Raw genomic sequence first — 71,532 nt, 5'->3', positions numbered from 1 at the left:
TTGATGTGAGCCATAACCAGCCTTTCAGGAGTGCCAAGTCTAGGTCCAAAAGGCTTCTTAACAGCTTCTATCCCCAAGCCATAAGACTGCTAAGCAGCTAATCTAATGGCTACCCGGACTATTTGCATTGACACCCCCCCCGCCGCTTTTTTTTTATGCGGCTGCTACTCGCTGTTTATTATCTATGCATGGTCACTTTACCCCTACCTACATGTACATATTACCTCAATTACCTCAACTAACCTGTACTCTTATTTTTCTTAAAACTGCATTATTGGTTAAGGGCTTGTAAGTAAGCATTTCATGGTAAGGTGCATGTGACAAATACAATTTGATTTGATTTGATTTGAAGTGCTTTTGAAGTCTGACCAATTCTTCAACCAGTAAGATTTTAGCTAGCTTGATAAGCTAGCTAACATTGCTAATAATAAAGTTGGCTAGCTAGGCTTCATTATTAAACTAGCTAGGCTTCATTATCTGCATTGATACGTTTGTAACTGTCAAAAACAGATTTGTTGTCATCTTTTGGTTGAAAAGGTGAAAGGTCGTGGTGAAACGTTACAACTCAGCAACTCAGGTAACAACATTTTCTCAGAGTTTCCCACTTGTAATTACGACTTGGAGGGTTGTTCAAGTGAAACATCCCAGTCAGAACTCCAAACTTCCAATAACTCCGACAGCATATGAACGCCCCATATGTGCTCTCGAATAATGTCATATAAATTAATTAACATCATGTTACGTAAAAATTTGAACACCCAAACCCTTCATTAACTTCCTATAGGAAAACTATTTGTATTGTGTACTTTTTTCCTCATTAGTGTGCACTTCTACCTTGGAACCCTCAGTTAGCTCTTTATTAAACAAGGATTAGGACGAGGGTAGCATAGATTTACATATAGAATCATAGGATCTCTATGGATGAGACTTCCTGAAACTGTCGTTGTCAGTTACAGAACACTAGGGATAATTCCCAGAATCCCACCGAATTCCATCCAGTGGTGTAAAGTACTTAAGTAAAAATACTTAAAGTAGTTTTTTGGGGTATCTGTACTTAACTTTACTATTTATATTTTTGACTACTTTTACTTTTACTTCACTACATTTCTAAAGAAAATTATGTACTTTTTACTCCATAGATTTATCCTGACTCGTTACATTTTGAATGCTTAGCAGGACAGGAAAATTGTCAAATTCATGCACTTATCAAGAGAACATCCCTGGTCATCCCTACTGCCTCTGATCTGGTGGACTCACTAAACACAAATGCTTCGTTTGTAAAATGTACAATGACATCTGAGTGTTGGAGTGTGCGCCTGGCTATCCGTAAATAAAAAACAAACAAGAAAATTGTGCCGTTTGGTTTTGTCCTCCGAAACATGACCCGCCAAGCCGCGCTTCTTAACACCCGTTCACTTAACCCGGAAGCCAGCTGCACCAATGTGTCGGAGGAAACACCATTCAACTTATGACCGATGTCAGCCTGCAGGCGCCCGGCCTGCCACAGCGCAATGAGCCAAGTAACCCCCCCCTCGGCCAAACCCTCCCCTAGCCCAGACGACTCTGGGCCAATTGTGCACCGCCATATGGGACTCCCGGTCACGGCCAGCTGTAGTGACGCCGCAACACTGCGATGCAGTGCCTTAGACCGCTGCACTACTCGGGAGGCTATACTTTTACTTTTGATACTTAAGTATATTTAAAACCAAATACTTTTAGACTTTTACTCAAGTAGTACATTTACTTGAGTCATTTTCTATTACGGAATCTTTACTTTTACTCAAGTATGAAAATTGGTTACTTTTTCCACCACTGCAGCCATCAGCATGATGACCACATCCTGTGACTAACAGGAGCAGGTAATGCTAGGTAAATTATAGGTTTTATGATAAATAGGTCTGGTTTGGTTTGCCATCACAACCCTTTAACCCCGGCTCTGCCCTGAGCTGACTGTTTTCTCTGCTTCAGCACTAAGCTAGCCTATTGTAAGCACTGATGATCTTTACAAATATGAGAGAAAAATGTGGCTTCTTTTAGGGCTCGACTCAATGTTATGTAAGCTGATGTTCAACATTACTGGATTGCAAAAGCAAAACCACTGCATTAAGTAATGGATCAATCGTTATTTTTTTCACACAAAAACTATCTTCAAAACAATTACCGGTAAGATAAAAATAATACCTCATGGTTGTTGACACAGGTATTTTGGTTTGTGTTCCATTGACTATTCATATTATATCAGCTTGAGGTCTATGTGGTTGATGTTTTCATGAAGAACTTTAGTTTCTCCTGTAAACCCATTGACATGTTCCTGCTTGCCTTTTTCTGCAACTTACTCCGACTATCTCTCTCTTCCACTTGTGTATACCCTAGAGTTTGAGATCTTTCTAGTAGTGCCATAGAAACCAAACAACAACAAATCAGGTAATTGTTTTTTATCCCAACGGTTTCCTCTGTAATAGCAGTTATTATAAGGGTGGTTTCATTGAGACATCCAATGTCCTACCTGGGTGAGATTTGTCCTGACATGAAAAATCATTAGTTTCTTCATCTACAGGTGCAGCTCACACACACACACCACACACTCACCTTACCACTACAGAGGGATAAGGCCTTGAGCCTGCGTTTCTCCTGAGGAAATTACAACTTGAGGGACACTTTCATACAGGCAATGGCTTATTTGCTCAACCCTAGACATATCTACAGTAAACACACTGGATCACCAATGTTCATGAAAACAGTCTGTTTACAGTGCTTTAACAAGGTCTGAGTGCCGAGGAACGCAAAAATAAGTGATTTCTTGAGTGTCAACACTTCAATAATGCCAGAAACATCACTCTCCACCAGTTCTTATTCTTATAAAGGCCTCTATAAAAAGGGTTGGGTGGCTTCGGGGAGACAGAAATGTAAATCTGAAAATGAATTGTTAGCTTTTTACGAGACAACTTAGCCTTTTCCAGAGGGATACCGCTACAGCAATAAAAATGTTGTTCCGATGTTGCGTAACCCTTGATTTTTCTGTCTGTCGACCTAGTTTTCCTTACCAGGTTTAGGGGGGTGATGGAGGAGGATTTGGGGCAAATTAAAATACCCATTCGTTCTATACCAGGCCCCCGGTTACCAAAAGCATCTTAAGGCTAAGTTCATCGTTAGAACCAAGGGATCCTAACAATGAACTTAGTCTTAAGATGCTTTTGGGAAACCGGGTCCAGGCCTCTTGCATAATGATTACTAAAGAAAGACATATTTCCTGAATAGGTCACTTAGTCCACTTATCATGTGAATAACATTTACAGACTTTGTCTTTAACAAAGGCTACATGTCAGAACACCTGAGTGCCTACAGTAATCCAAGATGACAGCACACGTGCATGTATGCACGTAAGAAGACACAATCATATGTACAGTTTGTGGTTCCTTGGGATAATATAAAATAATGGTTTCAAGAGGCCAACATGTTGAAACACAAGGACTCTCAAATCCGCAGCAGAATCAAAGCATATACAGTATGTAAACCACATGCCACTTTCAAACAAAACAGGTACAACCCCACAGCATAGAAACAAACATTGTGGGCAATTGTGGTGCTTCTATGCATTGAGCAACCTCCTGACTTTGGGACAATGTCAGAATCCAACAATGTCCACATCAATACAACATTTCAACATGTCATCATCTTAACCCAAGATAGGGAGAGGCTGACTAACAAGCTATTGAATTGACTATACTTGTTTGTTGTTTACTTGGGGTTTTGAAATCTACGCCCTCCAGCTTGGATACATAAACACATGACACACTCTGGGGTTTTGGGTGTCCTGACAGGACTAGGAGGACCAAGATCAGGCAAGACATGTCATGTCGCAGCCAGGCAACGCTGCCTTCCTGGCCCCCCTCTGTGAGCAGAGTTACGACCTACAACTTGGATACATAAACACATGCACAGTCTCTGGGGGGCGCTTCCCAAATGGCGCCCGATTCCCTAAATAAAGCACTACTTTTGACCAGAGCCTTATGGGCCCTGGTCAAAAGTAGTGCACTATATAGAGAATAGGATGCCATTTGGGAAACAAACTGGGCGTCTGTCGTACCAGGACCAGAGATGTGTCATGACCTGCTTCAGCCAGGCAGCGCTGCCTTCCAGGCCCCCCTCTGTGAGCAGACGTGTTGACTCACTCTAGCCTAAGGGCCCTTAGCCTGAGCTCCCACCACAGCAATACACTGTCTGACCAGAACCCCGGAGCAAGGGTGAACACACACAAACATACACAAACAGAAAGACACAGGCACATAGTACACAAGCACGCACACACACGCACCTGCACACAGACCTGCATCCAACCACTCACCGGTTGCAGACAACAAGGGGGAAACAACTACTCTCTCTCTTTCACTCTTTCTCTCAATCTTTCTCTCAGTACGGCAACTGCAATGCACCCGACCGCAAGGAGCTACAGAGGGTGGTGAGTACGGCCCAGTACATCACTTGGGCCGAGCTTCCCTGCCATCCAGGAGCTCTATACCAGGCGGTGTCAGAGGAAGGCCCACAAAATTGTCAAAGACTCCAGCCACCCAAGCCATAGACTGTTCTCTCTGCTACCGCACAGCAAGCAGTACCAATCCACCAAGTCTGGAACCAACAGGACCCTGAACAGCTTCTACCCCCAAGCCATAAGAGTTCTAAACAAGGCTGCTAAATACCTAATGAAATGACTACCCAGACTACCTGCATTGACCCTTTTTATTAAACTAACTCTCTTGCACTGACTCTATGCACACACTGGACTCACACACTCACACATACTTACACTGACACCCCAACACACACATCCATACACACAGACTCACACACACACTCACCACATACGCTGCTGCTACTGTCTATTATCTATCCTGTTGCCTAGTCACTTTACCCCTACCTATATGTACATAGCTACCTCAGTTACCTCATATCCCTGCACATTGACTCAGTACTGGTACTCCCTGTATATAGCCATGTTATTTTGACTCAATATTGTTATTTGTTATTCACTGTATATTTATTCCTCCTTATATTTTGTATCTTTATATTTAACTTAAGCATTTCACTGTTAGTCTCCACCTGTTAGTCTACACCTGTTAGTCTACACCTGTTAGTCTCCACCTGTTAGTCTCCACCTGTTAGTCTACACCTGTTAGTCTACACCTGTTAGTCTACACCTGTTAGTCTACACCTGTTAGTCTACACCTGTTAGTCTACACCTGTTAGTCTACACCTGTTAGTCTACACCTGTTAGTCTACACCTGTTAGTCTCCACCTGTTAGTCTACACCTGTTAGTCTCCACCTGTTAGTCTACACCTGTTAGTCTACACCTGTTAGTCTACACCTGTTAGTCTCCACCTGTTGTTTATGAAGCATGTGTGACAAATAAAATTTGATTTGATTCTGATTTAAATGAGACCTTCTGCCCTATAATCCTTTGATGCTTGGGTCAGGTTCACAGTCACACAGACACCACCAAAAGTTCAAAGCCTTTTTACAAATCCACCACCAGCAGACAAGGCTAGACAGGGCTTGTACCTATGTGGGTCTAGCCAGGACAATGAACATTGGTCCTCCAGCACTAGACTGAAGCTCCATGCCACACCACTACAGAGCTGTCTTCCTTCACTCCAAACCAAGTGCCTGCTGCCTCTTACACCTCCCACCGCCACTGCCTACCCCACACCCCGCAGCTCCAGCCCGCCCTCCCTGCCCCATCCGCCTTCCCCAGCCCCACATCCCTAACCTCAGCCCTGCCTACCCTAGCCCCATGCTCCAGCCCCATCTCCACACCCCACATCCCTAGCCCCAAACCCTCAGTCCATGTCTGCCCCACATCCAGTGTCAGCCCCACACACAATGCCTTCCCCATTTCCAGTCTGTCTCACACCCAGCCTCAGCTATAACTGCCCCAGTCTGTCTGCCTCACAGCCAGCCTCAGCTATACCTGCCCCAGTCTGCCTGCCTCACACGCAGCCTCAGCAATAACTGCCCCAGTCTGTTTGCCTCACAGCCAGCCTCAGCTATAACTGCCCCAGTCTGTCTGCCTCACACCCAGCCTCAGCTATAACTGCCCCAGTCTGCCTGCCTCACACGCAGCCTCAGCAATAACTGCCCCAGTCTGTTTGCCTCACAGCCAGCCTCAGCTATAACTGCCCCAGTCTGTCTGCCTCACAGCCAGCCTCAGCTATAACTGCCCCAGTCTGTCTGCCTCACAGCCAGCCTCAGCTATAACTGCCCCAGTCTGTCTGCCTCACACCCAGCCTCAGCTATAACTGCCCCAGTCTGTCTGCCTCACAGCCAGCCTCAGCTATAACTGCCCCAGTCTGTCTGCCTCACAGCCAGCCTCAGCTATAACTGCCCCAGTCTGTCTGCCTCACACCCAGCCTCCTATAACTGCCCCAGTCTGTCTGCCTCACAGCCAGCCTCAGCTATAACGTTAACTGCGCTAGTCTCAGCCCTATTTACCCTGGGCCATCACAGCTCCATAGCAGTCAGCCTCACCATTCCTCAGATGTCTCTGCACATTATTTTATAAACCTGCAGAATGACGGTGTCTGTCTGACTGACTGACTGCTGCATGCCGGTCCACGTGGAAATCATAAAAGGCCTGATTCATGAAGTTGCCATATGTGAGGTGCTGTTGATTGGTGGGTTCTCTATAAAATATCAATGCAATTCATTCACAGTGGCAAAACTTAGAATTATTGATCCACACCAAATGAAAGTTATTGGATATTTCTAGGCTTCTGAAGTTGTCCCAAGTTGCGTGGCCTAAAATGTTTGTACAAGACTGCCATCTATGGGTCACATAGGGAAATACTGATTATTATTTCATAACTGAAAGAATAACAGCAAAGAGAGTCCCTGATAACAGAATACAGGAGTGGAGGCTACTGAGGGGAGGAGGGCTTATAATAATGGATGGAATGAAGTCCATGGAATGGTATCAACCACATGGAAACTACGTGTTTGATATGGTTGATACCATTCCATTCCATTGACACCATTCCAGTCATTATTATGAGCCGTCCTCCCCTCAGCAGCCTCCACTGGCATACAGGTAGTTAAAATTATATTCCCAAAACATTATTGGTGAATTATTACATTGTTGAATGAGATTACTGATACCATATTTTCCCCTAGCAAGTGTATTCACAAAAGGAAGATGTGTTCATGAAAGAAGATAACATTTTTGCATGTACATTTTGATTTTCTTTGTTATTTGACAGCCTGAAATGATTTGATTAGGGCTATTTTTTAAATAAATGTGCGCTGCGAACGTGACGTCATTTGATTACCTGATGAGGTCATACATGTTCTCCTGGGATTATTTAATAAGATTTAGAGTGAGGGGGTTATACTTTCTGGATGGAAACATGTAGTAATATAACCTTTTGTAAAGCCTGCAAAGGATCCTTCATGTGCTGATAGTTACAGACCAATAGCACTGACCTCTAACTAGTGTAAACTGATGGAAAAATGATAGTCAACAGACTATCCTATTTCCTGGAACATAGATGTTTATTGAGTCAATGTCAAAGTGCATTCCGTAAAGGTAGATCTACCTTGGATGCATTAGTAAAGGTGAGCAATGAAGTGGAAAAAACTTTGGTCATGAAAGAAGTAGCCTAATGGCTACTGTCTTTTTTCTTTTTTTTTTTTACATTGAAAAGGCCTACGACACAATGTGGAGAGAAGGCCTCCTGATGAAGAAGGAAAGACTGGGTATTGGTGGGAGGTTAAATAACTGGGGTTTGGCCTCCTTATTTAATCTCTATTTTCGGGTTAAAATAGGATCCATTTTATCCAATACCTATGGAGTTGACAATGTTATTCTTCAAGGCAGTGCTATCAGTCCTATTCAATATTATGATTAACTATGTGTTTACGAATGTGGGTAGGGGCATTGGGGCTTCCCTATATGCTGGCTTTGGAGCTATTTGAAAGAGGAGAAGGAATGTCTCTCATGTGACCAAATCTATTCAATAAGCTATAGTGGCTGTTGAAAGATGGTCGATTGACTAGGGTTTTAAATTGTCAGTGGTGAAGTCTTGCTGTATGTTCTTCTCGAAGAAGAAAGTTGCTGATAATATACAGTTGTCTCTGTATGGACGGCCTATCGCTAGGCTTTCTACTTTCAAATATTTGGGTATATGGTTCAAAGAGAAATATGCATGAAAAGAACATGGCATAAATGTTGAAACAAAGTGTAAGGAGGTGGTGAATCTTATGTGCTTGGTCTCTGGTTATATGAATGGGGTGCTGACAGACATCGCTGATGGTGTCACGGATTCTGCCGAGGCTGCTCCTCCTCCTTGCTCGGGCAGGCTTCGGCGTTCGTCGTCCCCGGAGTACTAGCTACTGCCGTTCGATGTTATCGGTGTTTGTTTAGTTTTGTCTGTATTGTTTACACCTGTTCGTCATTATGTTTAATTGTTTCCCTTATATTACCCCTGTCTCTCATCAGGACATTGTGTGTGATTGTTTTTCCCTTCACGGTTGTCATTTTAGTGAGAGGGTTATTTCCTCCCTGCGTGGAGTTATTTCTGTGTTCTTTTGGATCCTTATCGGATTAAAGTACGTGTCCGAGAGTTCTGTGTCCTGCGCCTGACTTATTTTATCGCATCTCACCGACAGTTGTGACAGAATCACACACCTTACCATGGAGTCAGCAGGAGCGACGGCACCAACTGGATCACTCGAGATGCGCGTCCTACAACAGTCAGCGATGCTCCAAAATCTTGGTGCCGCTATGGATAACGTTATGAACACTTTGGGACGATGGGAGAGAGGAGGTTTGCCCACACCTCCTCCAACGATACCACCACCATCGGCTACTCCTATCGTCTCACATCCGGAGTCCAGTGGGATTCGGCTCTCGCTCCCGAGGGCTTATGATGGCACCGCAGCCGGGTGTCAGGGTTTCCTGCTCCAGGTGGATCTTTACCTGGCAACCATTCACCCGGCACCCTCGGGATACGAGAGCGTGTCCGCCCTCATCTCCTGTCTGTCCGGCAAGGCACTGGAGTGGGCCAACGCCGAGTGGGGAGGGATAGACGCCGCTACTGTGAACTATGCGGAGTTCACCCGCCGCTTCAGGGCAGTGTTCGATCATCCCCCGGAGGGGAAGGCGGCAGGTGAGCGTCTATTCCACCTCAGACAGGGGAGGAGGAGCGCGCAGGAATTCGCACTGGACTTCCGGACTCTGGCTGCCAATTCGGGATGGAATGAGAGGGCCCTCATCGACCACTACAGGTGTAGCTTAAGAGAGGACGTTCGTCGAGAGCTGGCCTGCAGGGACACCAACCTAAGCTTCGATCAGCTGGTGGACATGTCGATTCGCCTGGATACCCTGTTGGCTACCCGCGGACGTCCGGCGCTGGGGCCGTCCATTCCATCCCCCAGCACCTCCGAGCCGAGCCCTATGGAGCTCGGGGGTGCTGGTAGTAGGGAGGCCAGGAAGGAGGCTGTCCCCTGCACCAACTGTGGCCGCCGAGGACACACGGCGGTTCGGTGCTGGGGAGGGTCTCCTCGGATTCGAGGCAGCAGGCAGCGCACTGATGAGTCATTCCCGGTGAGTAAGGTCCCAACTCACCCAGAGCTCTCTGCTGTTCATATGTGTATCGAAGTTATGTTTCCAGAAGTTTCTTCCTACTCCCAGCTTAAGGCGCTAGTCGATTCAGGCGCAGCTGGGAATTTTATCGATCGCCATTTCTCATATAAGTTAGGAATCCCTATATTACCAGTAGATGTGCCCTTCCCTATCCATGCCCTAGATAGCCGGCCTTTGGGGTCGGGATTGATTAGGGAGGTCACAGCGCCACTGAAGATGAAAACGCAGAAGGGTCATGAGGAGACTATACAGTTGTATTTAATTGACTCTCCTGCGTTTCCAGTGGTGTTGGGGCTTCCCTGGTTAATATCTCATGACCCCAACATTTCATGGCAACAGAGGGCTCTCAAGGGATGGTCTGATCAGTGTGTGGGGCGGTGTGTAGGTGTTTCCGTAGGGGCAACGACGGTGGAGAGTCCGAACCAAATGCCCACAATGCACATTCCTCCTGAGTATGCCGATTTGGCAAGCGCCTTCTGTAAGAAGAAGGCGACTCAATTACCACCTCATCGACAGGGGGATTGTGTGATAGACCTCCAGGTTGGCGCTGCGCTCCCTCGCAGCCATGTGTATCCTCTGTCTCAGGAGGAGACGGCTGCTATGGAGACATAAGTCGCCGAATCCTTGAGACAGGGATACATACGGCCATCCACTTCTCCTGCGTCCTCAAGTATTTTTTTTGTGAAGAAAAAGGATGGGGGTTTACGCCCGTGTATTGATTACCGTGGTCTCAATCAGATCACTATTAAATACAGCTATCCTCTCCCTCTGATTGCTAGTATGACGGAGTCATTACACGGGGCGCACTTCTTCACAAAATTGGATCTCAGGAGCGCTTACAACCTGGTGCGCATTCGGGAGGGAGATGAGTGGAAGACTTCATTCAGTACCACCTCGGGTCACTATGAGTACCTCGTCATGCCATACGGTCTAATGAATGCTCCTTCAGTCTTCCAATCATTTGTAGACGAGATTTTCCGGGATTTGCATGGACAGGGGGTAGTGGTGTATATTGATGACATTCTGATATACTCCGCTACACGTACCAAGCATGTGTCCCTGGTACGTCGGGTGCTGGGTAGACTGTTGGAGCATGATCTGTATGGGAAGGCAGAGAAATATCTGTTTTTCCAGGAGTCCATCTCCTTCCTGGGACACCGGTTGTCTGCGTCAGGGGTGGAGATGGAGATTGACCGCGTTTCAGCCGTGCGTAATTGGCAGACTCCAACTACAGTAAAGGAGGTGCAGCGTTTTTGGGGTTTTGCCAATTACTACATGAGGTTTATCCGGGGTTTTGGACAGGTAGCAGCTCCCATTACCTCCCTGCTAAAGGGGGGCCCGGTGCGTTTGCAGTGGTCGGCTGAGGCGGACAGGGCGTTTAGTCATTTGAAGGACCTGTTCACCTCAGCTCCGGTGCTGGGACATCCGGATCCCTCTTTGGCGTTCCAAGTCGAGGTGGATGCGTCCGAGGCGGGGATCGGTGCTATACTGTCTCAGCGCTCGGGCACGCCTCCAAAACTCCGCCCCTGTGTTTTCTATTCTAAGAAGTCCGGCGGAACGCAATTATGACGTGGGGGACAGGGAGCTGCTAGCTGTGGTCCAGGCCCTGAAGGTGTGGAGACATTGGCTTGAGGGGGCTAACCACCCTTTTCTCATTCTGACTGACCATCGTAACCTGGAGTACATCCGGGCAGCGAAGAGACTGAACCCTCGTCAGGCTAGGTGGGCCATGTTTCTTGCCCGGTTTGTCTTTAAGATCACGTATATCCCAGGGTCACAGAACGTTAAGGCAGACGCCCTGTCCCGACGATATGACACAGAGGAGTGGTCCATTGAGCCCACTCCCATACTACCGGAGTCTTGTCTCGTGGCACCGGTGGTGTGGGAGGTCGACACGGAAATCGAGCGGGCGTTACGTACTGACCCTTCTCCCCCAGAGTGTCCAGAGGGACGGAGGTACGTACCGCTCGAGGTCCGTGACCGACTGATTTATTGGGCTCACACGTCACCCTCCTCTGGTCATCCTGGTATTGGTCGGACGGTGCACTGTCTTAGCGGGAAGTACTGGTGGCCCACCTTAGCTAAGGACGTGAGGGTTTACGTTTCTTCCTGCTCGGTGTGCGCCCAGTGTAAGGCGCCTAGACACCTGCCCAGAGGGAAGTTACAACCTCTACCCATTCCACAACGGCCGTGGTCTCACCTGTCGGTGGATTTTGTCACGATCTTGGTCGTTGTGGATCGGTTTTCTAAGGCCTGCCGTCTCATCCCTATGCCAGGTCTTCCTACAGCCCTACAAACGGCCGAAGCCCTGTTTACTCACGTTTTCCGGCACTACGGGGTGCCTGAGGATATAGTGTCTGATCGGGGTCCCCAGTTCACCTCGAGTGTGGAGGGCGTTTATGGAACGTTTGGGGGTCTCGATCAGCCTTACCTCGGGTTTTCACCCTGAGAGTAATGGGCAGGTGGAGAGAGTAAACCAAGATGTGGGTAGGTTTCTGAGGTCCTACTGCCAGGACCGGCAGGAGGAGTGGTCGGGGTATATTCCCTGGGCAGAGATAGCCCAAAACTCACTCCGCCACTCCTCCACTAATCTCACTCCTTTCCATTGTGTGTTGGGCTATCAGCCAGTTCTGGCACCCTGGCATCAGAGCCAGATCGAGGCTCCTGCGGAGGATGAATGGTTTCGGCGCTCGGAGGAGACATGGAACGCTGCGCACGTCCATCTGCAGCGTGCCATCAGACGGCAAAAGGCGAGCGCCGATCGCCACCGCAGTGAGGGTCCGGTTTATGCACCGGGAGATCGGGTCTGGCTCTCGACCAGAAACCTGCCCCTTCACCTGCCCTGCCGGAAGCTGGGCCGGCGGTTTGTGGGGCCATTTAAAGTCCGGAGGAGATTGAACGAGGTATGTTATAGGTTACAGCTGCCTGTTAATTATCGCATTAACCCCTCGTTCCATGTGTCTATCCTCAGGCTGGTGGTAGCTGGTCCACTCCAGGAGAATGAGGTACGAGAGGCCCCTCCGCCCCCACTAGACATCGAAGGGGCTCCGGCGTACTCAGTCCGTTCCATCGTGGATTCGAGGCGTCGGATGGGGGGTCTGCAGTATCTCGTGGAGTGGGAGGGGTACGGTCCGGAGGAACGGTGCTGGGTCCCTAGGAGGGACATCCTAGATCCCTCCCTGTTGACAGAGTTCCACCGGAGTCACCCGACTCGCCCTGCTCCGCGTCCTCCTGGCCGTCCCCGAGGACGGGGTCGGCGCACGGCTGGAGCCGCGCGTCAAGGTGGGGGTACTGTCACGGATTCTGCCGAGGCTGCTCCTCCTCCTTGCTCGGGCAGGCTTCGGCGTTCGTCGTCCCCGGAGTACTAGCTACTGCCGTTCGATGTTATCGGTGTTTGTTTAGTTTTGTCTGTATTGTTTACACCTGTTCGTCATTATGTTTAATTGTTTCCCTTATATTACCTCTGTCTCTCATCAGGACATTGTGTGTGATTGTTTTTCCCTTCACGGTTGTCATTTTAGTGAGCGGGTTATTTCCTCCCAGCGTGGAGTTATTTCTGTGTCCTTTTGGATCCTTATCGGATTAAAGTACGTGTCCGAGAGTTCTGTGTCCTGCGCCTGACTTCTTTTACCGCATCTCACCGACAGTCGTGACAGATGGATATTTATAGAGCTATGATGAGGACGACAATTGATTACGGGTGCATAGTTTATGGAGCATCGGCGAAGACTTGGCTTCAGAGGCTGGACAGAATCCAGTATAGAGCTTTAAGGATATGTGTTGGTGCATTTAAATCAACATCTGTAAGTGCCTTACTAGTGGAGGCAGGAGAGATGCCTTAGGACATACGCCGCAAAAAAATTGTCATTAGCTTATTGGATTAGACTGAAAGGTTGTGAGGTTGATTAGCCCACTGTTATTGTTCTAGATGAATGTTGGGAAAATACTAATAGACAAGGCAGTGGCTTTGGATGAAACGTTGGAAAGCTTGCTGAGGAGAGTGGTCTGAGGGAGTTGGAGGTTGTCCCTTCTGTGGGGATGGGGGATGTTCCTCCGTGGTTACTACCGGCTCCTATTGTTGATCTAACCTTGGTGAAAAAAAAAAGATTAGCCAGACGTCAGTGATATAGGGAAACTGGTTGACAATTACATTGGTAGATGCTTTTATGCATTCTTTTACCGCATTTCACAGATGGCTCCAAGGATCCAGATAGTGGTCGCACAGGAGGAGGCATTTACTTTCCTGATTTTGATGTGCAGATACAGTATGTAGAAGACTAACAGATTAACTGTCTGTATACTCTGTTGGAATGTTGGTGATAGTAGCTGCCCTCCAATGCAGTGGAGGATGTTCAACCTGTCAGAATTGTATTATACTCAGATTCTGTCTGTATTTAGTAGTTTATCTTCTGGCAAATCTAATAGTGATCTACTAAGTAGTTCTTGAGACAAACCGGTGCGCCTGGCGCCTACTACCATACCCCGTTCAAAGGCACTTCAATCTTTTGTCTTGCCCATTCACCCTCTGAATGGCACACGTACACAATCCATGTCTCAAGGCTTAGAAATCGTTATTTAACCTGTCTCCACCCCTTCATCTACACACGTGACATGAATAAGGGATCATAGCTTTCACCTGGTCAGTCTATGTCATGGAAACAGCAGGTGTTCTTAATGTTTGGTATACTCAGTGTATATAACAATGTAGAGCTAATGCAAATCGTGATTGACCACAAACTCCAGCACAGTAGGTGGCGGCATGCACCTTAAACGTTTGTTTGTGGACCGCCATTAGACCATAGACGAAGAAGTAGTATACGTCATTTGACAGCGCCATCTCCACTGGCAAGCAAATTTCAATGACAACCTGCATATGTAACACATGTTAGTTACAGAATAATAGAGCCAAATAACTATTCATTTAACAATGCAACGAGCCGTTTTTGCACATATTGCATTGCATGACTGGACGCATGTTTTCAGTCCTTTGAGGATACGGCAATGTTGTTTGCAGCACAGAGGTAGGCACTCAATGCTGTTTAGCTAGCTACAATGCTAAAAACAAGTCTGCTCAAGTGTTCATACATGAATGCTGACCTACGAATGTCTTAGCTAGTCATATATAATTTGTCAGTGGTCAGTTTCTGTCTTGTTTGCATCCTCCTAGCAGCTCAAGTGAGTTTTGTAGCTAGAGCTGGTTATTAGCTAGCTAGCTAACTAGCTGGAAATGTTTACCTTTTGTTGACATGGTGCTTTTGTAAGGGGTGGGACACTTCAGTCGTTATAGCTATGTTGTTCTCACTAAAAATAACGGTATGGCAGGTGACATGTTCGACTGCAAAGTAAGCTAGCTACATATTTTGATAAGTTTTTTCGTCCTGTTTAAAGCACTACCAGTACAGCTCAGTTCTCGGGCATACAGTGTGATCCCGCCCCCGCGCGACGAAGCAGAGAAGTCTATGCTGGACAGTATGTTGCGGGTAGACCACGCAGGAGAATACGGTGCCAACCGCATCTACGCCGGCCAGATGGCAGTGTTGGGAAGGTCGCAGACAGGACCGCTTATTCAGGTATTGGTAGTCTGCATGACACTTGCACAGATGTAGTTACTTTTCTTTAATTCTTGCAGTTGACAATAGCCAAACTACTTTCTTTTTTTTTGATGAGTCACTATAGGCTACAATTCCAGTTTCCCCTAAGTTAACTTTTTGACAATAATTAAAGAAAATGGATGTAATCATGCTGTCAGTGCTTGGTGACCCTCAAAAACAATATGTTGACATTCCATCATCCTCAATTATATTCATTTTCACCCTGTTTCAAGGAAATGTGGGATCAAGAGAAGAAGCATCTTGCCAAATTCAATGAGATCCTTGCAGAAAACAGAGTTCGCCCAACATTACTGTTACCCCTCTGGAACGTTGCAGGCTTTTTACTAGGTAAGGAACAAGGCTCCACCCCATACAGTCAACAGTTGTCTCATATGCCTGCCATATAAACAAAAGGGAAGGGATATATATTAGATTCTAAAATAATAGCTAAGATGTAATGAATTAAAACAGATCTGTAGTTTTAAAAGTGCCATTGTAATGTATACTCTGTCTGTGACTTCTGTTGCAATGAGACAATAATCCCCTACAGCAGTATGATACATATGGCTCTCGGGGGACAGACAATATTCTGTTCTGTGTGTCCCCCCAGGGGCGGGCACCGCTCTGCTGGGTAAAGAAGGCGCCATGGCCTGTACTGTGGCCGTGGAGGAGAGCATCTCAGAGCACTACAACAGCCAGATCAGAGCCCTCATGGAGGAGGACCCAGACAGATACGTAGAGCTGTTAAAAGTAAGATAATGAACCATCCCTCATACCGTAGGCCCTGGTGTTTTTCTTGACCAGGAACAACTCTGGGCTCTATCAAGAACAACTCTGGGCCCCACCTAGGGCTCTTATTTGGTTTACACTAGCTTCTATAGCCACAAAGTCAGATTCCACAGCCACAAAGTCAGGTTCCGTAGCCACAAAGTTACAATTGAGGCTTTTTAATTTAAGGTTAGGGTTAGGCATAATGTTAGCAGTGTGGTTAAGGTTGTAAGGTTTAAAATCAGATTTTAAGAAGATAAATTGTAGAAATGGGCGGGGTTTATGACTCTGTGGCTATAGTAGCTAGAGACGACCCTCTTACTTTCCTGGTCAGGAAAAACCCTACTCCTATATTTTACTAATGCATACTGTACATTGTCTTGAGTGTTTGTTGTCTTTGTTTCTGAGAAGTGAATGTGGCCATTTATTTTCCATACAGTTAATAAAGGAATTCCGAGATGATGAGATGGAGCATCATGATACAGGACTGGAGCACGATGCTGAATCTGTAAGCCCTCTTTCCCACTTTGATCTTTAGTTTTACTCTATTTAATCATTTGGTTAAGCTTCTGTTGTTATGACAACAGCTATGGTTGGTGGAGTGTATCTTAGTTGAGCTCAGTTATAATAATAATAATTCATAATAATTTATTAAATTTCTTAGCGCTTTTCATAGCTTTTCTCAAAGCGCTTCAAGAGCAAAAATCAAACAAGCATTATATCATGACAGGTCAATGATGCTGTTATTGTGTTGTTATGTTGATGTTGTTGCATAATAATGTCTCAGTGTTTCTCGGTCTTTTTATGTTGTGGTTTATTGTCCCTAGATCATTATGGGTTTTCCTTTAAATTGTTCCATAAAAACAAGGAATTGATTCCATCTCATTACCTCCCACTCTGGGTCATGGTGGGAAAGATTGCATGCGGCTTGGGAACACTGTGGTATACATTCCTTCACTGTTTACTGTCAAACGTCATATACTTTGAACTATTCTGATATAGGTTTTCTTGTGTTTTTTTTTCTTTTGTTTTAGCTACCCGGATACAAGCTTTTGAAGAGTGCAATACAACTTGGCTGCACAGCCGCAATATACGTATCTCAGCGCGTCTAAAGTAATAATGAATTCAGTTTCTCAAAGATGGTTATCTAAAAAATAGAATGATTTAAGTGATGTAAATTGATATGTACATTGTATTAGTAAAGTGAACCTGGCTACTTTGTACAATGTAGTAGTCGGTGCGTTTTTCCAAAAAAGGACTCCCATAAAAAATATGTGTTTTTTGTCCAATTGTAACCCAGTTGTTGTAATTTACTTCAATGCTATCACTAGCAGCCAAACCATACAGCTAGCAGCTCAATGCTGCTTGACAGTTGAAACCTTTCTGAGTTGACATCCTAGAGCAAGTTGTCAAAGTGATATTGGTGGGAAAGTTGGTGTAATTCTACCCTCTGCTCTGGTCTAAGTGATGGGGATAGTGTGTTATCCTGCTATAGTAAGGTATTGTGGTCATCACTGACAGAGCTGGAACCTACTGTCCTTATCTAGTAGTTTTGTAACATCATTGATACTAAGTAATGTACTACATACTGTAATTACTTATCTGTTAGGTTTAATTGTTTGAATGATTAATCACCTTTCCACTGCTACCCCCCCCTTCCCCCTTTGTTATTCTCCGAAAGTTCAATATCCAACATAGTTCTAACGAGGTCATATCGATATAGGCATTCTCACGCCATCACCATACCCTTCAACAAACTATCCTCTTTCACACATTATGGTTCATCAATCAAGATGAACAATAGCTTGTCAGTCCAGATGAATGGTTAAGCCTCTTACACAGCTGTTCCAGTACATGTCATCACAGTGAAAGAAGGATTGACAACTGATGGGTGCTGGCAGGGGGGTCTAGCTAATCTATGCCGTTCAGCGCTGCAGAGAAAAGTGTTCAGATGGTTCAGTTTACTCCCTAGAGACCCCTGTATTGACTATAGGGATTGAAGTGTCCAGTCTTCGACAGCACTGATCCCACACTGGCTCTGTGCCTTTTGTACGAGGGTGCCTCTGGAAGCCAAGCTACAGCCCACATATGTGTTTTCTGCCCCTGCCGGCCCAGCCACGGCCCATTAACGGCCCACTGAACTGTTTTCTGTCCCTGCCGGGCCAGCCATGGCCCATGAATGGCCCACTGAACTGTTTTCTGCCCCTGCCGGCCCAGCGATGACCCATGAATGGCCCACTGAACTGTTTTCTGCCATGGCCCATGAACAGCCCACTGAACTGTTTTCTGCCCCTGCCGGCCCAGCCACAGTCCATGAATGGCCCGCTGAAGTGTCTTCTGCCCCAATGTCGAGGGACGTGTTTTCATCTTGACATGAGACTACTTTAGATATCTGAAAACATCCGACAAACTTTAATTTGGAAGTGTAATCTCCCTTTAAACTTCACAAGGTATTGTGTGTATGTGTGTGTCTCAGTGTGTGTGTCGTCACCTGTACCCCAGCTGTTTTCTGCCCCTGCCGGCCCAGCCACGGCCCAGGAATGGCCCCACTGAGGAGTCATTTCTCACAGGGGCCAGGCCGCAGGTTCTCAGACAGGGAGTTATTTCCCCCAGCATGAGTTCAGAGGAGTTTTTTTTAGATGGGGTGGGTTTACATATCAGACCTGACCCTAAAGGTTAACGTGCTGTAACTCTGCTCGTTGTGTGCCCTCTGCCTTAAAAATAGGCCCCCCTCATGTAATGCACCGAGCAGGCCGGCTGGCACACACCCCAAGATGGACAAAACTACCCAAACGTATTACGAGTCCTATACCGGGAAACACTTCGTTTAAACTTTACCCATCCACCCAGCGTACTATTAGCAGTCCGCGATGACTTATGATGACATGACGACACAAACCGAGAGGCGCATGTATGTAGGTGAAGTCTTTTTGGGGGGATGATGGGATACACAGACTGACATGGATTGGTTTGCTCTGTGACCTAGTCCCATATCCCCTCCCCTCTTCCTTGGTACTATGTTCTCATGTACGCCAGTGAGTCTCTTTCATTATTCATAAACGCTGACTTACACTACCGGTCAAAAGTTTTAGAACACCTACTCATTCAAGGGTTTTTCTTTATTTTTACTGTTTTCTACATTGTAGAATAATAGTGAAGACATCAAAACTATGAAATAACACATATGGAATCATTTAGTAACCAAAAAAGTGTTATTCAAATAGCTACCCTTTGCCTTGATGACTGCTTCGCACACTCTTGGCATTCTCTAAACCAGCTTCACCTGGAATGCTTTTCTAACAGTCTTGAAGGAGTTCCCACATATGCTGAGCACTTGTTGGCTGCTTTTCCTTCACTCTGCGGTCCGATTCATCCCAAACCATCTCAATTTGGTTGACGTCGGGAGATTGTGGAGGCCAGGTCATCTGATGTAGCACTCCATCACTCTCCTTCTTGGTAAAATAGCCCTTACACAGCCTGGAGGTGTGTTGGGTCATTGTCCTGTTGAAAAACAAATGATAGTCCCACTAAGCGCAAACCAGATGGGATGGCGTATCGCTGCAGAATGCTGTGGTAGCCATGCTGGTTAAGTGTGCCTTGAATTCTAAATAAATCACGGACAGTGTCACCAGCAAAGCACCCCCACACCATAACACCTCCTCCTCCATGCTTTTCCCCTGAGAAATACACATGCGGAGATCTTCCGTTCAACCACACCGTGTCTCACAAAGACACGGCGGTTGGAACCAAAAATCTCAAATTTGGACTCCAGACCAAAGGACACATTTCCACCGGTCTAATGTCCATTGCTCGTGTTTCTTGGCCCAAGCAAGTCTCTTCTTCTTATTGGTGTCCTTTAGTAGTGGTTTCTTTGCAGCAATTCGACCATGAAGGCCTACAGTCTCCTCTGAACAGTTGATGTTGAGATGTGTCTGCATTTATTTGGGCTGCAATTTCTGAGGCTGGTAACTCTAATGAACTTATCCTCTGCAGCAGAGGTAACTCTGGGTCTTCCTTTCCTGTGGCGGTCCTCATGAGAGCCAGTCTCATCATAGCGCTTGATGGTTTTTGCGACTGCACTTGAAGAAACTTTCAAAGTTCTTGAAATGTTCCGTATTGACTGACCTTCATGTCTTAAAGTAATGATGGACTGTCATTTGTCTTTGCTTATTTGAGCTGTTCTTGCCATAATATGGACTTGTTTTTTTAACCAAATAGGGCTATCTTCTGTATACCCCCCCTATCTTGTCACAACATGACTGATTGGCTCAAATGTATTAAGAAGGAAAGAAATTCCACAAATTAACTTTTAAGAAGGCACACCTGTTAATTGAAATGCATTCCAGGTGACTACCTCGTGAAGCTGGTTGAGAGAATTCCAAGAGTGTGCAAAGTTTTCATCAAGGCAAAGGGTGGCTATTTGAAGAATCTCAAATATAAAATATATTTTGATTTGTTTAACACTGTTTTGGTTACTACATGATTCCATATGTGTTATTTCATAGTTTTGATGTCTTCACTATTATTCTACAATGTAGAAAATAGTACAAATAAAAGACAAACCCTTGAATGAGTAGGTGTTCTAAAACGTTTGACTGGTAGTGTATAGGCTACCCATCATCAATCATAAAGTTCCCGCTTTAGCTCTTGTTGCAAAACCGTCTATAAATTTGAATCTGAGGGATGCACAAACAAAGCATCTCTGCGAGCCGTGCATTTGGCAATCGCTGCTAATAGGCTTATATTCTATTGTTGGATATCTGGCAAGCAAATTGCTAATTAGCTACTAATATACACTGAACTAAAATACACTATAAACACAACTTCTTCACCTGCGGGATCGTCTGAGACCAGCCATCCGGACAGCTGATGAAACTGGGTTTGCACAACCAAATAATTTCTGCCCAAGCTGTCAGAAACCGTCTCAGGGAAGCTCATCTGCATGCTCATCGTTCTCACCAGGGTCTTGACCTGACTGCAGTTCGGCGTCGTAACCGACTTCAGTGGGCAAATGCTCACCTTCGATGGTCACTGGCACACTGGAGAAGTGTGCTCTTCATGGATGAATCCTGATTTCAACTGTACCGGGCAGATGGTGGACAGTGTGTATGGCGTAGTGTGGTTGAGCGGTTTGCTGATGTCAACGTTGTGAACAGAGCGCCCCATGGTGGCGGTGGGGTTATGGTATGGACAGGCATAAGCTACGGACAAAGAACACAAATGCATTTTATCAATGGCAATTTGAATGCACAGAGATCCTGAGGCCCATTGTCGTGCCATTCATCCGCCGCCATCACCTCATGTTTCAGCATGATAATGCACGGCCCCATGTTGCAAGGATCTGTACACAATTCCTGGAAGCTGAAAATGTCCCAGTTCTTCCGTGGCCTGCATACTCACCAGACATGTCACCCATTGAGCATGTTTGGGATGCTCTGGATCGACGTGTACGACAGCGTGTTCCAGTTCCCGCCAATATCCAGCAACTTCGCACAACCATTGAAGAGAAGTGGGACAACATTCCACAGGCCACAATCAACAGCCTGATCGACTCTATGCGAAGGAGATGTGTGGCACTGCATGAGGCAAATGGTGGTCACACCAGATACTGACTGGTTTTCTGATCCACGCCCCTACTTTATTTTTTTGAAAGTATGACCAACAGATGCATATCTTTATTCCCAGTCATGTGAAATCCATAGATTAAGGCCTAATGAATTTATTTCAATTGACTGATTTCCTTATCTGAACTGTAACTCAGTAAAATCTTTGAAATTGTTGCATGTTGCGTTTTATATTTTTGTTCATTGTGTGTGTTTATGACTTTGCAGCTTCGCACATGGCTTCATATTTTTGTGCAACAATTAGGAGTTGAATATCATTGGAATAGTGATAATAGTATATTTAGCAGGCCTAGGCTACCTGATGTTGTGGAATAAATCGTTCCAATAAGCGACAATGTGACTGAGTCCTATAGAGAATGCATGTCCTGCTATTATGGTCCCTAACTCTTCCCATGTCTACATACTGTACATTCATGCCAGGCTACTAGTTTCAAAATTAAAGAAGATATTTAGGTTATTATGACATGACATTTTCACCACTTTGTCACAGTATGGTGCATACTATTTATTGAAACAGGATGTTACCACCTATAGATAAGCTGCATGAGACAGTGGGGTCTATCAATAAGATACATGACCCATTTGGGAGGGGGGGACTCTTTGCGACTAAAGTTTGATCGTCACCGATTATTTCTGTTCCAGATTAATAGTGTTGACAGCTTTATAGCCAAGATGCAAGTCTTTAAAAATAGCAACAAGTGCACAACTGCATTTTTGGCACAACATTGGGTGACAAACTTGCTGTTAAATAAAAACATGAGTGATGACTCAGTCATGATGCAGGTGTTAATAACAGTTAACTATAAAACCCAACGTCTAAATTAGCACCCGTTTTCTAAATTAGCAACGATATTCGATCCTCGATAAGCAGTAGGATTTTGTTACGAGTCTACGACTCGAGCAGAAATGTATCTTTTTTTATTATGCTGAGTAATATGCTTGATTGACATTTTACATAATGTTATGAAGCTATTTTTAGGATCCAAACATGGCAATCAGGAGACCTGTGGTTGAATTGTTCGGCTTCTTCACCTAGATTCACCTCAGAAGGAATCTGCTGATATATCGACCGAGAAATCAGCAACAAGAATTTGAAAATAGCAATAAAACTCCCGAATGAGACCGTGAATAATCAAGGCCGTAAATTTTGAGCACGTGGACAATATAAATCCATATAAGTCATAAAAGCTTTCGGATGCAGAGCATATTGTTTCTTGGCCTAGATCTACAGGGTTGTCCATCACCTGCCTTGGGATAGAATCTGACTGACATTGATCATACGGTGCCATTCTCTCAGCAGGATCACAATAGAGCTCAGTTCTGATATCCACACTATCATACTACTAAGAATGGATATTGGAACATAATCGGAGTCTGTTGATATGAAGAAGCCACTCGTTAGGTTAAGACACCGTTAATTTATTTGTGGATCCAAGAGGCTTCCCCATGGACTGTCTTACGCTCCTAAAGTATAGTGGAAGTTGTGAGGCGAATGGCATTTTCCAGCCTGCTATTTACCTTACTAATAAGGAAACATTTTGTTTCTTTGAGATTCTTTGAAACAAAATAACATCTCTAACTCTCCCATAATGCTGTATGTTGATACTTTTTGGCCTTTTACTTTTATGCTGAACAAACCTATCCTTCTGATGTTAACTAAAAGGTAGGACTTCCTATCTGTCTTCTTTGTGTACTTTTTTCTGGTTAATTGTGACTCAGACCGTATTCTGTGGAAAGTCATTGGGTTTGATCTGTTTTAAACATTGCAAAACCAGGTGCAAGTGCTTGGTACTGTAACGGGGGTTTTACTGGCCTAAAAAAATAATTCACGATTATTTTCAAAAGACTGATTGACCTTTAAAATAAAACATATTTAACAGAACTTGTAACAGTTGCATTGATAGATTAAAGCAAGTGCAACTAGCCAATCATATTTTGTTTTGGTTTGTATCACAACCAGTGGCGGCTCCTGAAAAAATTCTCAGGAGGGGCAATTTTTCTGATGATTTAGGTGACCTACACACATTTTAAAAAAGATATGTCCAGCAACAACATGAAGACAGGGGCAGCATATAAGTCAATACCAGAAGCATTTATTGACTGATCTGGGGAGATGGATTCCAGTTTCTGTGACAGATTATAAATAATCTCTGATGCCTTTGTTATATTAGCTTTTGGTTGAATGTACTGTCGTAGTAAATATATAATGTTATAGCTTGGTCTGACTAAAATCTTGTGCATGACCCATTTTGTGTTGGGCGTTTGTTTTCAATCAATGCTGTTCCTATCCTATAACAATGGACAAAAGAGTCCTATCTTGTCAGCCTTGTCAGCAGGTGGCCAAGGACAACACCCACGCCATAGGTCTCTCAGTTCTTCCAACTCACGAGTTCTTGCTCTGAGGACACACACACACACACACACACACACACACACACATCATCACTGATAACACACACACACACACACATCATCACTGTTAAACACACACACACACACACAAAAATCCCCTCTCTTTAGGCTGAACATTTGAAGACAGAGAACCCGACTCAGAGCCAATGCAACAGTGGAGGGGACCTCGCCCAACTCATCAGGACCAATCAGAAGATCAGAACTACTAGATTCAACCTACATCATTTATTGTATAAAATGTCTGCACACAATGTTTTCGGGGCTCTCTTCTCCCTAAGAGTTTGACGAACGAGTCCGTGCACGCGATTCCAGATATCTTTACCTCTGAATAAACTGCCTTTATTATACCATATCCACCCTGTCCAAAGTCTCTACTTGGTCTCAGTTCTCCAGTAAACTTGTGATTATCAACAGTACACAACGGTAACAAACAATTGGGGGAACTCACGGGGCAGATAGTAAGGTCGCAATGACACAGAAAGCAGTTCAATGTCGGGGTACAGAGTCGCTCTCTTACCAGGATCGCGGTCCGCTCTGACCAGGGTGAAGCCGGCCGGCTCCACTTCTCTGTCCGGGACTCTGTCATCCAGCCAAGTCTCCCAGCTGTATTGGGATTCCGCTGCCAGCAGCGTTTTCATTATTTAGTCCGTTCGTAGCGGGTATGTACACGATCAACAAGATCAGTCCAAAACCAACCACTGGAAATCCATGGTTGGCAGAATGTTTGTAAACTAAGTCTACAAATTAAAAACATAAAATAACGCCACACTGCAGGTCGCAACAGAGACGCTGCTAGCCGCTATTGTCTTAGTTACGTTCATGGTTACGTCACGTATGACGAAAGCGCGTAAGTGCAAGCCCACAGACACCCATAGAGAATGTATTGAAAGCTTTGAAATTTGAAAAAAATAGATTTTACATGACAGGCTATGAGAGACTTCTGGGCGATTTTCAACTTGACTGAAATCGCCCCAAAAACGGGCGGGGCCATTTGAAGCACGACTTTAGCCTGATTTGACATTTAGTGGCTGGCAGATCAGACGTGAACACTGATAACTACTGTTGCCGTGATATAATTGATTAGAAAAAAAATCCCTTCCTTTTCCCGTTTGGCAGTGCGTCGCCCATGTCGCCCTATTGAACAGGCCGTCCCTGATCACAACATCAGTCAGCCTAGTGGGAGAGTCCCTCCTTTATTATCAGAGCCCACTAGCGCAGATGCTAGCTGTCACGTTACCATAAATTCAAGCAGAATTCCTACGCTGTGTTTGTATGTTAGAATTCTGTTCTTGTTTGTCACAGCATCCATGCCGGCAACCTTTATGAGAGCTTCTGAGAAGTGAGTGGCCATTAGCTTGAACTAACCCAGTGCAGGGCTCAACACAATGGTGCTGGCCAGTGGCCAATTCTGAATACAAATTTGGTTGTCAAAGTAAAAAAAAACGTTTATCTATACTACCTATTTTAGCTGGACGTGGGAGTGAAAGTAGATGAGCGGGGATAACGTGTTTTTTGAAAGATACATACACTGACTTCTGTTTCCAGTTCATCGTCAGGCTGGTGGGTCCCCTCCCTCCCCCTGTGAAAGCGTGGCTCTGGAAAAGCTGTGTCCACGTGTCCACACAGTGGGAAGCCACAACCCATGATGCAAAGGACTGAAATCACCTCAGCATGAATCCCTGATTTACGGCCGCCCCAACATGAGCAAGACCGCCACCCACCAGCTCCAGAGAAATCCAGCCAAGGTCATGTTCTGTATATGGGTTAAAAGTAGCATATGAAGTGTTTAGCAGGGTCACATAGTCATAGTGGATGGATGCTGGGATCAGTACTAGGGTCAAATCTATTTTGACCCCAACCCTGGCTTAGGGTTCCTTTTATAGTGTGACATCATTGCATATTTGTCAATATATATTTTCTAAGATCAGTTACTAGTGGGCTTACCTTTCACTGTGAGGATTATTAGTGGTGATCATAGACTTTGAACTATTATTATCAATCATCATCAAACAATAGTTGAGAATATGGTTGAAACCAGAAGGTTTACCATTAACATGAATCTACTTCTATAGATTCAGGACATTAACATTAACTCCCAAGACTCCGATAGAGCTCTTATTCATTGGTGGTAGTAATCATTATGTGTGCTTGTCCTCGTCAGCCAGGGCTGTGCAGCTGTGTTGGCAGTTGGCACACTGTGTTGTGGATCAGCTGGAGAGGCTTATGTGAGGGCCAGGGCCCTGCTGCCTGCCTGCCTCTGAGCGTAGCGTGACCCTGCGGGCACATACATCAGCACAGTGACAGGCTGGGTGCTCGGCCGCTCAAGCATGACTCCAAGGCCACGTTGCTGCTCCTCTGTGTCATAAGCCCCAACGACTCTTCAAGCTATTCACCGAAACATGTCCCCAGGCCCCCCTGGCAAGACGGCAATGACATGGGCAATGGGAGGCTGTTCATGGACTTAGCAATACTCAGCTAGTAAGTTTGCAAGTACGATTTATTTGGGTAATGTGGTGTTTTTTGGTATTAGGCGTGCCACAGTGCTCGGTTCTTGACCCAATTAATGAGGGGCTGAGAGGAGGGAACATCAGATGCACCCCTCCATAGCCTCTCGCGGACACACCATACCTACGGGCCGATGTCATGCCACCGTGTCTACGGCCGTTACATCATCTGCTCCTGAAGCCGACCCCGTTCTCACTGCTATCGGTCCCCTCCATCCATCACGCTGACTGGTTGACAGTTTGCAGAAGGTTGCAACGCAAGGCCTCTAAACACCTGGCTCTAGCCGAGAGCGTTGCCCACTCCACCTGCTAGTTGTCTTTAGTGGCCGTTTCACACTTTGCACCAATACCAGTAAAGTCCTTTCTGTCGACTGGGCTGGTTGAAGGGTGAGTCCTGCCAATGCTGTTCCTCATTGCTCTCCGCTGAGCCCGGCTTTCACGCAGCTCGTAAACATGCCACTCTCCTGGCTCATCAGTCACGGGCCCTCTCCCCTCACCGATGCCCTACAACGCTGGTGACAACCCTGATATCAGGGTGATGTGGCAGCAGATTGCCAACTTAAGCTCCTGTGTGGTTTGTATGTCACTGCGGCCTGGATCCACACCCACAGAGCTTCTGTCCTCTTACAAGTTGACTTCAAGCTGCTTTGAATACTGTTCACACATGGTATTCGTTGACCGGTGGACACCCACGTGGCCAGCATATGGTGGGCATTTACTGCCCGTGTGCTTGATTTTGAAGTTGTTACCAGTGGGTCATAACCTTTTCTGTGTTGTGGTGTATGTCATTTCTTTGATGCTCTCTGCCGACAGATATTCTAGCTCGCCATCAGCTCACTGATACAGGTGATGACACACATGCAGACAAAGTGTCCTGGACCACCCGAGCTTTAGCTGTCTATAGCCTGACCTTGAAGATGCATAGGCTACGTGAGAAAAAAACAACACAGGGAGAAAGTATGCATCTTATGTGCTCAGGGGTCAAGCTTCTAACCCTGCTAGTGTTCAGTTCAGCAGGTCTTTACGGCCTCTGCACATTCTGTGTGAGGTTATGCTAAATGTTTTTCTTTACAAGTAAAGTGCAGTAGGTAATGGAGTAGGTAATGGACCTCGGAGATGAGTGTGTGTGTGTCATGTTCTCACTGTGGTTTGGAGAGGCTTGGCCCCTGACCTCTAGCTGGTTCAGAGAGTTGAAACCAACCTGGGGAGCCGAGAACATTGAATGTGCTTTCGCTATTGATCTGAAGCCCGTACGTCCGTAAAAAATGATAATCCGTCGAATCCCATATCAAAGAAAACAAAATAGCAGCAATGCCATCTCAAGCGCTCTGCTCGAGACGTTCTGGCGAAAAGGTGAGAGATTTACAGCACGTTTTGTCTTTAGTTTCTCAGCTATTTGAGGTATCTGTTAAACAGATTGTTGCATTGATTTCTGGGAAGACAGATGGTTGTGTGCATGCTTTCAAGACGACCGAAGGAATGAAGAAATTGTTCAGCTCGGTAGATCAAATTCAGAATAGCAGTGTCATTAGATTTCATTTTATTGTGTTTCGACACATACGTTCTTGCAGACATATTTTCACGTATGTTCCCTCTGGCAGAACTTGAAAGTAAAAAAAGTTGCTTTAGAAGAAGCTTTCTATTGAGAAGTGAGAATGTGAATCAAAGAATGAGATAAAAAATACCTTTAATAGAACATGCCAAAGCAATAAGACTAACTATAAATGTCTGATTTAATACATAACATTGTTTACGAGACACACCAACATTTCTGGATATAATTTCTGTGTTGTAGATACACCTGGATTACTGACTGCTGTAACTGTTGGGTGTATAATGTGCAAACACAGCACAACCCTTAGCCGTTTAGATGAAGGTACCCGGCGCTCAGTTAAAGGGATAGTGAGTGTTTTGTAGGTAGTCGAAATGCTAGTGGTCTAGGCTGCCTAGTGCTGCGAACAGTGCTTTTGTATCAAGTATCCTATGTAACTATCCAATGCCTCTCTCCAAGTCCCCAGCACCAGTCCCAAAATCCCCAGCCCCTATCCCAATCCCTTAACCCCAGCCTCTCTGCTGTCTCTCCCAGTCCCAGGGCCTCATTAAGGGACTTGATTGACACGTCAGGATGGTGTGCATTTCATTGATGAGAATTTTAGAGGCCGGGCTCGTGATCTCCTTCTGTACTGATCAGTACGTCACCCCACAGCTATCCCAGGGGGACGTGAGATCGGTTTCAAATACCCTGCCTCTTCCCTCAGAGGCAAACCTTCTGTCCTGTCCAGGAGCCCCCAGCCCAACCTGGCCCCCATGGGAGCACAGCGAAAGGTAAAGCAGCTCGCAGCCGGTCAACTACCGCCACATTGTGTACAACTTGGACTTACTTCTGTACTGTGCATATGCTGTGATTTGTAATATATGACTTGAGAATATATTGCATAGGATGTAAAGGGGAGTTCGGGATTTTATTGGTAATGCTTTATCTTTTCAACAATTATTTGCCTGGAAACTATATAGGGAGATATTGCAGTCACAGTGGTGCTTCTGTAAACAGATTAGGTAACTACCAAATTATACATAATGTTTATTGCTTTAAAGAATCCCAAAGAAAGAAATTGTTATTATTATTAGTTAACAATAATGTTATAACTTTCCCATATGTTATCTATATGTAAATACAGAGCCAGATAAAATATGGACTGTAAAATAATCACCAACCCTCAATTGTTTTATCTCTCAATTTCGTGACGGTCATCCTTATATTTGTTGTAATAGAGGTTATTTGGGGGTCTTTATCATTCATATGAGTCATTTTCTAACTGTCACTTGTCCTATTCAAGTCACACACAATATAGGCTACCCCAGCAGGTGCAGTAATAACATCAACAATGATTTATACTCTAGACAGTTATATTTCAAGCATTTAGAGTCTTTCAAGCCAGACAATGTTTTGAGATGAATAACCCTTCACGATTTGAAAAAGGTTTTGATGGCAGTGTTATGCACGCAATGATTTTTGGATGGCTTTAGCTAGAGGCTTTGCATTTTAATTCTCTGTCATAAAATGATGAATTTGACTAAAAGTAAAATATATACATAGCAAATTCTATTGCACAGATTGTAAACTTTTAATCAATATATTTATCAAATGTCTATATATTATTAACATTAATAGCCTTCATTTAACACGTTATTGTCTTGTTCTTATAAAGTCTAAATGTTTAATGAAGTGTATTGATTCAGCAGTTTTATGAAAGCAAAGTAAAATACATATACTTAGCTACAGTCCACTTCGCATAACTGCTATTGCTGTCATTTGTTTACCAACACATCTTCTTTCAGTTGGCCAAATTGAAAATGACAAAGGGTAAAGTGCAGCTTGATAAATATTCATTTAGAGCTTCTATCTAATTTATATCATTAAGCTGGAAACCCTTCGCTCAACAAGATAGCCACCACGTGCTTTTGCCACCCAAAGTATCAACCACTCTATACCTTTGTGTGTGTGTCCTCTGGATTTTTCAACATGAGGTCAACATACAGGGGTTATGCCGTCATGTCGGAGTGTGTTTAAGGTTTGTGCTCTACTGACCTGCGGGGTACATAGCACACAAAAGGATTATGCTGCAGATATGCCAGCCATCTAGGTGTTTAAATCAAAGCACAGGCGAACAGAGGGTAGAGGGGAGAGGAGAGGAGGAGAGGAGGGTTTGGGGGAGGTAGAGTTTTTTCTTGTTGTGGGACTTGGTCAGGTGGGTGGATGTGTGGGTGGTTGTGTGGGTGTGAGTCGGTAGTGGGTGGGGGTGCTTGAAATATGTTCCAGAGAGCGTGTGTTATCTTTTCTCCTCGCCACTAACCATCCAACACCCCCAGCGTGTCGTCACATAGAACCTGGCGGCAGCTCAAAGGGAATGCTGGGAAATAGGATCCATATGGTGGTACTATAAAGTGCACCTCCAACCCAGAGCCTTCACCAAAAACTGGCCAAGCCGTCCTCAACACCGGCATCCGTTCACCTACAGCCTCTCGTCTCTCCTCTCCTGTCTCCTCAGTAGTACTGCTGCTCCGTTTTACCCAAGGATCCTTCATCACACGTTACCTTTTTCAGGACTGGATACTGAAAGGGGTATGTTGATTTTTTGTGGAATTTAATGGATTCTGATTGTTATTGATCATTGCTTTAATGATTGGACATCTCTTTTAATTTTTGGAAAGGATGTTTGGTATTTGAAGTCAATTTGTCTAACATATCATTAACCTTCATTCATTTTGCAATGCTGGTGCCCAATTACTCGAAACTAAATTGCATCTCTCGCCTATACCATTGAGTAAGGATGGTGTGTTTCAGTGTCTATAAATTGAGTGTTTAATGTAGCATGCTTTGTGCTCTCCTCATAGGCTGACTATGAAGATCCTGGGCCATGTGGTTTTCCTGCTGCTGATAGGAGGGATTTGTTGCCAGAACAACCGCAATGCCAAACCTAGTGGCAAGTCATCTAAGAAGAACCAGAACCAGGGGGCCGAGGCAGCCCAGTCGGCCCCAGAAGATGAGCCCCATCCTGGGCCAGTGGAGTCGGGCAGGGAGGGTAACTCTGGAGGTCGGGCGGCAGCCCAGCAGTCAGCTTCACAGAACAACAAGGCTTCAGATGATATGAAGCTGCATGTCCTCAAGAACACTCAGGTCACGTGCAACGATGGAACAGTGGCAGGGTAAGATGCTCTGGAACACTTGTTATGGAGGAAATAATGGCTGTTTAGATAAGAAAAAAACTCTAGAGATTGTCTTATGTCCTGAATACAATCTATCAATTTCAGCGAAAATGGATGTGATAACGAATCATATAGTGCTATGAAAATACTGAAATAACTGCTGGCACTAAAAACGATTCAGTTCATGTTTTTGTATTCATCAGTGCTATTACAGCTGTTATTACACTGTAATGTGTTTTGATATTAGATACAGTAGTAATATAATCCACAGCTATCAGCTATATAAGTTGGTGACAGCAAGTGGTAAATGGCTTTTAATACTATCAGAGGACTTTGAATTAGAGTTTGGGGTTGGACTTTGAAGAAATACAATAATTCATTAATTGTCACATACTTTATGGTACTTAGCATAATTTTTTGATAAGGAGTTACAATGATGAGTGATTATGGTTGGAGGATCGGCCAACACATGACCCTATATAGCAGTGTTCTCTAGGTTTCACACATTCACAGCCCTTCAACCATGTTTATTTGTGGTCCACAGGTTTTACCTAAAGGAGTTCAAAGGGAGTAAGCGATGGCTGATATTTCTGGAAGGTGTGTATTTTAAACTCAACTGGTTAATTTGATCTTGAGAGGTCAGCGCATGGCATGTTTGCGTGACGCCCTCATCGGCATCTGGACCAGTGGTCATCTCCTTTCCCTTTTCCCTGTCACTCTGATTGGACGCCTCCTCCGGCATTCGCCCCTCCGTCACTATGGGATATTTATGAGGATTGCGTTGTGACATCACATGTGTATTCTGAGACCTAGAACCGGATGTGTCACATCCCTCTAAGAACAAACATTTCAGCAGGTTGAATTCAGCAGGTTGAAATGTCACAACATACATGTCCTACATCATAGGTACTTTTCTGTTGGATACAGGTCAACAAGTACCAATATGTCCACTTTTTTATATGGCAAGTATCTGATTAGGTCACAAATGCCACAGGTTTGTTAATTCTTTTATTTTCTCAGCAGGTGGTATTGCTCCAAAATACTTGACTTACATTTTATTTACATTTTAGATTTGCATATAAGCATAGCTATGGTTAAGATTATAACTCAACCATTAATGGACCCCAGGTGGGATTTTAGTAAGCAGTTACATAATAGTTACCAAGTTATTTCCCTGCCGTTTCTATTCAACAGTCCATTGCCATACATGTGCATCAGACCCCACAGACACTCCCTCAGTTAGGGAGCCTGGCCAGAGGCTAGCAGATGGAGCTGCAGGTGGATGCCTCAGTTACCCTCCCTCTCCCATTCCTCCCACCCCCCATTCCTCTCAGGCCTCCGAAATGGGCTAACAAGGGGGTCTCCCTTTCTGAGCTTCTGAGACCGGATGTGAGAAGCTAATATTAGTGTCTTATTTTTAGGCGGTTGGTGCTGCTACAACAAAGACTCCTGCGATACCAGGTATAAAAATATCCCACGACTCATGACCTCATCCGACTGGCCCCAAACACGCAAAGGTAGGTAGGGGTCCTCCTGTTTTAGAATGCATCCTCATCATTCATCATACATGTTTTACATGGGCATGCATGTTTGGTCTCATTCCCAATATACATTGTGTCATGGGTTGTTGATTGTCATGTGACATCAGTGTTGTGTCCTACCGTATGTCCATTGAGAGGACACCACTGTCTCTGCTTGACTTTCCATTGGTTGCTTTACAGGAAGTGGGATATTGTCAGCCCAGGCGGAAGAAAACCCTCATTGGTATAACACTAATATTGTGTAAGTATGCTTGTTTACACGCTGGTTGTTGTATGTTACCGGTACATGTTGTCCTATAATATATAATAATAATAATATGCCATTTAGCAGACGCTTTTATCCAAAGCGACTTACAGTCATGCGTGCATACATTTTTGTGTATGGGTGGCCCCGGGGATCGAACCCACTACCTTGGCGTTACAAGCGCCGTGCTCTACCAGTTGAGCTACAGAGCTACAGAGGACCACATACTGTACTGCTATATCTGCAAGTTAGAATATTAGCCAAAGTTGGTAAGGGCCAGAGCTAAAGTTCCCAGGATCTGTGTGATTGAAGAAGCCAACTGCAGGCTGAGTTGATGAATATCAAACATGACATGTTGCTTCACGATGAGGGATGAACCTCTCTTGTAGATCCCATGAATCCTATTACATATGTACATGAATACGTGTGTGTGTGTGTGTGTGTGTGTGTGTGTGTGTGTCTGGCTCTGACCCAGCTGTGTATCTCCTCTTCTGCAGATTCATCCCGTACTGCTCCAGCGACGTGTGGAGTGGCACAGGGCCCACAGCCACCAAGGAGAAGAGAGGCCAGGGAAAAGAGAAGGAGAAAGATGCCAGTAGGTCCTCTCACCACCAGCAGATCCTCATTATTTTCCTCAACACCAAAGCAATTTCAATACGGTGCTTTGTTCTATTGATTGTATATCTATGTTTCCCTCCAGTTGAGTATACCTTCATGGGTTCACTGATCATCCGTGAGGTCGTCAAAGACCTAGTCCCTAAAGGCATCAAACAGGCCAAGGTTGTCATGCTGGCTGGCACGAGGTGAGTCCCATCTCCCCTGCTTTGGGTCTGCTCCCAATCCAGCCCCCTTATCTGTCTCCACTACCCACCTTCACACACACACACACATACACACACACATTGACGGAGTGAGTCTATTTTAGGACATCCTGTAACTGTTGTCTACCATAAAGATGTTTACGAGCCCTGCTGTCCTGTATTGGCCGTAGAGTGTGGGACAATGACATAATGTCTATTAGGGGCCTCTCCCATAAAGGAGGACACAGTTCTGGGGATTCTTCCCAGGTTAGCAACATGGTTGGTGGGACACCCTGAGGGCTAAAACAAGAACACACAGTTAAGTCTGATTGTGACAGCATAGCTAATTCATTATTGTGGTTAGCTGACATGTCGGCCATTTTGGCTCCAATAGGCAGTGTGCCAATGCGGGGAAATGGTCACAGACACAGGCTTTTTACCCAGTTTCTTTGCTCCCCTGCAGTGCTGGAGGGACGGGAGTGCTACTGAACATTGAGAGGGTGTCCAGTCAGCTAGAGCAACTGGGGGCAGAGGCCCAGGTTCGAGGCCTGGTGGATTCAGGCTGGTTTCTGGAGAGTAAACAGCAGAGGGTTCCTGACTGCCCAGACAGTGTCTCCTGCTCACCTGTAGACGCCATCAAGAGAGGACTCAAGTAAAGCACATCTGTCTCTCTACCTTCAGCTTATTCAATTGGACATTAATGTCTCTATGACCTTAAAATGACAGATGCCCTGAACAAAGCATTGCGTCTCATCACACTTGTAGCTTTATTTCCATTGGCTTGAAGTTCACCAATCATTTTAGCATATAACAGTTGCCCTGTCTATGTTCAATGCACACTGGAAGCCATTTTTCTCCAATCGCTGTTTTCTTAGGCTGTGGAACGGGCTGGTCCCAGACAAGTGTCGGCAGCAGTACAAGAGAGGAGAGGAGTGGCAGTGCTTCTTCGGCCACAAACTCTACTCCTCCCTGACCTGTGAGTGTCTTTACTACCTACCATCATCTTGGAAGAATGTTTCTTTTATCTATCCAGCTGAAGGGTCATGAATCAGAATGTTAGTAAACTTTATGTCCATCATGTTACCCATCAAGATCCCAATAAATGTTACGTCCCTCATGTTACTCAATAAAACATTTATAGGTACAAGCAACACCCTAACTCTGATCTCATACTGTGACTTTCCCTCCTGTGTGTGTGTGTGTGTGTGTGTGTGTGTGTGTGTGTGTGTGTGTGTGTGTGTGTGTGTGTGTGTGTGTGTGTGTGTGTGTGTGTGTGTGTGTGTGTGTGTGTCATAGCCCCTCTGTTTGTGGTGCAGTGGCTGTTTGATGAGGAGCAGCTGAGAGTGGAGAATATCTACCTGGGGGGTCAGACCCTGTCAGAACAGCAGTGGACCTACATGCAGAACCTGGGAAAGGATATCAAGAACTCACTCAAAGATGTCACGTAAGTGTCCACCTGAAGCGACGGTAGTGACTGTGGATGTGGTAGAGATTGACATATAGGCCAAGAATTCACAAAACCTAACTTTCAGGATGAAAACATTAAGAACACCCCCCCTCTTGCCCTCAGAACAGCCACAATTCGTCAGGGCATGAACTCTACAAGGTGTCGACAGCGTTCCACAGGGATGCTGGCCCATGTTGACTCCAGTGCGTCCCACAGTTGTGTCAAGTTGGATGGTGGACCATTCTTGATACACACACGAAACTGTTACCCATTCACCCTCTGAATGGCACACATACACAATCCATGTTTCAATTGTCTCAAGGCTTAAAAAATAATTATTTAACCTGTCTCCTCCCCTTCATCTACACTGATTGAAGTGGATTTAACAAGTGACATCAATAACGGATCATAGCTTTCACCTGGATTCACCTGGTCAGTCTATGTCACGGAAAGAGCAGGTGTCCTTAATGTTTTGTACAGTCAGTGTATACTATTGATCAGCTGAAATGGAAGATTTGCAACAATGAAACAACAGCAATATTCTCCACATGTTCCCAACACTATCAAAGATATCACTCTGCTCAGTGCTGACGTTATACTGTGGTGTGTGTTGCAGGGCTGTGTTCGCACCCTCCTGCCTGTCCCACACATTGATCACTAAAAGGTAAGGACATCTGACTCCCTGGGGGCCCTGAAAAGCACATCATCTATCTCCTCTACCCCTCACCCCTACCTTGACCCCTCTCTACCCAGTGAGCTCATGCTACTCTTTTTGTGTAGCTCGTTCATCAAGCCGCATTCTGCGTGTCACTGAATGCCATTTCACACTTTCACTAACCCCCCCAGCACCCCTTACACACACACGTACACACACACACGCACCCACACACGCACCCACCCACCTACACACACACAAACGTGCACAAACAAACGCACCCCTGTAAGCAAGCAAACACATACATACTTAAAAGGGAACACACACACTCATAAAATCACACACACTTAACACACACACCTCTCCAGCTGGACATAGGGTCATTGACAGGGCAGAAGGTGGAGCCTATGCTATGGTAAAGAAGGGTTAGAGGTGGGAGGTGTGATTAGCTCAGGGTTGTTGGGGAGGAGCTGGTTGCCTAATCATACTAGTGTGAGGTAGGTGGATCATATTTTCACAGTTTTGTAATCTAATGCAGGGCTATGATTATGGTGGTTATGGTGGTGGTGTTGGAGGCTGGACACATGGAGGGCACAGCTGGGGAACCAATTGAGACACAGCCTGCCAAGGCAAACTGCTAAGCTTGTGAGAAGATATAGGGCTCAAGTGGCACAACACTCTCTCACATTTACCTACTTCTATCATCTCCCCCCCCCTCCCTCTCTCTCTCTCTCCTGCCCTCTTGCTATCTCCCTCCCCCTCTTTCTCTCTCTATCTCCCCCCTCTTTCTCTCTCTCTCGCTCTCCTGCCCTCTTGCTATCTCCCTCCCCCTCTCTCTCTCGCTCGCTCGCTCTCTCCTGCCCTCTTGCTATCTCCCTCCCCCTCTTTCTCTCTCTCTCTCCCTCCCCCTCTCTCCTTCTCTCCCTCATTCTTTATATTAGTAACTGGATGACGTTTCAAGTCAAAGGCACCTCCCTGCCCCGGGCTCTGCAGTGCTGGGATAAGAGTTTCCAAGAGGCCAACCGTAACAGCAAGACCCCCCTGAAGGGCTGTCCCTTCCACCTGATCGACACCTGCCACTGGCCCCAGTGCAACCCCACCTGCCCAGCCCTGGTGGACCAGGCCACCCAGCAGGAGCTCACGCTGCTCCAGATGTTAGTGGGCATGGGCCTGGACCTCCAGAAACTAGGCCTGGACCTCAGGAGGGACAGTAGCTCTATAACTAGCATGATCAGTAGCGGTGGCTAAGATAAGATGTATAGAAGCCCATTCTCTGGCTTAGTAAAGGGGAATTTATTATGAGTTATGACGTAACCATAAAAGGTACAGAATCTGGTTACTTCTCTTGTGCCGCTCAGCCATTCCATTGTGCTCCACTGTTACCATGCCGTCTTGAACGGTGGGTATGTCACTGGGCTTACAGTATGTCTGTCTGTAACGTTACAGTTTGCCTCCAGGGTCCCTCTCCTGGACAGTTAAAGAGGGGAGGGTAGTGATTCCCTGGGTTGTGTCTCACATTCACATTCAAGGAGAACGAGGAGTGCCGGGTACCTGTAGCTAACCAGTCAGACACCAAACCTGCAACACACTTTCACCCAACTACATGTACTATACAAAACTTCAACAACATTTTGTGAAGTGAAACGTACTGCTTTTGAGGATTTTTGAATAAGCGATTGGCACATTTTATCATCTTGCCAACATAGGACTGGTACAGTATTCAGAGGAAATGTACATTTTACTGTAGATGGTTGACTGGAAAGAGATATTAGATCCATGTCCAAGCTCAAACACAGTCAGAGAATCAAGGACTGTCTTGCAAGGACACTTGCATTGCCAAGACCATTCTCTAACTTTTATTGTATGTGTTCTACACACACACACACACACACACACAGCCTATGGTTTATATTGCCCACATTTCTACTGCTGCTGCTATAACAACGTTGACTTTTTAGATATATATTTGATATGCATGTGAAGTAAGGGATGTTTGATCTTGCAAAAGTGGCCCAAATGGAGAGTAATCGTCATACTTTATAATATTGTATATAATCAAGAGAAGGTCGTGACCATCTCTTCTTTCTTTGAGTTTACCGTGAAGTGTGTTTGAACCTAATGTATCTTCCCATGGACCCTTTTAAGTGATGTTTCCTCTTCAAAAATGCTGTAGTTGATACTACTCAGCTACTGTGTCATGTACTGTAAAATCTACATCATTTACAACATTAAAGATTCATTTAATGTGATTATATCTATTGTATGGTAATTAAAACAGAATTGTTTGATTTGCTACTGTTTTAAATTGTAAGTAATTAAGTATTGAATAATAGAGAAAATAATGAAATTATTTACCATGTAAACAGAACTATAACCTAACATGCATTATATATTGGATGTTTGTTGAATTGAATACAGAACAATAAATACAAGTATGGATTATCCTTGAAAACCTATTCAGAGTGAGATTTGTTACTTTCTCTTTGATTGAACCCCCTGTTAATAAATCATTATTATTTTAAATTCGACCTCAAATTCAGAAGCTCTGAGATTAAAAGAAGAATCTCCACCAGCAGGTTTCAGTAAAAGCGTAGTCTACTCGGTAGGCCTACTGGTAAAACATCATGCTGTATTTATTTCCCACACTCCAACCACCAGTTGGCGATCTTTTAGATGTAAACCAAAGCCCCACAAAAGACACTATAGTTTGAAAATGTATTACAGATTCCCAACTACTACTGTAAATATGAAAAGAGAGACATCAGAGATGTTTTAGAAAGGTTGTAATATGTTTTGGACATTTACATTTTCTTACCGACACAATTGAAAGATCTTGGTAGATTTGTCTGTAATTTAGACATCTCTGTTTCTTGCACAAATATAATCAGCAATATGAATTGAATGCTTTTGAATCAGCAATATGAATTGAATGCTTCTGTTTTATCAACTTGGAAGTGTGTTTGCATTAGACTAAAGGGTAAATAAAATCACGAGACTGTAAAATAAGGATGCATTTGCATCGAAATCACTGTCTGAATAAATATAATATATATTTTTTTAATTATCAAACTTATTTTCTATCAAGTTTTCATCAACCCAGTGTTTTTCGGCTGGTGATCGCGTGAGCTAGTCGTAAGAAATCTTAGATTTGTGCCCATAATGCATCGCTAGTTCTTGCTACTTCCTCTTTCCGCCATATTGCAGAACCGGTAAGGGCCCCCTCTAAAATCTCATTGTCAATCTTTCCCAAATCTAACCCATCCAGGCGTCTAAAACACAATTTATGAAATTATATAAACGTTTAATAATGTACTAATGTCATGAAACGGTTATTGTGTCGATATGGTGTGAGATGTTGGTGTTTTGCCTTGTATTTTGTAAAGTCTCCATCACTGTCCGGTTTACTGGTGTGTTGTATCGGTAGCTAGAGTTCGAGCATATTAATAAAACCCGACAATTAATACTGCTAGGCTCCTTTCGGTGTGTTCTTAATTAGTCGACAAATTTGCTTTATTGTCAAGATGTGGTAGTAAATGTTGAAAATAGTACAGTTTGGTTGGCTAACTAACCAACTCTGCTAGCCAGCTTGGCCCGTACATGAAGACTTCCATGCGTGATAGACAGTCACGATGGTGGTGCTTAAATGTATCTGCATGGCCGTGCAAACCTCTTCTAATTTGTTATCAAAGAACCCAACGTTTGTCCCAGTTTTGAAATTGTTGGCGCTAGCATTAGCCATTCAAGTGTTATGTCTTGGCCAGTGAAATGTAGGCGGTTAGCTTTAACCAGGTAATTTTGAAAGCTAGCATAGCATAATGTGTCTAGAGGTTGCTACCTTAGTAGGTAGCCTTCTATTTTCTTCAGCAAAGTAACCACGTAACGTTAGCTAGCTAGCAATAATTTGCTAGGCAATGTCATAGGTAAGTCGATAATCAAATGGTCATCTCATACTCAATGATGTCCATCTACCTACATTTGAGCTAGCTTACAATCAATCTGTTGGCTGACTTATTTGTCAAGTCAGTCAGTTGTAACTTACTGTTAGCTGCCTATTCTAGCTAGATATTTTACTAACGTTATCTTGCCAGTTTCACAGCATGTTATTAGGAGAACAAACCACTATCAGACTGAATGTTTACTAGTAACTAGCAAGCTGTGCATTAGTTGGCTGCCTTACTACTCCTTCACTTTTTATTTTTTCAATTTCTGATCGACAGGCATCATGGTGCGCATGAACGTTCTTGCGGATGCGCTCAAAAGCATCAACAATGCTGAGAAACGTGGGAAACGCCAGGTTCTGATCCGGCCGTGTTCTAAGGTCATTGTACGTTTCCTGACCGTCATGATGAAGCACGGTGAGTTGCGGAAATGTATCTTCTGTTTTGTAAGTGGTATAGGACCAGTCAAGTGGGAGGGCAAAATAATGTGCAGACATCTGCATAACCCGCTTCCCTCCAGGAGGGGAATTGCTTACCCCTGGTTGAGGGATCTGAGTTCGAGCCCTGTAACATCTTGTTGACAATGCTGTGTGTCTGCTTGGTCTTGATTCCCTGCCTCCCTTGTTTCCCCAGGTTACATTGGTGAGTTTGAGATCATCGACGACCACAGAGCTGGGAAAATTGTCGTCAATCTCACTGGCAGGCTGAACAAGGTAAATGTTCAATATACTGCATCACAAGGACTACAATCAGACAATTTGAGTGCCATTCTGCTTCATTTTACTCATCTTTTGTGCTTCATTTTACTCATCTTTTGTATTGTGGTAGATTGATAGTAGACACTGACCCTTCTGTTTTGCTAATCTTCTTTGACATGTTTTTTCCCCCCTGCTCATATTCTGCATTGTGGCATGATCAACCTAACTGCATAATTGTAGATTTGAATCTGGCACTGCTAACCTTTCTTTTGTTTGCTCATATCAGTGTGGTGTGATCAGCCCTCGTTTTGACCTCCAGTTGAAGGATCTGGAGAAGTGGCAGAACAACCTCCTGCCCTCAAGACAGTTCGGGTGAGAATGAACCAGCAGCACCCTAATGGTGGTATGAGTGTTGTAGTGGCCGTATCACTGATTGTGCAGTGGAACGTTGTGAACTGGCATGTATTCATTAGTGGCACGTTGCAAAACGTTTTGCTACGGCGTTTCACTTATGAATGCATCCCTGATGTCGTGTTAATGTGCTCCGTTGGGGTGTATAAAATTGTGCCCCGGGTTTCACTGACTTGAAAGCTCTGAACATTTATTTGGGAGTCACAGCAAATAAACTAATCGCCCTTTATTTCCATGCCGGAATGTTCAGCTTCCGATTAATATCGAGAGCAAGCAAATGCAGCACTAGTCTAGTATTTAAAGACACTGGGAGCTCGCTGGGTTGGAGATTGGAACAGTCATTGAAGTGCACTTTCTTTGAAAAGATAAGGGCAGCCTGGGCGACGGGGACTAAAACCCTTATCAAAACTTAAGTCAGGGATGGGTGTCCTCTGTCTGCTCCCACTTTCTACTGAATGTAACCATGGAACAGTGGCGGCTCCTGAAAAAATTCTCAGGGGGGGGGCAATTTTTCTGATGATTTAGGTGACCTACACACATTTAAAAAAAGATATGTCCAGCAACAACATGAAGACAGGGGCAGCATATAAGTCAATACTGATATACACATTACTTGCTTCAAAAAGGCCTCATGGTTGAATTGGAAATATGTGCACCTGAGCATAATTCACAACAAGCAAGCAGGAGCTTTTGATAGAGGCTACTGAAAACATTGATGCAAGTTATTGGTAATAAGACATTTTTATAGACTTCCATATTCTGCCCTCTTGTATAGATTTGTGAAAATGAACAGTGATAGACATTTTGCCTGAAAACAGAATTTGAAAATAATTTCTAGAAAAGGGTAAACACAGCTATCTGTATGGCTTTGTAAAAATGAACAACCATATTCTGGCCAATTGTATAGATTTGTAAATATGATGATGTCTCCTTTCATGCATACATTTTCAAATAAAGCTCTGCTTTGAGAAAGATCGAATGATATTGTTTAATCTTACCTTATGGCCTGCACACTGCTTGTGAAGCTGTCGAGGGCACGTTTGATGAAGACCGCATCGATGTCCTTCTTCTGTAGCTTCTGGTACAGAATGTCGACGTGGGGCATGATTTTGTGAAAAAGCCCCAGGAAAAAAATAAAATCTTCTTGCTATCTATGTACCTCAGCACAAGCACCAGCTGTGTCTGTGTAGAAACGTCCGTGGTCTCGTCAGCTTGGATAGCTACGAAGTTCGCCAACTTCACCTCCACAATATGTTCCCCTCATGACCGCTATCAGCTACACTCCAGTAGCTCGTTTTGAATGGTCTTTGATGTGCCCTTGAAAACTTTAGCATTTTTAAGATGGTCATCAAACACCTCATCTAATTGTGCCACAAAGTTGACAAGTCCAAGAAAAATACCAGGGTTGGTGGAGCCCTCAGTTTCATCTTTGCCTCGCGCAAAGCTAACTCAAACACTCCGCAAAACTTCACACACTGGATTAGCCGGCTGAGGATGTGGCGGTTCTTGCTAACCTCATCGTTGTGGCGGCGGACAGCTAGCCTGTATCCCTCATCCAGTTGAGTGGCAATGTTCACTCTCCCCAAAGCAGACAATCTCAAACAGCTATCCATGTGGGTCTTTGACAGCTCATGTTTCTTAATCTTTTCTGAAAGATGGTGCATGTCCATTACACCTGTCGCTGTCCAAGCGGTGCTGTCTGCCGTGCCGCCTTCAGGGTGAAAGAGCAGGGGTAGCAGAAGACTGCATTAGCTACATCGCAGCCTGCTAGCCAGGTTTTTCGTTCGTACCAATTTTTGGAAAATCCTCGGGTGTAGGACTTTCCCCCTTTAGTAGAAACCTGTTGAATTATTAAATTTGGTCTGGGAGTTCCTAATTGTTTCGTTGCCAATTTATCTGTGGTCCTCTGTAGCTCAGCTGGTAGAGCACGGCGCTTGTAACGCCAAGGTAGTGGGTTCGATCCCCGGGACCACCCATACACAAAAATGTATGCACGCATGACTGTAAGTCGCTTTGGATAAAAGCGTCTGCTAAATGGCATATTATTTTATTATTATTATCTTGATTTGTTCGCCGACAAAAATTAACTTCTTTCAAAGAGACAATCGAGTTGCACTGAACGCTAGCCATCTTGACAGTTGTCGCGAAATTGATTGACGCTGCTACCCGCTCTTTTCTTAGTTATGTTCATGGTTATGTTACGTATGACGAAAGCGCGTAAGTGCAAGCCCTCCCGGAACCCATAGAGATTGTATTGAAAGCTCTGATATTTGAAAAAAAAAAGATTTTACATGAGAGTCTGAGAGACTTCTGGGCGATTTTCAACCTGACTGAAATCGCCCCAAACGCGGCCGGCCATTTGAAGCACGACTTTAGCCTGATTGGACATTTAGTGGCAGATCAGACATCTAGATTAGAACACTGAAAACTACTGTTGCCGTGATATAATTGATTAGAAAAAAAATCCCTTCCTTTTCCCGTTTGGCAGTGCGTCGCCCATATCGCCCTAATGAACACACCGCCCCTGCCATGGAAATATGATTGCTGCAGTCTCTTGAACACAATTTGACCTGCATGTGGGAAAGGGGGTGAATATGGTTGAATGCTTGAGTCTGCTCTGACAATATGGACAAGAAATCGCCCTCGGTTTTACTTAAGTCCAATGGTGGATGTGGTGAGGGCACGGTCGCAGATTTATTGATCTATGGGATGTGTGGACTGATGAATCCAAGGGGTGTGTCACAATGACTCGTCCGCAACTGTACTGTATTTTGTCTCAAATGTTTATTGAAAACATAAATTCGAAACAATAAGCACTTGTTGTGTCTCAAATACATTGTTACAGTGGTTGGCTAGCTAGCAAATTTGAGCCATTAGCAATGACATGAAATCAGTCAAAACACTTCAAAACAAGACATGATATCAAGAACGAGATGAAACTAGCTGAAACGAGTCACTTACGATTCCCCACATGGAATTTTCTTGCCATTGTTGCTAGCTATGTGGCCATCCATAACAACACCTGGACTTCTGCCCCATTGAAACATGTGCATCGTTTTCTCCACGTTGTCAGCTAACCCATCTATAGCCGACGCATTTTGGCATTCCATGTTTGACATTTACCTGTGTCATAGTCTGCCATAGAAAACCTTTGAAGGCTACAAGCGGAAGAAATATAATTGGCGGTTCATTCAACTCGCAACTTCTCGAACTCAGCCGTATATGAGTTGATGCGTTCACATGGCACACGCGAGCTGTCCAGAGTAAAAAGTGAGCGTTCATCAATCTACTCGCTGCGCTTATTTCTTTTTAGGGAAAGTGATTTACAAAAGTAAACCTTCAATACTGACAAAATTGCAATAGGCTGGCTAGTGGCTACTGTTAGTCTGCGAAAAGAAAGCTACAAAAAGACACCTAGCATTCATTTTTACATTTTAGTCATTTAGCAGACGCTCTTATCCAGAGCGACTTACAGGAGCAATTAGGGTTACATCGACAGATTTTTCACCTAGTCGGCTCGAGGATTAGAACCAGCGACCTTTCGGTTACTGGCACAATGCTCTTAACCACTAAGCTACCTGCCACCCTTCGTCTTGGATAGCCTACTGTAGCCAGATGTCTCTTTTGAAAAGCCCTCGTCTTAATGGCCAACGTCCTATTTTGAGGAAATAATCATCTTCAATTTATATACTTTAGAAACTAAATGTACTATAATACAATGCAATTTTAAAGAATCGAATGTCTTGCATTGCTACATTATATTACACATCTTTTAATATCTACCATCATAACCAAATGTAGCCTATTACTAGCTGAATAGAGTGAAAGCATGTCAGCCTATGCATTTATAAACTACCCCATATCCGGGCTAGTAGAAAATCTGTTTGGGCCAGTAGATTTTGGCCAGTTGGTCGTGGGGGTGAGTTGTTGGACCCTGGTTGGTGTGACTTAGTACACTTATATGGTTTGCGCTGAAGATGGACTGAATTTTGGCAAAATGATCAGAGTTCGTACGGTCATGAAAATCCTGGAAAGGTCATGGAATTTTAAAATTGTGTTTTCCAGGCCTGGAAAAGTTCTGGGAAATGATTCAATCCAAAAAGTTTCGGAAAAGTTTGAATTTGATTTCTGTTAATGTAATTTGTTTAGGAACAGTGTGAATATTTTATAAATCAAATAAAAATCAACATATCAGACAGGATCGGAATTACACTTAATTAAGCGTGTCTGTGTAAAAAAACAAACGTGTTTGCGAGCGTCACCTGCATGTGAGAAGTGTGGGCCATTGCTCAAGGAGAGAGACCGTTGGACATTGCAGCAGCAGGTAGGCCTAGTCTATAAAATATGATCGAGAACAGACTAGGTAGCCAATTCCAAACATATCTTGTACCCTCTAACGGTTTAGCAAATGATAGCAAGTATTAATGTTTTTGTCATGTCCCAAAAACTTTCCACACTTGCTAATAAGGCCATACAAAGTTGAATAACTTTTTAACAATTCATATGATTAATTTAAATTTATTTATTTTTGATGAAACAAATTATTCACTTTGCCATTGTATTATATGGGATTCGATTCAGTTGTGTTGAATCAAATCATGTGAATCAAAATTATTTGTGAATCGTTAACATTAATTTTAGGAAGAAACGGATGTGACCTCTCTTAAATGCCTTGCTCAACAACAGGAAATGGTACATGTGATCAGAAAGCAGCCTTCCATGGTGTCGATACCACATTACGCTCACTTTTATACGTACGTAGATGCCGCAAATTGTTGGTCATGGAAATTTGGTGGAAAGTCATGAAATTCCATCTGTCAATATATGTGAACCCTGTATGACTTCATAACGTCTGTTGCATCTAGCTTTACTAAGAGAATGCCTCTAAAAGTAAAGATTGAATGTGATTCGGATTGTCATGATCAGGAATAGTTTTACCGCCATGATGCATTTCTTGTGTTATGATAGGCTTCATCCACATGCATTGCTAACATTGCTTGAGTGGAAATGCATTGGTGGATGTTTAGGATCATAATGGCGTCCATACAATATAAATGGAGGTTACATCATTATTGTGTGAAAGTAGTCCTGGTTCAGGAGTGGAGAGCAATACAGTACCTTAAAAATTCTGTTCCCTTAGTTTTCAGTTGTCTTGATAAGGTAATGATGGGCTGCAATTAGCTTAGAGCAGGTGTTTGAAGGATGAGGTTAGGAAATGCCTGCCTAAGTGTTGGATGGCATCAATTGAGCCGACGGTTGTTGCTTTAGAAGGGGCACAACTGGTTTTGTCTTAACTGTTTTCCTGGCATTTCATGGTCTTAGTCTATAAATGTTAATGTCCTTTAGTTTTTCAGAATTTCCCGACTGCCTGTCATGAATTGATTTCATTCTGCCTGTTGTGAATGTTTATATACTCATGTCTTACACACCTTGTGTCTGTCTCCTCAGATACATTGTGCTGACCACCTCAGCTGGCATCATGGACCACGAAGAAGCCAGACGAAAACACACAGGAGGGAAAATTCTTGGATTCTTTTTCTAAAATGTAAAGAACTGCAAAATAAAACACCAAATCCAGTGGACTGGACTTTGTATTGTCTTATTTGATTGCTACAGTCAAAAGCTTTTTTTGTATTGGTACAATGAGAATGACGAGTCACATTTTTACTGAACAAAAATATAAATATTAATATTTGAAAGGTTTTACTGAGTTATAGTTCATATAAGGAAATCAGTCAATTGAAATAAATGCCCTAATCTATAGATTTCACATGACTGGGAATACAGATCCATCTCTTGGTCAAATCCTTGCGACATGGGGCTGTGCATTATTTCTGAAACATGAGGTGATGGCGGCGGATGAATGGCACAACAATGGGCCTCAGGATCTCATCACGGTATCTGCATTCAACTTGCCATCGATATAAAATGCAATTGTGTTCGTTGTCCAGAGTTTATGCCTGCCCATACCATAACCCCACTGCCACCATGGGGCACTGTTCACAACATTGACATCAGCGAGCCATTCGTTCATACAACACTTATGTCTGTGGTTGTGAGGCCAGTTGGACGTACTTCTAAAATGGAGGCAGCTTATGGTAGAGAAATGAACATTACATTCTCTGGCAACCGCTCTGGTGGACATTCCTGCAGTCATTGTGCCAATTGCAAGCTCCCTCAACTTGATACATCTGTGGCATTGTGTTGTGTGACAAAACGGCACATATTATAGTGGCCTTTTATTGTCCCCAGCACAAGATGCACCTGTGTAATGATCATGCTGTTTAATCAGCTTCTTGATATGCCACACCTGTCAGGTGGATGGGTTATCTTGGCGAAGGAGAAATGCTCACTAACAGGGATGTAAACAAATTTGTGAACAACATTTGAGAGAAATAAGCTTTTTGTGCATATGGAACATTTCTGGACTCTTTTATTTCACCTCATGAAACATGGGACCAACACTTTACATGTTGCGTTTATATTTTTGTTCAGTGTAGTATTCAGAGAACAGTATTCAGATGTCTGTTATCAATCTTGCAGTTAGGCTGTGTAGATGCAATTTGAGCCAGTGTTCCTAGGATTCAGTTATGGTCTCCACAATTATTTGGATGAATTATGAAAATGCGTCTGGAGGGTTGACCTCCCCATTAGCTGCCCCAGATGTGGGTAATGAATTACTGGATTCACACTCAATTAAGTCTAAAACCTTCCCTCTCTCTTGCCCTCGGGCACTGTAGTAATTACTTAGTGTGAGCAGGCAGTTAGCAGCTTTCTACCTCTTCTAAAGCATTTTAAGCTACAGTTTCAAGAAACAGGCTTATTTTGTAATACAAAGTAGACTTTCGGTCCAGCATTTATCCACTAGCATCAAGTAAGGCTGAATCACTTGTATATGGGGCCTTGGTTATATATGCTGTAACTCAGCTGAGGATTTCCTGGTCTGGTCATATCAGGAAGAATTCATGGCATGACAAAGAGTCAAGGAAATAAAATTGATATTTCTTCGTGGGCCTGCTCATATTTACAGTCAGCTCCAACGGAAGTCCCTCATGTCCTCTGCAGATGGTGTGTTGCCCCATGATGCTGCCATTCCATGAAATATTGAGTGATCCTATTCATGGATGGTTTGGTAGGCTGTTCCCCAGTGGGAATGGATGATGTTGCTGTACTGTAATCAGGTTGCTGTAACTTATGTTGGATTCATTGAAAGTGGAACTCAACAAAAAGTCCTAGATCCAGTCTCCTGCAAAGGCACCCATAAAATGAGTTCTTTATTTGCTTGACGGACAAATCTTTTGACAACTTATTTGTCTGCATCATCTGGTGGCTTGGTCCTAGGTGGCTATTTTTACAACTAAAAGCAGCACTTTCCCACTACATGATGTGGGATATCTGTCGCTGTCCACTGCACCTCACCGATGGGACACAGACATCCCATCCTCTCATACCCCAGAGCCTGCTTGTTGTGAACCTAGCAGCCTACACCAGACTTGGTGTAGAAAGGTACAGCTAATGCATCTGCGCCCCAGTGCTAGGTAGCAGCACACAGTGCACTATGCTATGACAATGTTATATGGACTAAGTGCACGGAGACCGTCTTGCTCCCTCATGGGTTCACAGCACTATGCGCTGGCCGTGTAAAGAGGACAACCAAAGTCTTTGTTGCTGTTTTGCTTTGAAGCCCAGGGAGGACTGGGACATGGGTGTCCAAGCTCAGAGTGAGAGATAAAAAGAGAGAAGAGATGGGGTATTTTACACCACTTAGCAGGGTGCATGTTCATGATAAGGCCACAATGAGAAGTTCAGGGTCATCCTGGAGGAGGAATGCAGGTTCCATTCTCCTATTGCTCACACTAAATATCAACCAACTAAAGACAGTCATTATCTTACTGGCTTTATCAAAGTATCGAGTGTATTAAGAATATCATGGAATATAACAGAATAAAATACACATATTTTTCCCACGCGACTTGTGTGACGGGATGATGTGGAACCGCTGTCATATAAATTATCTTTTGAAACAGAGCCCAAGCTTTTTTGATCCACATTTTATCTATTTTCTCCCTTCACTCCACTTTGTTAGGGATGAAATCACATTATATTTTTCACATGCGCCGAATACAACAGTTGTAGACATTACCATGAATTGCTTACTTACAAGCCCTTAACCAACAATGCAGTCTATGACTTGGGTGACCGGAGTCTTTTACAATTTTTTGGGCCTTCCTCTGACACCGCCTAGTATATAGGTCCTGGATGACAGGAAGCTTGGCCCCAGTGATGTACTGGGCCGTACGCACTACCCTCTGTAGCGCCTTTCAGTCGGATGCCGAGCAGTTGCCATACCAGGCGGTGATGCAACCGGTCAGGATGCTCTCGATGGTGCAGCTGTATAACCTTATGAGGATCTGGGGACCCATGCCAAATCTTTTCAGTCTCCTGAGGGGGAAAAGGTGTTGTCGTGCCCTCTTCACGACTGTCTTGGTGTGTTTGGACCATGATAGTGTGTTGGTGATGTGGACACCAAGGAACTAAACTCTCAACCCGCTCCACTACAGCCCCGTCGATGTGAATGGGAGCGTGTTCGGCCCTCCTTTTCCTGTCGTCCACGATAATCTCCTTTGTCTTGTTCACGTTGAGGGAGAGGTTGTTGTCCTTGCACCACACTTCCAGGTCTCTGACCTCCTCCCTATAGGCTGTCTCATCGTTGTCGGTAATCGGCCTACCACCACGTTGTGTCGTCAGCAAACTTAATGATGGTGTTGGAGTCATGCTTGGCCACGCAGTCGTGGGTGAACAGGGAGTACAGGAGGGGACTAAGCACACACCCCTGAGGGGCCCCCGTGTTGAGGACCAGCGTGGCAGATGTGTTGTTGCCTACCATTACCACCTGGGGGCGGCCTGTCAGGAAGTCCAGGATCCAGTTGCAGAGGGAGGTGTTTAGTCCCTCTGCGTATGGTCATATATTTGTCATGATACCAATAGAAAATAATAGCAATCCTATTTTCAAGAGCATGTGAGTCTCGTGTTCATATTTCCCAACCTCTGCGGGCTTTTGGAGTTGCCTATCGAGCAAAATAATAGGCCTACTCTTGATTTACATTAGTTTACATTTTTGTCATTTAGCAGACGCTCTTATCCAGAGCGACTTACAGTTAGTGAATGCATACATTTTCATACTGGCCCGCCTGTGGGAATCGAACCCACAACCCTGGCGTTATAAACGCCATGCTCTACCAACTGAGCTACAGAGGGCCATTATTTAGGCTCCCTTATTGCTAATTATTGCTAATGTATGTATGTAACATGCTAAATGTTTCTGATCAGTGATAGATGAGCAAACAAATAGATGAGCTCTATACCACCTCCACTTATTTACCCAGCCAGAAACCAGTTAACCAAATAGCCTATACAGATGGAGATTCTGTGAAACAAAATGACATTGATTGATTATCAGACTAGTCAGTGAAGTCACAGGCTTTTGGTCGGGAGTATGCCTAGGCTACTAAGCGACTGCGAGTAAAGAGCAAAATAATCCACTTGTTAAAATACATAACATGACTAAATGTTCTAATAAATGTGCCAAATACAATATGATTATGAGCAGCTCACCTTAACTTAGCTAACATTTCCCCAGCCTAATTGTAGCCTAACCAATATCCAAACGGAGATTCAGTGAAAACAAAAATCTCTTGATTTATCAAGAGGAGTCCCCAAGCTTGTCTAAAAGCAGCGCAATGGCGCTGTCCCAATCAAAACGGTGCTGATATTATCATCTAGTTGACCACACTACGCGTGGATTGGATGACTGTGAGTTTCACTAAGCAAAGTATTACAATCTGGGGACGGGTACCAAAACATTTCTGCAGCATTGAAGGTCCCCAAGAACACAGTGGCCTCCATCATTCTTAAATGGAAGAAGTTTGGAACCACCAAGACACTTCCTAGAGCTGGCCGCCCAGCCAAATTGAGCAATCGGGGGAGTTTGTCAAAAAGCACCTAAAGCACTCTCAGACCATGAGAAACAAGATTCTTTGGTCTGATGAAACCAACATTGAACTCTTTGGCCTGAATGCCAAGCGTCACGTCTGGAGGATACCAGGCACCGCTCATCACCTGGCCAATACCATCCCTACGGTGAAGCATGGTGGTGGCAGCATCATGCTGTGGGGATGTTTTTCAGCGGCAGTGACTGGGAGACTAGTCAGGATCAAGGGAAAGATTAATGGAGCAAAGTACAGAGAGATCCTTGATGAAAAACCTGCTCCAGAGCGCTCAGGACCTCAGACTTCCAACAGGACAACGACCATAAGAACACAGCCAAGACAACGCAGGAGTGGCTTCGGGACAAGTCTCTGAATATCCAGAGCCCGGACTTCAACCCGATCTAATATCTCTGGATAGACCTGAAGATAGCTGTACAGCAATGCTCCCCATCCAATCTGACAGATCTGGAGAGGATCTGCAGAGAAGAATAGGAGAAACTCCCCAAATACAGGTGTTCCAAGCTTGTAGCGTCATACCCAAGAAGACTCGAGGCTGTAATCTCTGCCAAAGGTGCTTCAACAAAGTAATGAGAAGGGTCTGAATACCTATGTAAATGTGATATTTCCTTTTATTATTTATTTTTTATTTTATTTTTTTATAACATTTCTAAAAAGCAGTTTTTTCTTAGTCATTATGGAGTATTGTGTGTAGATTGATGAGGGGGAAAAAAACGATGTAATCATTTTTCAAATAAGGCTGTAACATAACAAAATGTGGAAAAAGTCAAGGGGTCTGAATACTTTTGGAATGCACTGTATGACTCAAATTCCTTTCAATCTTTTACCCAGATTTGAGCAGATATGCATATTTAGTTTATTTGACAAATAACCACTAGTCAGGAGGATACAGACAGCTCAAGAGGTATGCTTATATATGCAGAAAAATATACATGTTTTTACATAGAATTAAGCATAATGATTATGGCTCTAGATTGCAGCAAAAAGCTGTTTCAGGTGTTTGAAAAATGCAACATTCTCAAACTTATGGACGAGGCCACAAACCCCCTCCGGACCACCCTCATGTACTTTGTGACCCTTCAGATTTTTGGGGTGCATGACGCCCCTGCAACCACATGCTGGGTTTGGGTGCCAGGGGTTGGCAACCCCTGACGGCAGACACACACAGCACCATATGTCACTGGGAGTGGTTTTCGCAGAACCCATAAGAATGCTTCTAGAGGGATTTGCACTCATACTAGCAACAAATGGAATACATTAATACTGAAACAAAAAGTCTGCTATCTTGGCCTTCTTTATCTATGTATAAAAGAGACTCAGCACTGAGATGTTTCCGTGCCTGGGTTTGTGATATCTGTTCTGTATGGATATGAATATGGATATGAAAGTTTGAGAGTTCTAGACAGTATTTTGGGAGTTCTCTATGGTATTCTCTATGGTATTATTTATTAAAGTAAGTTAACCAGAAATAACAGTAAGATACTTCACATTCTCAACAAACATGGTTATCATAAAACAGTTCATAGTAGTCTCAGAGCATTATCATCTATGAAAAATGGTCTACTGCACCACCAGACAGGTAAATTCAGTGCATCTAAGACAACCCAAGACAAGGACAAATCGCCTTAAATCTACAGTTTTATATAGAGCCATAGCTGAATGGAACTCTTTACCAATCCATATTTCTCAGGCAAAAAGTAAATCCACCTTCAAGAAAAAACTAAAAGAACATCTAATGCGATAGACCATATGACTGGACAGGAAATAGAAAGCATCAACTGATTGTTAAATGTGTTACCTGTCAGGTATTTTCAATTGTCTGTATTGTCTACTTGTTAAATGTTTGTAAAGTCTTAATTTGTAATTGTTTGTAATGTCTTATTAATTGGTGTTGGACCCCAGGAAGATTAGCTAACGTTACGGCGTTAGCTAATGGCGATCCTAATAAAAATTCACAAATTCACAGCAATAGAAAAAAAAAAAATCTAAACCACGCCTTAATTCTTATTCCTCTGACAATATACCAAAGTACCTGTAGATGTCATCATCGCAGGGGGGACTAACACCTGCTTGTGCATTGTAATACAATGGTGGGAATGGCACACTATAGCAGGTGGTATTAAATCCTGCAGATTTATTTTAACCTGGAGGCATTAGAGAGAAAAACATTCACTTTAACACATACAGATGTCTGTCATCTTGTATTACCGTGGCAACGTTAAACAGGGGCAAAGTCAGTCGAGTTTGTGTACAGGTTGAGGAAGAGTTATGAAGGTTATTCACATATTCAATGTATTCAAATATTCTACATATGCAAATTCATGGTAATATATTCATATACAATATCTAGTTTGTTGTTGCATTCAGAGGGTATGAAATTGGGATTCATGTTGTCTCCAGTCCAACTCTCTATCTCATGACTATGGAAAGTAGAGAGCGGTCTTATCATATGATAAATGGGTAGTGAATCAGTCTATTCTAGTGACGCTCTTCTTCCACCACTCCTTGTCCTTGTCAGTTTCCCTATGCTGCAATACACATAGTAGCCACTTGGGGGCAGTGGTGAGACATCGCCGATTATCCTTTCTTGTCTCGTTTTCGCTAAACGCTAGGATGGACCTTTCTTTCAGTATATTCTATGAGCCAGCTGCCAGACCCGTATTGCAAAGACTAATTAAGATGGATTTCAGAGATAACATAATGAATATTGAAATGGTGGAATAGGTTGAAATGACTTGAAATTCGGTTTAAATGAAATACATTTTACTTTATTCAGACCGTCTGCTATTGTCTTTTGTCGATAAATCAATTTGCAGTCAGAGAGAGAGAGGGAGAGGAAGGAACAAGAGATCAGGGAGAAAAAAGAGACATTTAATTTATGCAAAAAAATCATCATATGTATCTCAAACTGCACCTTGAAGCCAAACCTGTGTTTTGTACCTTGTCCTGTTTGTGTCTTACATTCCCTCTCCAGGTGTTGGTTTAAATTTAATCCCAAATGGCACCCTATCCCCTACATAGTGCACTTCTTTTAACCAGGCCCTATAGGGCTCTGGTCAAAAGTAGTGCACTATGTAGTAAATACGGTGCCATTTGGTACATAACATAATGTATTCTGCATTGCCTTTGGACTCCCCCGTAATCCTCAGACACACAGAAAGTGAATTATTTGACCACCCAATATGGCACCGTCTGCTTCTCTAGGCTATCTCTCTGAAGACCTGAATAAATTCAAGCATATGGTGACCAGAGAACCCGTTAGGAGAAGTGTGGAGATATAGGCTGTTTGCCAAATGGCACCCTATTCGCTATATAACACACTTCTTTTGACCAGAGCCCATGGGGAATAGGCTGCCATTTGGGATGCAGACATAAAATGTATCTATCTATTGTACATACAATATTGTTCCCTCAGCCAAGCGATTCATACATTCCAAGGTGAAATGGAGGTCTCGCGTCATCATACGGTCATTCCACTGTTTGTACACTTTCCCCAATATCTCTCTCTCTCTCTGTCTGCTGCATTTGCGGTGGGGAAGGTGGGAGAGAGATGTGGGGTTTGGGACGCTGCCGAGAGAGAGTGTGTGGTGTATGATGAATGAGATAGTTAGAAAAGCTGTGAATTTATGGATGTGAATGCAGGCCAACTGTTCTGTCCTGTCCTCAAGGGCATTATCTTTCCAGGGCTTGATGATCTGGAAGGGGGCTTTTGTGTCACGCCCTGACTCAGGGGACGTTTATTTGTTGAGTCAGGGTGTGTATATTCCGTGTTGTGTTGTTTCTATGGTGTAGTATCTGGTATGTCTATTTCTATATTGGCCGGGGTGGTTCCCAATCAGAGGCAGCTGTCGCTCGTTGTCTCTGATTGGGGACCATACTTAGGCAGCCTTTTGGCACCTGTTAGTTGTGGGATCTTGTTCCGTATAGGTTTGTTGTGTGTACCTTAAGACTTCACGTATCGTTTGTTTGTTGTTTTGTCGTGTGTTTATTAGTTGTAATAAACATGTACGCTTATCACGCTGCGCCTTGGTTCGACCAATCTTTAAACGATTTTGACAGAAGATCCCACCAAATGAGGACCAAGCAGCGTGTCCAGGAGCAGACAGCCTGGACCTGGGAGGAGATCCTGGATGGGAAGGGATCCTGGACTTGGGAGGAGATTCAGGCCGGAATGGATCGCCGTCCTTGGGAGGAGACAGTGGAGGCGTGCTATAGAGAGGAGCAGCGGCAACGCAGAAGGTGCCGGCCGAGGAGGAAGCCCGAGAGACAGCCCCAATATATTTTTTTTGGGGGGGGGCTAAAAGGGTGGTTGGCGGAGCCTAGTGTTAGAGCAGAGCCAACTCCCCGTACTCATGCAAGGAAGCGTGTGACTGGGCAGGCTCCGTGTTATGCGGAGCTACGTACTGTGCTTCCGGCACAGTCCTGTACGTCCTGTGCTAGCACCACGCACATGTCGTGCGAAGATGGACATTCAGCCAGGACGGGGTGTGCCGGCTCAACGCTCGTGGTCTCCAGTACGCCTCCTCGGTCCCGTATATCCTGCGCCGGTGCTACGTACTGTATCGCCAGTACGCGTGCACAGCCCCGTACGTCCTGTGCTAATGCCTCACACATATTGTGTGGAAGTAGGCATCCAGCCAGGACGGGTTGTGTCAGCTCTCCGCTCAAGACCTCCAGTCCGCCTCCACAGTCCGGTACGGCCCGTTCCTGCTCCCCGCACCAAGCCAGTGGTGCGTGTTCCCAGTCCGGCCCGGCCCGTTCCTGCTCCCCGCACCAAGCCAGTGGTGCGTGTTCCCAGTCCGGCCCGGCCCGTTCCTGTCCCTCGCACCAAGCCAGTGGTGCGCGTCTCCAGCCCGGTCTGGCCTGTTCCTGTCCCTCGCACCAAGCCAGTGGTGCGCGTCGCCAGCCCGGTCCGGCCTGTTCCTGTCCCTCGCACCAAGCCAGTGGTGCGCGTCGCCAGCCCGGCCCGGCCTGTTCCTGCCCCTCGCACCAAGCCTGTGGTGCGCGTCGCCAGCCCGGTCCGGCCTGTTCCTGCTCCTCGCACCAAGCCACTGGTGCGTGTGTCCAGTCCGGCACGGCCCGTGCCTGTCCCACCGGTGCCTGGTCCGGCACCGGTCAGCTGCTCCACTCCGGAGCCAGAGCAGTCTGCTCCACCGATTGCCTGATCCAGCTCCGGTTAGCTGCTCCACTCCGGAGCCAGAGCAATCCGCTCCACCGGTGCCCAGTCCAGCTTCGGTCAGCGGCTCCAGTCCGGAGCCTGTGCAGTTCGATCCACCGTCGTTGGGTCCAGCTCCAGTCAGCGGTTCCAGTCCAGACCCAGACGTCAGCCCCTCTCCAGGTTCGGTGTCTCCCACACCAGGGTCCAGACAGTGCTTGGTACTTCGTGGGAGGAAGGAGAGGGGAAGCAGCGCGCCGAGGTCCAGACCAAACCAGGGGCGCAACAGGGAGGTGGAGAGAAAGTGGTGGTCACGCCCGGAGCCGGATCCGCCTCCGAGGCGGAATGCCCACCCGGCCCATACCCTGTTATGTTTATGTGGCGCGGTCGGAGTCCGCACCTTTGGGGGGTACTGTCACGCCCTGACTCAGGGACGTTTATTTGTTGAGTCAGGGTGTGTATATTCCGTGTTGTGTTGTTTCTATGGTGTAGTATCTGGTATGTCTATTTCTATGTTGGCCGGGGTGGTTCCCAATCAGAGGCAGCTGTCGCTCGTTGTCTCTGATTGGGGACCATACTTAGGCAGCCTTTTGGCACCTGTTAGTTGTGGGATCTTGTTCCGTATAGGTTTGTTGTGTGTACCTTAAGACTTCACGAATCGTTTGTTTGTTGTTTTGTTGTGTGTTTATTAGTTGTAATAAACATGTACGCTTATCACGCTGCGCCTTGGTTCAACCAATCTTTAAACGATCGTGACATTTTGGGAATCGGATCCCACCGCTGCCACCAGTGAACATCCAGTGTCTACATCCCAAATGTCACGCTATTCCCTATATAGTGCACTACCTTTGACCAGAGACCTATAGGAAATAGTGTACCATTTGGGACACATACAGGGTCTCGGCCCAGTAAAAAGCTACCATGGCCACCCTGCAGCATGTTAAACAACAATTAATTAACAGGGTATTAATAAAGTCTGTTAATGCCCATGTATTAATGGGGAGGCCAAGAGGTGGAGGGAAACGATTCCGTTCATAAATTAAGTCCTGTGTCACTACATAATATACCACCTTGCATTAGAGTAGCTGTTTATAATGCTACCTACTTGAGATGAGAGGTACTGTACTGTGCTGCAGTAAACTCATTAATTAATACAGTGTTAAAACATTAAGAAACTCATAAACAAACCAATTCACACAATTCACATATTTTAAAATGTGTTAAAATCACTCCATTGCCACTTGATTAAATTACTTAAATCTGATTAACTGTAACATGCTGCTCAACAGTGACGCTGTGGCGGGGTGTCCATCAAGAGAAGGCTCATCATAACAACCCATTGTCAGGGCCTCTCTCGCCTTAGGCTTTCTGTTTGAGAAGAGATTCAGCCCTGGGCTTATTTTCACAGTTGATGAGGAAAATATAAAACATTGATGATGCCTAACTCTCCAAGGTGAATCGCAAGGAGTTCGATTATAATATTGAAACTTTCAATACAGATCTACAGTGTCTTTAAACATTCACATCACTCTCTAGTCTGCTGTTTGCGTGCAGAACTGGAAGGAAAGGGAAGTTATTGATGGAGTGAGTGAGTTGTTAGTATGGAACTGGGAGTGTGTTGATGATGAGGAGAGTGATGAAGAGAGGAGAGAATCAGTGTGCTCTGGACTGGAGGCCAATGTGGTGCGAGCAGCTGGAGGAGAGGAGAGGAGAGGAGAGGAGAGGAGAGGGCAGCAGCTGCAGGAGAGGACAGGACAGGACAGGACAGGACAGGAGAGGAGAGGAGAGGAGAGGGCAACAGCTGCAGGAGAGGAGAGGAGAGGAGAGGGGGGCCTCAGGCGTCATGAGAGACGTCATGTAGATAACCCCAGCTGCACCACCTCGTGGGGGTCAGTGTTGTTGACAGCCTCCCTCCTCTCCTCCAGCCTCTCTCCCTCCCCTCCTCCCTCCCATGGATGTCTCAATGTCCTGTCTCCTTGCCAGGCAGGCACTTAACCTAGCTAGGTCATGTAGCGAACAAATATTGCTCAGTTCATCTGTCTGTGGGCCTGATGTACAAGAGAGGATGGAGGTGTGTGCGTCTGTATGCAAGTGTGTGTGTCGATACTGTCCAAAATTCAGTCATATCCAAAGTACTCAGCTCTCATCATTTCTTTTTTTCGATAAGCAAATGGAAACTTGTGTGCGATAAGATATATTTAGCCCAAAAACACTTGGCGTAATTGCATCCACCTGACCCATTTCCTCTTTCCTCACGTTACGAGACTGTAACTCTGAAACTGACATTCAACCGTCATCCGGAGGGATTCTGTCTGCCTGCCACCGTCTATAGCTCTCACTGCATTACACTCACCTCCATTACATACAGTGGGCCCCTTTAGCGTCCTTTCCCTTACGAGTCGCTCCAGGGTTCATAGGTCAGAGGTTACAGGCTGCTGTGATTCATACAGACGCATGCGATCCAATCAAGATGCACCTTTCCTCTCTCCGGTTGGTTGTCAGACTTTTGTCTTCCTTCATCTTATGCAATACGGCCCCAATATAGTTGAAAGGTCGTAGGCTGGTATGATTTATACAGAACCCCAGGATCCAATCGAGATGCCCCCTCTCCTCTTTTGCAGTTGGTTGTCTGGCAGAAAGGCACCATTTGGAGGTCATAGGTCATTGGCTGCTATGATTCAGATAGAACCCCCACAATCCATGCCCTTTCTCCTCTCCTCTGGTTGGTCGTAGGGCAGACCATCAGGCAGAAAGGCATCATATTGATTTGATTAGTGGCAAATTAAAACTTGGCAGGCCAGGGCCGGCCTCAAAGGAGACGGCTCAATTAAGGAAGATGTCAGAGAATCTAATTCCGCCTCTCATCCTGCTCTATCGCACATCATCCCCCGTTTCTTTCTCTCTAATGAGGAGAGAGAGAAGCCCCAGGAAGGTGGATGTGGTGCTCCTCAAGGAGGCTAAAGCATTCCATGTCTGTAACAGACAATGATCCCTGAGCTAATCTTTGCTTAAGCAAACAACCACTGTCCTCTCTGTTTGTTAGCTAGCTGTTGCTGTTGACTCTGTCTGTCTGTCGGTCTATCTGTCTGTCTGTCTGTCTGTCTGTCTGTCTGTCTGTCTGTCTGTCTGTCTGTCTGTCGGTCTGTCGGTCTGTCGGTCTGTCTGTCTGCCAGGTGCCCTGAGGGAGGCAATGACAGGAGGAGAGAGATGGGGCGTCCGTAACCTGATTCCCATTGTAGTGTTTTCAGACAAGGAAGTCAATTTTAAAGGGAAACTCCACTCAAAAACGACGATGATGTGGCCGGTGACACTGCTTCTTGAAAGTCCAATATCTTGAAAACTTGACTGCTGACATGCAAAACATTTTGGGACTGTATCAACAGTGCATGCGTGTGTGTTGGGGGGGTGTTTATGTATGTTTGAATGTGTTTGTATTCATATGCACGCATGTCTAGATGCATAATGTAAATATATATCCATGGGTGTCCTCTTGTGTACATAGCCTATGTATACATGCATATAAAGTGCCTTCAGAAAGTATTCATACCCCTTGACTTATTCCACATGTTGTTGTGTTACAGCCTGAATTCAAAATGGATTAAATAGACAAAGATGAAAACATGTTTGCAAATGTATTGAAAATCTTTCTGGGTTAGTCTCTAAGAGCTTTCCACACATGGACTGTGCAGCATTTGCCCACTATTATTTTCTAACTTCTTCAAGCTCTGTCAAATTTGTTGTTGATCATTGCTAGACAACCATTTTCAGGTCTTGACATACATTTCCAAGTAAATTTAAGTCAAAACTGTAACTCAGCCACTCAGGAACATTCACTGTCTTCTTGGCAAGCAACTCCAGTGTAGATTTGGCCTTGTGTTTTAAGTTATTGTCCTGTTGAAGGGTGAATTAATCTCCCAGTGTCTGGTGGAAAGCTGACTGAACCAGGTTTTCCTCTAGGATTTTGCCTGTGCTTAGCTCCATTCCATTTCTTTTTTATCCTGAAAAACTCCCTTGTCCTTAATGATTACAAGCATACCCATAACATGATGCAGCCACCACTATGCTTGAAAATATGGAGAGTGGTACTCAGTAATGTGTTGTTTTGGATTTTCCCCAAACATAACACTTGGTATTCAGGACAAAAAGTTAATTGCTTTGCCACATTTTTTGCAGTATTGCTTTGGTGCCTTGTTGCAAACAGGATGCATGTTTTGGAATATTTTTATTCTGTAGAGGCTTCGTTCTTTTCACTCTGTCAATTAGGTTAGTATTGTGGAGTAACTACAATGTTGTTGGTCCATCTTCAATTTTCTCCTTTCACAGCCATTAACTGTTTTAAAGTCACCATTGGCCTCATGGTGAAATCCCTGAGCGGTTTCCTTTCTCTATGGCAACTGAGTTAGGAAGGATGCCTGTATCTTTGTAGTGACTGTATGTATTGATACACCATGCAAAGTGTAATTAATAACTTGACCATGCTGAAAAGGATATTCAATGTCTGCTTTTTTTCTTTTTTTTACCGATATACCAATCTTTGCGAGGCATTGGGAAAACCTCCCTGGTCTTTGTGGTTGAATCTGTGTTTGAAATTCACTGCTTGACTGAGGGACCTTACAGATAATTGTATGTGTGGGGTACAGAGATGAAGTAGTCATTCAAAAATCATGTTAAACACTGGCTAGGCCACTCCAGGACCTTCAAATGCTTCTTACGAAGCCACTCCTTCGTTGCCCGGGCGGTGTGTTTGGGATCATTGTCATGCTGAAAGACCCAGCCACGTTTCATCTTCAATGCCCTTGCTGATGGAAGGAGGTTTTCACTAAAAATCTCACGATACATGGCCCCATTCATTCTTTCCTTTACACGGATCAGTCGTCCTGGTCCCTTTGCAAAAAAACAGTCCCAAAGCATGATGTTTCCACCCCCATGCTTCACAGTAGGTATGGTGTTCTTTGGATGCAACTCAGCATTCTTTGTCCTCCAAACACGACGAGTTGCTTGTTTGTAGGTGACCAAATACTTATTTTCCACCATAATTTGCAAATAAATTCATTAAAAATCCTACAATGTCCTTTTCTGGATTTTTTTTTCTCAATTTGTCTGTCATAGTTGACGTGTACCTATGATGAAAATTACAGGCCTCTCTCATCTTTTTAAGTGGGAGAACTTGCACAATTGGTTGCTGACTAAATACTTTTTTTCTCCACTGTATGTAGGAAAAGGCAAAGGGTGGGAATACTTTCTGAAGGCACTGTACATATACACTGAGTGTACAAAACATTAGGAACACCTTCCTAACATTGAGTTGCATCCCCTTTTCCCCTTAGAACAGCCTCAATTCTTCGGGCATGGACTCTACAAGGTGACAAAAGCGTTCCACAGGGATGCTGGCACATGTTGACTCCAATGCTTCCCACAGTTGTGTCAAGTTGGCTGGATGTCCTTTGGGTGGTGGACCATTCTTGATACATGCAAAACTGTTGATAGTGAAAAACCCAGCAGCTTTGCAGTTTTTGACACAAACTGGTACACCTGGCACCTACTAGCATACCCCGTTCAAAGGCACTTAAATATTTTGTCTTGCCCATTCACCCTCTGAATGGCACACCTACACAATCCATGTTTCAATTGTCTCAAGGCTTAAAAAACCTTCTTTAACCTGTCTCCTCCCCTTCATCTACACTGATTGAAGTGGATTTAACAAGTTACATCAAGATGGTATCATAGCTTTCACCTGGATTCACCTGGTCAGTCTATGTCATGGAAAGAGCAGGTGTTCCTAATGTTTTGTACACTCAGTGTATACATGCATAAGTCAATATTAGCATTTCAGTTGGTGGAGCTGCGTGTCTAAAAATGATTCCCATTCGTCGCCCACATGGAGTGAAGCTGCATTTTGGGGAGGAGGGACATGAGCGCAGAAGGTGGAGAGATACGAGTGCCGAGGCAGGATATTTGACTAGAACTATTTGTTTATTTTGTTATCAGTATAGCAGCAGGAGTCTGTCTCTTCCTGATCCCTGTAGCCCCTGACTTCTCCATGACTTTATCCCAAATGGCACCCTATTCCCTACGTAGTGCACCACGGCCTTATCATTATATGGGCCCTGGTCAAAGGTATTACACTACATAGGGAATAGGGTGCCATTTGGGACGCACACCATGTATTTTTAGGCACTTCCCACCTGGTCCGGGATATTACAGATATTACATTTTATTTTGCAGGTGCTGCGTGGAGGTGTTAGCATCAGCGCTAACAGGGAAGTTTATCTTGGTGACAGTGGATTTAGATAGGTGGCTTACATAGCGCTGTTGTGGATGGATACCCACACACATAGGATAACACTCAGAGGAAGACACGCAATCCGACACGCACGCACGCACGCACGCACGCACGCATGCACGCACGCACGCACGCACGCACGCACGCACACACACACACACACACACACACACACACACACACACACACACACACACACACACACACACACACACACACACACACACACACACACACACACACACACGCACGCACGCACACACAGCACACACACACACACACAAACACAAGCACACACTCCCTTGGGTGGTGTCCTCTATAGGACTCACACAGCTGTACACAGCAGCTTGGGGGGATGTCAAGGGAGAAAGAGAAAGAGAGGGAGGGAGTAGAAGAAAGATAAACAGAGCTCTTGCATATACATGAGCATGCTATGATTCAACTCTGACTTCACTCTTTCACTCTATGTGAAACAGCATACAGCTTTATCGTCCAAGCTTACTGTAAGACGATGGATAGTTACAACAGCACTGTTACTTCAAATGAAGAACAGTCAACAGGAAAGTCCTCATACTGCTTGGAAGATAAGTCTGTATCTATTCCATGTCTCTCCTATTTGCAGTCACTTCATCTTACAGTTTTTTTTTATTGCTTAAGCACGATTTTCAAAACAGGGCCCGTGTTTTCAAAACACTACACACAATTAGCACAACCACACACCCAATTAGCAAAACACTACAGATCCTTTGCAAAATTAAACACTCTTGTAAAAACTATACACTTCTTTTTAAAAACCACACTTTGTTACCATATGAAACACACACGTTTCACATTACTATACTCTGTTTGCACGAGTTACACTCTGCTGTGATAAACCTAAAACACTTTTAGCACTTCTACTTCCCTATGATTAGAGTAGGCTACTCTCAACAAAGTACAAATATAATGTAAATTCACCAAACACTACACAAGACCAATGTTGCAGACTGAAGAAACTCATTTATTTCTCAACACGCCCAAAATGTTGACATGGAGATTCATAATACTGTAACCAAACGTCACTTTACGTATTGTAAGTTCAAAAAAATAAAAAAAAATAACTAGACATTGTCTCTTCGCCTAGCTGGATCTGGCCAGAGAATTTCATCAACATCGCAGGCAATGTTGTCATTAGCAAGACACCTTGGAAAGAAACGTCTTGAATGACGAATCCATCCTTGCATTGCTGCTACCTCCATCTGGTCACAGGCCTCCTCCATGGCTTGGATGAGGGGTACCTCAGCCTGGAGACGGAGATCATATACCTTCCACCGCCATGCCGAGAAAAACTATTCTATAGGGTTGAGGAATGGAGAGTATGGTGGAAGATATAGGACGGTGAAATGTGGATGTTGCTGAAACCAGTTCTGAACCAGAGCAGAGCGGTGGAAAGACACATTGTCCCAGACAACAATGTATTGCATATGATCGATTTGATTTGCTGCTGTTATGTTGTGCAATTGGTCCAAGAATGTAAGTATGAGTGCTGTGTTGTAAGGGCCCATATGGGCATGGCGGTGGAGGACCCCATTCTGTGTAATGGCTGCTCAGAGTGTTATATTACCCCCACGTTGCCCTGGGACATTGACTATAGCCCTGTGGCCAATGATGTTTCTTCCCCTCCTTCGTGTTCTCGTCAGGTTGAACCCAGCCTCATCTACGTAAATGAACTCATGCTGGATCTCCTCTCCATCCATTCGTAAAACTCTCTGAAAAACAGTGTCAGGCAAAATTGTGTAGTTCAGTGTAGATCTAGTATACATATTACAGTACAGTAAAAGATTATGAGACAGTATGCAAGATCACACTGCTAAAGTGAATACATACCTCTGCATAATCATGCCGCAGTCGTTTCACCCTTTCGGAATTGCGCTCGAAAGGCACTCGATAAATTTGCTTCATTTGAATATGTTTTTTTTTTAGGATGCGTGCCAGTGTTGATGTTGAGACCTGATGGATATCGTTGAAAATGGCGTGGTTATTGACAATGTTAGCTTGGAGCTGCTTGAGTGTTATAGCATTGTTGGCCAAAACCATGTTTACTATCTCCCTCTCTTGCTGTTCTGTGAACATAGGAGGCCTTCCCCCTTGTCGTCCCTGACCCTCAATCCTATGTAGAAAAAAAAACAGTATACAATAGTACAGTAATTTCACAGGAAAAGGTAACAGAAGTGCTGATAGTGCATAGAATATAGTACTGTAAGCAGTTACTGAAACCGTGCAGATGTTTTTGATATGATGATTTTTTACAATACCTATTTTCCAGTCGAAATGTTCTCATCACACTTGCCACTGTATATCGGCTTAGATTTGGCTGTACTCGCAGTCCAGCCTCCCTCAGCGTCAGGCCGTGGTTGACAATGTGGTCAACCAGTGTTGCGCGGATCTCATTTGTCAGATTCGGTCCTCTTTGAGCACCTTCTTGTCTTCCTCTTCCTCTTCCTCTTCCTCTTCCTCTTCCTCCCCTTCCTCCTCCTCCTCCTCCTCCTCGTTCTCCTCCTCGTCCTCCTCGTTCTCCTCGTCTTCCTCGTCCTCCTCGTTCTCCTCGTTCTCCTCGTCCTCCTCCTCGTCCTCCTCCTCGTTCTCCTCGTCCTCCTCGTCCTCCTCGTCCTCCTCGTTCTCCTCGTTCTCCTCGTCCTCCTCCTCGTTCTCCTCGTCGTCCTCCTACTCCTCCTCGTCTTACTCTTTCTCTGACTCTTTCCATTGTGCTTGAAGACCGATGAACTCACCTGCTGCTTTCTATAGTGCTTATACACCTGATTGGTGTGTCTACAATTAAGCAACGAGTGTTTGCACACCTGATGACTGTGTTGAACCAATTGGTTGGACGGTGTGGTAATTTGACAGTCAGTGCTTTGGTATTGCAAGGACGTGACTTCATGATAGATTTTTGTGTGTAATGTATGTTAAGTGTGTTTAGTGTTTTGCAAATCACTGTGTGTAGAGTTTTGCAACAAGTGTAAGGTTGACAATGTGCTTATAGTTGTGCAAATATGGGCTGATGTTTTGCTTCTTGAGTGTAAGGTTTTGCTAATAGTGTACTACTTTTAATTTTAGTGTGTAAGCAATCCAAAAAAACTGTAAAGGGGAAATACACCACTTTTCAACCTCATATTCATTGTCTCCAGCACCATACCTCCAGTAACATAGCAGTATGGTGCTATGAGGCTAAAACGTTTTTGGATTTCCCCTTTAAGCTTGGGAAGATAGAACTGTGTACTGTTTCACATAGAGTTGGCAACGGCCAAGGGTTGTTGTCATTCACCCTCCCGTGTAACCCTCTTATTCACACGTCTTGCTCACCGACTCCCAATAAATAAAGCTTACGTCCAAATGCAAGGATCCCCTCTCTAACCTCTATGGATACATATATAAAACCTGCCTCCTAAATGTCCACTCTGTTCAGCCATGCTGTCAACATCCAACTGAATCTTGGCTGATGGGACAGAGACAGAGGGCTACATTCATTTGCCTATTTCATACTCTTAAATAATATTTACAAGGAACAGTTTATTACACGACTAGCTGCCATGCTGCAGATATGTCAATTTGTGTGTGTCTGTGTGTGTGTGTGTTTGTTTGTGTGTGTTTGTGCGTGCATGAGTGTGTGTGCTTGTATACGTGTGTGCGTTTGTATATGTGTGAGTGTGTTGGTGTGCCATGGGCTGGGAAAAGAATAAGTCTGGCTTGGGTCCTGTCTGCAGGAGAGTTGGGCGAGCTGGCCAGCCATATGCCCGATTGATCGTGGGCTTTTATAAGAATCCTCCATTCTGCAATGGAACGCCATACAGAGTCCCCCAGCCAGGGTTGCCAGATGTTGTTGCCAATGGCATCACTCATTTGGCTGGTAGTGATTAGACCCGGACTGCATCGATCCAACAGTGTGAATGGCAACCCTGGTTCCCTTCAGTATTGAGACTAGGCAGGCATTTGTCTCTTTGTCTCTATGGAGGGACAGAGAGAGAAATGCTCTTTGAGATTGAATGTTCTGTGTACTCAAATTGTATTGTATTGTTAACATGAAGTGACTGAAAAGAGCTTTGTCATGTTAAAACATGCGTAAATCCTACATTCAAGAATACTACCCCGAGTGTAAGGGATCTAGCCCCATCCCACCTCTTTACCAACCCTACCGGAATGAAGCACCTGCCAGCGTCTGTCTCTGTGTGGCCCAGCCCGGTCTGTTCCTGTCTCTGTGTGGCCCAGTCAGGTCTGTTCCTGTCTCTGTGTGGCCCAGCCAGGTCTGTTCCTGTCTCTGTGTGGCCCAGCCAGGTCTGTTCCTGTCTCTATGTGGCCCAGCCAGGTCTGTTCCTGTCTCTGTGTGGCCCAGCCAGGTCTATTCCTGTCTCTGTGTGGCCCAACCAGATCTGTTCCTTGTATATGTTTGGCCCAGCCAGGTCTGTCCTGTTCCTGTGTGTGTTAACTGTTAAGCCATGATGAATGTGGAACAGGACACAGCAGAGCCTCCTGCCATTACCCCCCTGATAATTTATTACCTTTATCTACTGTGGCGCAATTAACCCTGGCCCTGGGAATAGAGACTTATCAGTCCTTCATTACCTAGCAGGCCCCGCTGAATGTCCCCACCCCTCTCTGTCACCCACCTATCTCCTGTCTACGAGGCTGTCTGGGCTAGGATTGTGGGGCTCAGAGGGTGTGGAGGAGAGAATATGCCAGTATGCACTAAGTGGGCCCCACTGAATGTCCCCATCCCTCTCTGTCACCCACCTCAGCCCTGTCTACGAGGCTGTCTGGGCTGGGCATCACAGTCAGTGTGTAGGGTGAGGACTGTGGAGGAGAACCTGCCAGAGAGACAGGTAGGGCTACTGAGAGAATATGGTGGCCCTGGGAATAGAGACTTATCAGTCCATCATTAGGGTCCGCTGAATGTCCCCATCTCAATGTCAGGTTAAGCCCTGTCCTGTCGCCCCTCTCTCTCCTCTCCTCTCCTGGGCTGGGCTATCTCCCCATTATCTCTCCTTCCTCCTAAAGTGTGCACTTGTTCACTTCCCTTCACCGATTTGAAAGGAAGTGACTGGTAAAAGAAAAGTCCCTAGAAAAGACCACTAATCCAATGCTTTATGATTTGTGGGAATCAGTGAAGGAGTGTAAACGTCATAAGTAGATATTATTGGGAGGGAGGGTCACACTAGGAGTCAGTGTGGTGGGAGTCATTCATTTAAACACATTGAAATGTGTTTTGTGTTGTTTTAGGCAGTCTATGGTCTAGCTCTATAACTCATTTTTCTGTGGTGTAAGAACAACTTCATGACAATGTCATGTGTTACAATGTTTGACTGAATTATTTTTCTCACTTTCCCTCTATTCTCTTTCACTTGAAAGGCTGAAAACATGAGGGAGTTCTCATACACCACCAGCAAAAATAGCCCCCAATTACATGCATTTCACACTCATTTTGGATTATGATTGGATTGGATTGTAAAGCGTGTATGAATGTCCTGCTTAATATAATGTTTGTGTCATCATCACCAATCAATTGCATTATACTTAAAAAACACTTCAACTTCATCAGTAAAATGCCCTTTGGCTAACTTTGCTACAGCCTATGTCAATGAGCGTTAGCATTCTAGCTAAGAACTATTGCATCCAAAATAGGTATTTTGCGAAGATCACAATCAAATATAATCTTAGCGACTGTTCAAGCAATAATAAAAACAACATTGTAAGGGTATGATAACTCCCAAAAGTGTTTTTGTTTAGAAGAAATAGGCGCAGATGGCTAACGGCAGTTTTTTCCCCAAAAGGTGGCCATTGATCAGGGGACTACTTGTTTATGACGTGAATATCGACTCAGGGTATGTGGAATGATATACAACCGGTACATTCTAGAACACAGTCACTCCCTGGATGATTGTTGATGTACTAGATGGGCCCAGATGACACGCAGCCTCAAGTGACATATGATGTGTATACACAGTAAGGACAGGGAGGAGGTTGTTTTTTCCTGTTGTCTCCTGTATACGGGCCACATAATGTATGTTCCGGAATCAGAGGACATTTTTCATGAGTTTTAAAAAACGAATACAAAGCCCTTGAGATGTCACTTCCTGTCAAGGAGGGAGTAGGAAGTCCCTACATAGAGTTATGGGGTACACTTTATGTCATGACATTGGAGCTGGAGTGGTGTATGAAAAAAAACATTGCACACACACACACACACACACAAACTCACTCACTCACTCACTCACTCACACACACCCCCCTAACTCTCCCGCACTGTTGGCTGCCCCAGACCTCGTGTTGTCACATTTTCCCTCATTCTCAGACAATTATATTTTGAATCATATTATTTGCTCCCCAGAATGTTATAAGCATGATTTAATAAGAGGGGAAAATTGGGTAAATGTGAGTTTTGGATTTGTCTGTTGGTAATTCACAGGTTTGTGGGAGCGAGAGATGTATTTAAGATGGGATCATGGTATATTCCACTGATAACATCAATGTGTTGGGGCCAGCTGAAATGCTGCCGATAAAGCACACAATTGGAGAGATTAGAGATGATGTGCCACAGAAAGAAAGCAGAGGAGGAAAGACATGAATAGAATACTAGAAGAGGAGAGAACAGAAAACAAGACAAGTGAAAAGGAAAGGGAACAGACAGTAGAATTTCCCCAAACAGAACAGATAAGAAGTGATGACAGCGAAACCCAATGAAGTGAAGAAAAAGAAAGGAACATAAAAGAAAAGAAATACATTATTTCAGAGAACGGACGACTGATGATGAAAGCCTTTAAGCCTTCTCTCTCTCTACCTGGTTGCTCACATCACCTCTTCTCCTCCATTACTCCCTCCACTCCAAGCACCACTAGTTCCAATGTAATAAATCCTTCAGTGACATTTCAGCCACAGGCTGCGTCCCAAATGGCACCGTCCCAAATGGCACCCTAGTCCCTATAAAGTGGACTACTTTTGACTAGAGCCCTGTGGGGGCCTTGGTCCAAAATAGTGCACTACATAGGGAATAGGGTGCCACATAAACACACTCCTCTCACTGAAATGTCACCGCTAAGCCGACAGGGCTGAATTAAGAACAAGCACAGCAAAGGCAGTAATGTCACCACACTTTGTACTCCAACGCCATCAATCTTCATGACATTTAAGAGTTCCACCATCCAGCCACTGTCTACCAGCCAGCCACCGCTATCACACTGACTAGGACTTACAGTCCAGAAAGGACAGGGGGACAGAGACTGGGACAGGAGAATACATACAAAACCATAGCTCGCTTATATAGTTGGTGACTCAGGTGTTTAGGTTTAGGACATAACACTCTTTAACAGAATTTGAGGAAAAGTTGGGGAAGTGGGCGCTGAAAAATGAAATGAAAGTATTTGATAAATCAGGAGTTTTGTCTTCAGACTAGTGGCGTCACTCCTGCATGACGCTATTCCCTTGACCGACCAGTGCAGACAGAGGGCTATGTTCAATCTGTATCACTGAAGAAATGTAAAGGTAATTTCCGATTGAGCTGACATGAGTGCAGTCTCTACTAACGCGGGAATGTTGAATTTAAATTTAAATCACACTGTAACGCTGAATTTCCGCGATACGGATTGATTAGAGCCCAGAGTAATGCTATGCTTCTATCTGACGTAAGACAATTAGGTTCTATCTGACATAAGACAATGAGGTTCTATCTGACGTAAGACAATGAGGTTCTATCTGACGTAAGACAATGAGGTTCTTACTGACGTAAGACAATGAGGTTCTATCTGACGTAAGACAATGAGGTTCTTACTGACGTAAGACAATGAGGTTCTATCTGACGTAAGACAATGAGGTTCTTACTGACGTAAGACAATGAGGTTCTTACTGACGTAAGACAATGAGGTTCTATCTGACGTAAGACAATGAGGTTCTATCTGACGTAAGACAATGAGGTTCTTACTGACGTAAGACAATGAGGTTCTTACTGACGTAAGACAATGAGGTTCTATCTGACGTAAGACAATGAGGTTCTTACTGACGTAAGACAATGAGGTTCTTACTGACGTAAGACAATGAGGTTCTATCTGACGTAAGACAATGAGGTTCTTACTGACGTAAGACAATGAGGTTCTATATGACGTAAGACAATGAGGTTCTATCTGACATAAAACAATGAGGTTTTGGGATGTTTTGAAGCTTATATCTAGAGGATGAGTTGTGTGAAAGTGTGGTGGGTGCATTACCTTATTTTACCTCAAGGTACTGTAAGGTAAGATTGAAAGATTTCCTTACGTCACTCTCCCCTTTCATTGTTGCAATGAAGAAGCTGATGAAAATTGAAATGCCTCAGCAATTATATATTATTGATGGGATGATTTAGTACAGTTTTACTCTTTAATCAAAGATTCTTAAACTAATATTGCATAGCTGGAACGGGCACTAAAATCCATGCAAGGGCATGTGGATGGATAGTGCAGTCCTTGTCATCAAAGTCAAAATGCAGCATAACATGTAGTAGCAGGAAACTTCACCTCCCAGGACATACGCCCTGTATCCTCTCTCTTTCTTTTCTCCTGTCGCTGCCATGATGTTGTTCTATTGATTCCCTAATAAATAATTGAGAAAGTCTGCTAACTGCCCTTTTAAATTCTCATCTCTCTCTCTCTCTCTCTCTCTCTCTCTCTCTCTCTCTCTCTCCTCTCTCATCCCCTCCTCCATATCATCCCCTCATCCCGCTCCTCATCTCCATCCCATCCTTCACTGCCTCCCCAACCCCCCCCCTTCTCTCATCACATCCTCTCCTCTCTCTCCATCCCCCTCTCATCTCTGTCTCTCTGTGTGCTGATATGGATCCTACAGAGCTGGGAAGGATTGTTCTCTCTCTCTTCTCCCTCCATCCTCTCTGCCTGTATGCTGTGAAGGGTTGTTCAGGGGGAATGGGCTGCTCGCATGGCTGGCCAGACTGGCCATACCATCCATCAGGAAGACATGCTGTTGTTTTAGAGTTCTGGTGGGAGCTGTCTCCTTGTCTCCGACTCTCTCTCACTCTTTTCTCCTTCCTCTATCTCTCTTTATCTCTATCTTCCCTTGCTTTCCAAAATCACTAAGCAGTAGACCCTTATGT

At 44.5% G+C, this 71,532-nt stretch overlaps 3 protein-coding genes and 1 non-coding gene across 6 annotated transcripts; 3 read left to right on the top strand and 1 right to left on the bottom strand.

The window, feature by feature from the left end:
* The first annotated feature begins 14,445 nt into the window (after positions 1-14,445).
* coq7 (coenzyme Q7 homolog, ubiquinone (yeast)) lies at positions 14,446-17,220 on the top strand. The gene is made up of 6 exons (XM_041838917.2): positions 14,446-14,656; positions 15,024-15,205; positions 15,460-15,574; positions 15,837-15,976; positions 16,434-16,502; positions 17,029-17,220. The coding sequence occupies exons 1-6, from the start codon at positions 14,563-14,565 to the stop codon at positions 17,104-17,106; spliced, it is 678 nt and encodes a 225-aa protein (XP_041694851.1). The 5' UTR covers positions 14,446-14,562; the 3' UTR covers positions 17,107-17,220.
* Positions 17,221-25,600: 8,380 nt separating this feature from the next.
* On the top strand, positions 25,601-38,380 carry notum2 (notum pectinacetylesterase 2). Of its 3 annotated transcripts, none has more exons than XM_041838916.2 (13): positions 25,601-28,859; positions 30,587-30,657; positions 30,930-31,241; positions 31,786-31,838; positions 32,663-32,758; positions 32,963-33,023; positions 33,524-33,621; positions 33,727-33,829; positions 34,290-34,478; positions 34,702-34,802; positions 35,123-35,270; positions 35,890-35,937; positions 36,870-38,380. In XM_041838916.2, exons 3-13 carry the CDS (start codon positions 30,937-30,939, stop codon positions 37,174-37,176), a joined length of 1,509 nt encoding a protein of 502 aa, XP_041694850.1. In that variant the 5' UTR covers positions 25,601-28,859; positions 30,587-30,657; positions 30,930-30,936; the 3' UTR covers positions 37,177-38,380. The 3 variants fall into 3 exon arrangements, with proteins under 3 accessions (XP_041694850.1, XP_041694849.1, XP_041694848.1); XM_041838915.2 differs by having other exon boundaries at positions 30,584-30,657; XM_041838914.2 differs by having other exon boundaries at positions 30,405-30,657.
* A 676-nt stretch (positions 38,381-39,056) lies between these two features.
* On the top strand, positions 39,057-46,557 carry rps15a (ribosomal protein S15a). The gene is made up of 5 exons (XM_041838913.2): positions 39,057-39,137; positions 40,146-40,283; positions 40,500-40,579; positions 40,851-40,936; positions 46,424-46,557. The coding sequence occupies exons 2-5, from the start codon at positions 40,151-40,153 to the stop codon at positions 46,515-46,517; spliced, it is 393 nt and encodes a 130-aa protein (XP_041694847.2). The 5' UTR covers positions 39,057-39,137; positions 40,146-40,150; the 3' UTR covers positions 46,518-46,557.
* Positions 46,558-50,158: 3,601 nt separating this feature from the next.
* Positions 50,159-50,235, bottom strand: trnai-uau. Its single transcript has one exon. It is a non-coding gene; the product is annotated as a tRNA-Ile (tRNA).
* Positions 50,236-71,532: the final 21,297 nt, after the last annotated feature.

This window comes from Coregonus clupeaformis, chromosome 20, assembly GCF_020615455.1.
Source record: "Coregonus clupeaformis isolate EN_2021a chromosome 20, ASM2061545v1, whole genome shotgun sequence".
Taxonomy (NCBI): Eukaryota; Metazoa; Chordata; class Actinopteri; order Salmoniformes; family Salmonidae; genus Coregonus; species Coregonus clupeaformis.
This window is presented reverse-complemented; position numbering and strand designations above follow the sequence as displayed.

What these genes read in the sequence shown, in the direction of transcription:
- rps15a (XM_041838913.2), top strand. Translation starts at nt 40,151, where the DNA reads ATGGTGCGCATGAACGTTCTTGCGGATGCGCTCAAAAGCATCAACAAT. An exon ending in GACCGTCATGATGAAGCACG is followed by an intron (nt 40,284 to 40,499) that starts GTGAGTTGCGGA and finishes TTGTTTCCCCAG; the next exon opens with GTTACATTGGTGAGTTTGAG. An exon ending in CTGCCCTCAAGACAGTTCGG is followed by an intron (nt 40,937 to 46,423) that starts GTGAGAATGAAC and finishes CTGTCTCCTCAG; the next exon opens with ATACATTGTGCTGACCACCT.
- notum2 (XM_041838916.2), top strand. Translation starts at nt 30,937, where the DNA reads ATGAAGATCCTGGGCCATGTGGTTTTCCTGCTGCTGATAGGAGGGATT. An exon ending in GTCATGCTGGCTGGCACGAG is followed by an intron (nt 33,830 to 34,289) that starts GTGAGTCCCATC and finishes GCTCCCCTGCAG; the next exon opens with TGCTGGAGGGACGGGAGTGC. An exon ending in AACTCACTCAAAGATGTCAC is followed by an intron (nt 35,271 to 35,889) that starts GTAAGTGTCCAC and finishes TGTGTGTTGCAG; the next exon opens with GGCTGTGTTCGCACCCTCCT.
- coq7 (XM_041838917.2), top strand. Translation starts at nt 14,563, where the DNA reads ATGCAACGAGCCGTTTTTGCACATATTGCATTGCATGACTGGACGCAT. An exon ending in CGTTGCAGGCTTTTTACTAG is followed by an intron (nt 15,575 to 15,836) that starts GTAAGGAACAAG and finishes GTGTCCCCCCAG; the next exon opens with GGGCGGGCACCGCTCTGCTG. An exon ending in TGGAGCACGATGCTGAATCT is followed by an intron (nt 16,503 to 17,028) that starts GTAAGCCCTCTT and finishes CTTTTGTTTTAG; the next exon opens with CTACCCGGATACAAGCTTTT.